The following is a 72,089-nucleotide window of genomic DNA, read 5'->3' on the forward strand; positions in this document are numbered from 1 at the left end:
TATTTTCAATTTTCATTTATATTCATTTTGGAAAAGTAATATCTGTAAATGCTTTTTCTCTCATAGCTTTTAGTCAATTTAAACAAATTAAGACTGTGAAAAGTGTATGATGTCTTGCAAGTGTTCTTTGAGACGACAACCATAAAATCATCAACACTTGTAGTTTTCTTTTAGTTTCAACAGACTCTTGGAAGTCACTATAAATGCATATCGATAAGAATTACAAGTTTTAAAAGGACCTTTGGAAATATTCTTGAGAACCTTCTTTAGTGTGGGCCTCCCCAGATTTATAAGGGTTTTATGGGTGTTTTATCGCAGATTTGTAGAATTGCAAGTTTTATATTCGGTTTTAAGGAGCAAATGCTGGAAACCACTTCAAGTGCATCTTAAAATTGAATTTGTTACTTGGGAAGGAAATGTATTCGGAAGTGAGTAAAGATAAGGTAAAGGTTATTAATAGTGGGCTCGTACGTCAGCGAGTATAGAGGAAAAGGACACAAACGTAAGCAGTATCAAGTTAACCTAAAAATTATGAAACTTATGTACTATACAGGACTATAAGGCCAAATCACCTAACGTCTTCCATAGGTAACATTTGGGTAGTAATGGGAATTGAAAAATCAACATATTCCACTTTTTAACACGTGCTTGGTTACCACCTTGCAACGACCATGACAACGACGCTGTTTGATTTTGAACGTAGTGTCTGTTACTTTCCCTCGATAATAATCGTGCTAGCCGAAGACGTTGCGTATACGATGGATGGGATGAACGGGAAAACAAAATGTCGGTTTTTTAGTATTTTCAGCTTTTCTTTATATATATACTAGCTGACCCGACAAACTTCGTATTGCCACAAATTAACCTGTGTTGTACATAAATCATGAATCTCGGATGATCTTTGTCACAATCTCGAGTTTTGCAAGCCCCCCAGTGGGCGGCGCTTCCGACGGCTGGTCACCGGCAACACTCTCGACCGTCTCGTCCTGAATGATCTAGTGTTACTGTAGATAGTTTTTGTGGTCTTGTATTAACTAATGTTTTATGGAAGAGTCTCGAATGTCTCGGGTTCGATTAGTTTTTGAGTTTCGCAAAAATTTCTGTTTTATTTGTATGAGAGTCCATATCCCCCTACCACAGGGGTGAGAGGTCTCTAACTATCGTAAAATAAATTCAAGACTCCAAAATCTCCCACATGCCAAATTGGGTTCCATTTGCTTGATTAGTTCTCAAATTATAAGGAAATTTGAATTTCATTTGTATGGGAGCTCCCCTCTTAAAAGGGGAAGGGGTCGTAATTCACCATAGAAAAAATTTCTGCCATCTAAAACTCCCACATACCAAATTTGGTTCCATTTGATTGATTAGTTCTCGAGATAAGAGGAAATTTGCATTTCATTTGTATGGAAGCCCACCCTCTTAAAGGGGAGATGGGCCATAACTCGCTTTCTATAGAAGAGAGGGGTCTCAATTCACCATAGAAAAAAATCTTGCGTCCAAAACCACTTACAAGTCAAATTTGGTTCCATTTGCTTGATTAGTTCTCGAGTTATGAGGAATTTTTTTTTCATTTGTATAGGAGCCCCCCCCCCTCTTAAAGTGGGGAAATCCATAGAAAATATACCATAGAAAATATTCTTGCCTACAAAAATACCCACATGATAAATTTGGTTCCATTTGCTTGATTAGTTCTAGAGTTATGAGGAAATTTGTATTTCGTTTGTGTGAGAGCCCCCCCTCTTAAAAAGGTAAGGGGTCCTAATTCATCATAGAAAAAATGGTTGCCTCCAAAAACACCCACATGCCAAATATGGTTCCATTTGCTTGATTAGTTCTCGAATTATGAGGAAATTTGTATTTCATTTGTGTAGAAGCACCCCCTCTTAAAGTTGGGAGGGGTCCTAATTCGCTATAGAAAATATTTTTGCCTCCAGAAACCTCCACATGCCAAATTTGGTTCTATTTGCTTGATTAGTTCTCGAGTTATGAGGAAATTAGTATTTCGTTTGTATAGGAGCCCCCCTCTTAAAGTGAGGAGGGGTTCTAATTCACCATAGAAAATATTCATGCCCTAGAAAACTTTCACATGCCAAATTTGGTTCCATTTGCTTGATTAATTCTCGAGTTATGAGGAAATTTGCATTTCATTTGTATAGGAGCCCCCCTCTTAAAGTGGGGATGGGTCCTTATTTACCATAGAAAATATTCTTGCCCTCGAAAACTTTCACATGCCAAATTTTGTTCCATTTGCTTGATTAGTTTTTCAGTTATGAGGAAATTTGTATTTCATGTGTATAGGATCGCCCCCTCCTAAAACGGGGAGTGGTCCCAATTCATCATAGAAAAAAATTTTGTCTCCAAAAACACCCACATGCCAAATTTGGTTCCATTTGCTTAATTACTTCTCGAGTTATGAGGAATATTGTGTTTCTTTGGTACAGGAGCCCCCCCCCCTCTTAAAGTGGGGAGGGGTCCTAATTTACAATAGAAAATATTCTTGCCCTCGAAAACCTTCACATGCCAAATTTGGTTCCATTTGCTTGATTAGTTCTCGAGTTATGAGGAAATTTGTATTTCGTTTGTATAGGAGCCCCCCCCCGCTTTTAAAGTGAGGAGGGGTTCTAATGCACCATAGAAAATATTCATGCCCTAGAAAACTTTCACATGCCAAATTTGGTTTCATTTGCTTGATTAATTCTCGAGTTATGAGGAAATTTGCATTTCATTTGTATAGGAGCCCCCCTTCCTAAAGTGGGGAGGGATCCTAATTCATCATAGAAAAAAGTTTTGTCTCCAAAAACACCCACGTGCCAAATTTTGTTCCATTTGCTTGATTAGTTCTCGAGTTATGAGGAAATTTGTATTTCATTTGTATAGGAGCCATCCTGTTAAAGTGGGGAGGGGTCCTTATTTACCATAGAAAATATTCTTGTCCTCGAAAACTTTCACATGCCAAATTTTGTTCCATTTGCTTGATTAGTTTTTCAGTTATGAGGAAATTTGTATTTCATGTGTATAGGATCGCCCCCTCCTAAAACGGGGAGGGGTCCCAATTCATCATAGAAAAAATTTTTGTCTCCAAAAACACCCACATGCCACATTTGGTTCCATTTGCTTAATTACTTCTCGAGTTATGAGGAATATTGTGTTTCTTTGGTACAGGAGCCCCCCCTCTTAAAGTGGGGAGGAGTCCTAATTTACTATAGAAAATATTCTTGCTCTCGAAAACCTTCACATGCCAAATTTGGTTCCATTTGCTTGATTAGTTCTCGAGTTATGAGGAAATTTGTATGGAAGCCCCCCCCTTTTAAAGAGGAGAGGAGTTATAATTCCCCTTATAAAGAGGGTCTCAATTTACCATAGAATAAATTCTTGTCACCGAAAACACCCACATGCCAAATTTTGTTCTATTTGCTTGATTAGTTGTCGAGTTATGCAGAAATTTGTGTTTCATTTGTATGGAAGCCCCCCCTCTTAGTGGGGGGAGGGGTTTCTAACCATCACTAAAACCTTTCCTGGCCCCAAAAAACCTCTACATGCATATTTTCATGCCGATTGGTTAAGTAGTTTTCGATTCTATAAGGAACATACGGACAGACAGACAGACAGACAGAAATCCTTCTTTATAGGTATAGATATATATATATATATATATGTATATACATATTTTTTTTGTTTACAGGTTATAAAAATGGAAAAAACTGTCATCCAATCCTTTCCCGGAGAGCTACAACATTGCTTAGATACGTTTACTGAAGCAAAGGATGCCGCTTGTTTTGAATCCCTCCTCAATTCATTGACCGCAATTAGCCCACTCAATAATGATCAAGAAGCATATTTATATGACAAAGTGATATCAATACTTAAAGACACACTAAATCACCATAACATCTATCCCGTATCTAAATCCGACGAAAGTCTTCTTGATACTATCAAGCACCCTTTATTCTGTTTGTTCGAAAAATTGGTTCAAACAGAAAGTAAATGCAAGAGCACTATAGCAAATTTTATATTGTGGGCATACAATCACATTCCAAGCACTGGATATTTGATGCTACATTACCTTAAGGTATTCGCTAAACTACAAGCTCGACGAAAGGAAACTATATCTCCGACATTCAAGACGAGTGTATACAATTTGTTTTGTGCTCTAATTAATTCATCTGTTGAAGTTCAATTAGAAATAGATTTAAATTTGCTTGAAAAAGAAAACACACAAATGTTTTTCTGGATCCTTCCGGACCTATACAAAGAATTCAAAAATGTAATGGTAAATAATTCCAAAATTATTGCGTTGTTTATTGGTTCTATTGATGCAAATGACCTACGTGACACTATATTCAGTGTAACTCAAGGAAAACTAGTAATGTTTAGCAATGACCATATCATTGGTGTAATAAGAGAAAGTTTGGAGTATGAAACATTTGAACAATTTTGTTTTTGGCAGCTTATCCATGCGCACGGTGTGCCACTGGAGTCTTTTCAGGTAAGCGTATATATTAATTCTTTTAATTTTTTAATATATAATCAATTAAATTAATTTAAATTTGTTATAGTATAAGAGCATCCGTAACGGCGCGCTGCTAAACCCAATTTAGCAGCTCTCTGTTATCACTCCGTACCGATTGCATATCATTCCCCCGAAAACCATTCCCCAGAAATCCACTCCCCAGAATTCCAAACCCCAGAATGACCAATTCGCCAGAATATACCATTCCCCAGAAAGTCATTATCCCGAAAATACCGTTCCCCAGAAAGCCAATTTCCAGAACATACCATTCCCTAGAAAATTGTGTCCCAGAATGAGCCTCTTCTTAGAAAGTTATGATAGATCATTCGGGCGAACGTCACTGGGCCAAATATCGGTAGCTCTAATAACACTAGCTCGACTGTAATTCTACTGTTTTACCTGACTCACTGCGAATATGCGTGTTATTGAAATAAAACGTCACCATGCGTTTTATTCGTTTATAACGCATATGCAGCTAATATCGATAACAACCGATTTTTTATAAGTTGTGCTTTTGTTATTGCATTTAACTTGTAAAAAGTTGCATAAATAACAATTCAGTTTCACAATACAATTATTGCGTACTACTAGCACTTGCAATATAACGTTTAAGTACGTTATTTTTAGTGATCAAAATCAACGATATTTTCGATACAAGGGCGATATTTTTCGAAACCTTTCGAACCAACACGATACCGCGAATACAACGCTATGCGCAGTGAGTCAGGTAACACAGTAGCGGTTTGGAGGATCTCACCGTTTCAGTTGTGAATCGTTACGAGGACTAAAGGTTTGTAACTAACGGTCAGTAAACCAGATTTCCAGGACCTGCACTGCCTAAAAGCATTGTATTGTACCTTAGTTCGTCCCCTTTTTGAAAACGCCAACGCGCGCCTGATTTGGACTCCGCATAAGCTTTATTGGAAACTTCAAAATGAACGAGTGCGAAAGAGGTTTAAACCATTGGCCTTACGTAGTTTGCCTTGGTACAACCTAGAAAATTTTCCCCTTTATCCCGATCGTTACTGCTTGCTTGATCTAGATAATTAGAACGTCGAAGCAAAATTCAACGGGCTCTGTTTGCGGTAAACTGTTACATGATTGATTTACCGTAATTACTTTCGTTAGTGAATTTACGTGCAGTACAAGGATCTTTATGACCATCCCCACCAATAATTCTACCAATCCGGCCTATTGTTGGGTATGTGCTGACACAGGGATAGCTCCTAAAGGGAAAAAGATAGATCTCTACTATTTTCGACGAAAATGTGTAATTTGATGCGATTACCAATTTCTTAGAACATCTAAAAGGCGTACGAAGTGTTATTAACACTAGATATACTAGACCAGTCATTTTGACTGGTCGTGCAATTTCAATTTGAAATTTCTACAACATATAACATTTGATTTTAGAAACGATGTTATGACTTTTGTAGCTATAAGTAGAGAATACATTTTATGAACTTAATGCTACTTTATATATATTAGTAACAAATATAATTTTTGTTTTTGGCATTTATACCAGCACCAGTCAAAATGACTGGTGCAAGATTTTATGAAGAAATGTAGCATTACGGGAGAACGGTGAGTCCGAAGCATGAAATTATTCAGTGAAATGCCGTTCCCAATGGTTCTTGGCCATTTTTGTAGAGTTTTGTCGAGAATCGGTCCTTTTCGGCGGTTCTATTATTCAGCTGACCGATTTCTCGCCGGATCTCTTTGAGATCGGAAGTCGAAACGCCCTTAGGCTCTCATACGTTGCTTTTGCTCCATTTCCTTTGGCTATATCAGCAATTGAGATCCCTATCAAAGAACTGCTTCCACTCACCAATTACTATGCGCTCGTTTGTGGCCAGGTTTCCCTGCTCGTTCCTACACATATCAGGTCTCGGTGTGTATCCTTTACGAGATCGGTTCACCTTCTCATAGAACTTGTGCATCTCACTAGCCTGAAATAGTGGTTCTAGCTCTCCTTCTGGCGTTTTGCGGCCTCACTGATAGCCGAACATATCCTGCTACATTTATCTTCGAGGGTCGAAGCACCTGGCCACAGCGGAAGGCGCATAGTATGCTCGTAGTTCTCATTACATTCCGGGTTGTCTAATTATCGATTGTTTAACCGAGGGTGGCTATTTTGAGCGCACGTGTACTGCTACTAGGTAATGATCTGAGTCGATATCCGTACCCCGTAGGGAGAGTACGTTGGTGATGTTCGAGAAACTCCGACCTTCGATGAGAATATAGTCGATTAAGTTCAATGTTAGTTGGTCAGGTGATCTCCTGGTGGTTCTGTAGATCTATGTGGGGAAAGAATGTGTTTCTGATCCCCAGGCCTCGGGAAGCTGCAAAGTTGATGCATCGCTGGCCGTTAACACTATACATTGCTTCCCTGTCGATCTGATCGTTCATGTCCCCAATGACGATGATATCCCGTAGCGAGCACTCGAGCAGCTATCGTATGTTGCCTCCAGCAGGACATAGAACGCTTTTTTCTCGTCGTCGGGTCTACCTTCGTGTGGCCAGTGCACGTTTATGATGGTGTAGTTGAAGAAGCGGCCTGTTATCCTCAACACACATATCCTCTCGCGATCCTGCATTCTGCCCATCACTACGAAGCCCGTTCCCAGTTCGTTGGTTGCTCCACCGTTCTGGCAAGATTGGGCCTTGCCGCCACGGATCCCCCAAACCTTCACGCCTTTGCGACAGATCTCCTGTAGTGCCACAATGTCGAACTTTTGCGGTTCCAACTGAACGAGCAACATTCTGTCGCCATCCACGAAATTTGGTTTTACAGTTCCAGGTAGGAAGCATCCATTCCAAATCCTTGCTTCATCGCCTGTCCATGCTAAATGTTTCCAGTTGAATTTTCTTGATTTTTCGTAATATTTTAGATATAAAAAGCGTGACTTACTAGGGCTATGCTGCCGAGTCTCATGATGGGGCTGCCATCGTATAGTGCCGAGACAAAACAGTGCCTCCTTGCCTGTCGGTATACGACCTTAGTTACCATCAGGGTTGGTTACCACATCTCCGCTAAGATTGCTCGTATTCCGGCTGGTAGGGTAATCAACCTATTTTGCACCCTATCTGCAGCTGTACATAATTTGGACACTTCCAACAAAATTAAATGATAGCGTCCAGATTATGTACAACTGCAGATGAGGTCCAAAACAGGTCGGTTACCCTACCACGAGGAGGTGGAGATAGAAGTTGCTGGATAAGAGACTAAGGACCACTATAGGGTCTGTGTTGCACATTATTCAGTAGTTCACCAACCGTTTCTTATCCACCAGTCATTTTAACTGGTTTTGGTATAAATAGGTATATTTAAAATGCTGGTATATCTAGTGTTAAAGAGATAGATAAAAAAACTATTTTTAAGTGTGTCCCTAAGAGTTTGGCTCTATAACTTTTTTCATGTAAGAAATAGGAACCTTCAGCACTCAACGAAATTTCTTGAAATTAGTTTCTCTACAAGTTTTCTGTAGACAGCAATCATTTCTGACTTGAAATAGAGAAAATAATTTTTGTATCTGCTTAGGGACACCTTAATGTCCAAATGTTTTTTCATCACTAGAAAGTGCTTTTTAAATGAAGAAACTTTTCTGAAGCAACTATTATGCTATATCTTAATGTTTCGATGCTATTACTTATGTCTCACTTGTTTTGAATCCGTCCGGCTGTCCGCCGTGACGTTACAACGCGAGCTTCAATCAGTTGTAATTTAGGTTCTACTTAACTTATCTTCATTCTTTAGGCACCGTTTTAAAGCTAATTATGAGTACAAAGAGAACACGGATTATTAGATTGTTCGAATTTGTACTTTTCTGCGAAAGCGAAAAAGTACGCCTTTTTCGTGACCTTGCAACGCAAAAAAATGGCCCTATTTTATCCACTTGAAATACAAAATAACTGCAAAATTACATCCAAACTTTTTTTGGAATGGATTCAGTATATATTTCTTTGTATGTTGGTCGAAAACGAGTGATATTATTAAATGTTTTAGCGCACTGTAGCAACATTTTTAAAAATATCTCGAAAAATCATTTATTTCTTGTAAATTTCATTTATTTTCGATGCACGTTTTATATAACTTCCGAAAATGCTAGAATACCCATTAAGGCAGTTTTTAAAGGTTCAAACATTGCCCAATCATGGAAAAACATTCAACTATGCTAAAAGCAATTTTTATAAAACGTTTGATTAGTATACCGGCCCGCGGAATGTGTTTTTTGTAAAAGTTTGTATGCTGCTGGTAACAACCGCATTGATTTTTCCACTCTTGGTCTTCTTAAAGTTAAAATCAATTTATTTGTTTATTTATTTACTATTTGATGGGGCTTTCAACCGTAGGTTGATTCGCCTCAATTAAAATCAATGGTTCCGACGTCATTAACAATCTTCTGAAAACATCTTCGTTTGTTGATATTCTGTTCAGAAATCAGATTACTTAAATCTTATATATAAAAATGGATTTCTTTTTGTCTGTCGGGATGTTCCTTATAGAATCGAAAACTATTGAACCAATCGGCGTGAAAATTAGCATATAGGGGTTTTGGGACCAGGGGGGCTCCCATACAAATGGAACAAAAATTTCTGCATAACTCGAGAACTATTCAAGCAAATGTAACAAAATTTGACATGCGGGTATTTTTGGAGACAAGAATTGTTTCTGTGGTGAATTGAGACCCCTCCCCTCTTTAGAACGGCAATTATGACTCCTCTCCCCTTTAAGAGGGGAGCTTCCATCCAAACGAAATACAAATGGAAGCTTCCATACAAATGCAATACAGATTTCCTCATAACTCGAGAACTAATCAAGCAAATGGAACCAAATTTGGTATATGAAGGTTTTCGGAGGTAAGAATTTTTTCAATGGTGAACTAGGACCCCTCCCCACTTTAGGAGGGGGGCTCCTATACAAATGAAATACAAATATTCTCATAACTCGAGAACTAATCAATTAAATGGAACCATATCTGACATGTGGGTGTTTTTGGAGGCAAGAATTTTTTTTATGATGAATTAGAGCAAGAATTTTTTTTAGAGAATTAGATTAATGTGGGGAATTATGACCCCTGCCCACTTCAATAGTGGGAGGGGGGGGGGGGCTCCTATACAAATGAAATACAAATATCCTCATAACTAGAGAACTAATCAAGCAAATGGAATCAAATTTGACATGTGGGGGGTTTTGGAGGCAGGAATTTTTTTATGATAGTTTGCGACCCCTCACCCCTATGGTAGGGGGATAAGGACTCTCATACAAATTAAACATAAATTTTTGCGTAACTCAAAAAACTAATCGAACTCGAGAAATTTTAGACTCTCATAAAACATTAGTCAATAATAAGACCACCAGAAACTATCAATAGTAACATTAGATGATTCAGGGCGAGACGGATACAGGCAAGGTGTTGCCCCTGCGGGGGGCAGCCCCCGTAGAGATCAGCTCTATCTAGGTTTATGTATTTTCCTAGATCTACTGACCTCTATTACTTTCCTTCAGTTGGGTCACCCCTGCGAAATGGTACTTTCTACGAAAAGATTTTCCGTGAAATGGTGCATCCCGCGTAAGGTTTTTCGCGAAATAGTGTTCTGCGAAATTCTATATTCCGCGTTATGGTCAACCGAGAATTGGTGTTCCGCAAAATGGTATTCGGCGAAATGGTTTGTAATGATGACGAATGTTTAAATGCAATCCGGATTGTTTTATCAGGCTAAGCAATGGGGGTAGTTGTTTTCTATTTTACTGTGAGGAAAATTTGTATATAAAAACACCCATGATTTCCTCAGAAACTTGCAAAACTCGAGATTGTGATAAAGGTCATCCGAGATTCAGGATTTATGTACAACACAGTTTAATTTGTGGCAATACAAAGTTTGTCTGGTCAGCTAGTAATTACATACACTCATATACAAGAAATAAGATGGCAAGTTAAAACGCCGGAGCACAAGGAAATGTTTGCAGCAAAGAAAAAGGAATACAGAAGGTTTTTAAGCGCAGACTTGGATTGTTTATAGACGTTGCAAAGCATGGTTCAGGTTCCAGTGACGATGGGAATACTGCACGGCGTTTTTTCAGGACCTGAAAGTAACCGCAGAGATTACCGCTTTGGATGCATTGAGAAATTCGCTGTAATAGTAAGCGTCTTGGCTCGTGGAAATAAAGTCGATGTAGCCAGTTTTAGAATTTATTGCTATGATATAAAAGCAAAGCCATGGGTTTATACAGTCTTTAGACATTGCCCTTCTTTATCGACAGACTTCGCAGCCGGCTGTTAGAGCACAGGAAAATTACGGGGCCAGTGCAGCGATCCTATCGACTAACTAGCAAGCACCGCCTAGCCGAGATTCGAACATATGAGGACTAGCTTGTTAGACCAGCATCGTACCTCGGAGCTAACTTGGCGGTTATTGCTATGATATACGGTTGGTATTATATGCCACAATCGGTTCATAGAATTTTAATTCACGTTGTAGATGCAGCTGTTCTACCAGTCGGTCGTCTTTCGGAAGAACCGCAAGAGTGCCGTAAAAAAGACATAAAACGTTTTAGATAAAAGCGTCCACGTAAAATGTTCAAGGTATGTTAAAAGTAATAAATCATGCCTCCCAGTTGGCTTCGAGGTATGACACTGGTCTAATAAACCAGTCGTATGTTTGAACTCGGCTGGGAGAGGCTGCTAGAGTCAATAGGATCGTAGCAACTGGCCCTGCAATTGTCCTGTACTCTAACAGTTGGCTGCGAAGTCTGTCGTATAAAAAACAGAAGGTCAAGTTTCGATAACGAAATGTAGCACCTAGGCTATGCTTTGCTTTCTGAACAGAATAACGACAAACGAATATGTTTTCAGAAGATTGGTAATGACGTCGGAACCATTGATTTTAATTTTAAGAAGACCAATAGTAAAAAATCAATGGGGTTGTAACCAGCATCATACAAACTTTTACAAAAATCCCAGAACGAAAATAATTCTGCAACAGTTAGCGAAACAGACGTGGACGAGGTCCTGTGAAATTATTATGAACATATAAGAATAATAAAACCCTGATAACTTACTAAAACCAGCATATCTGTATGTAACTCATAAGTGCAATAACCAAAATGCCCGACGAGACCCGGCCGAGATTTTTGGCACACTTATACTATATTCTATGGCGGTTCAAGCGATGCTAACTTTAGGTGCCAGTAGGTGCCTATTTACGGAAAAAATACTTGTAAAAACGGTAAAATTTATGCTTCAAATCCATTTTTAAAGCAAATAAAGCAACATATGATATTGACACCTTCCAGAAAGTTACGTATTTTGATAGTATCCAAAAGTTTGTAGAACATGTCGAACCTGTTAGATGAGGTTTTGTGTACAATAAGTTGAAAAAAGCGGATTTTAAAAGGGGTAACGACAGAAAGTCACTTCAATTACGTAGAGACAGAAAGTCAATTATATCTCGCAAACCATATGATGCAGATACTTAGTTAGACAAAGTTTAATGAAATTCAAAGTTCTACAACTTTGCCGAACACATGACCATGCTATCTAGTTCCTATAAAAATTATTTTTGACGTAGGACTACGTCTTACGGCAAGTTTTGAGATAGGGTGTCATTCCAAAAAAATTAAAAAATGCGAGCGTTACCAAAAATGAAAGGTTTTGAGCGCTAATAGCTCAGCGATTTTCCGATCGATTTTCAATATTCTTACACCAATCGATCGGAAAATCTTCTAAGAATTGACCCAAATGAAGAAAAGTATGGATTCTTGATGCTGAACTATTGAAAAATTGAAAATAATGAACCTATGTTTTATCAGAATTCTCGCTTCGTGATTGGTTGGAAGATTCTTTACGATGATCTAAACCTATACCAATTTGATATCTGTGCTTGGGAAGTAAGCCAAAACAAGTGACAAAGTTTCCTCATTTCAACAAGAATTCTTAACACCTACACCATTTTGATGTACTTGCTTGGGAAGTACGCCAGAAAAAGTGACAAAGCCCCCTCGTACCCACAGATTTCTTACGAAAGCGATTGAACCTAGTCCATTTGGATGTCTGTGTTAGGGAAGTGTGCCAGAAAAAATGACACAAATCTGTTGTCTCAACAAATCGCAAATTCTTTACTATGAGACGATTAAACCTAGGCGAATTTGATATCTGTGTTGGAAAAATGTGCTACAGCTGTAGTGTTCGGTTATAAAAGGACTCTGTACGAATACGTATGCTTGCCGTTTCATTAGAAGTGTAGTGAAAAGATATGCTGTTGATAAAATAGGATTGAATTGGTAAAATCCCTTCAACGTGGGGAACCATAGGTAATAAAACCAATCTTTAATTTCAGTAAGGTAGCAGGAAAGTAATAGTTTGTGTTCTTCAATTTGTTAAATTGTTTTCAAATGCACATAGAAATAACTCTGAAATCTTTTGAGAATTGAACGTATGCAATGTTACTACTTTGATAAATGTTACATACAACGCATGTAGCATGTATATATGTTGCATATAGCATGTATACATGAAGAATCGAATGATTACAAGCATGAATACATGCTACTATCACTACAAAGAGACTTACGTAGTCCTGCGTCACCTATATATGTGGTCGTGTCTTGTACACAACCCCTCTCATTTTTTTCAAATTAGTTATCCCCTTAATATCTACCCGATCAGGAGGACCTAACAAAATTATAAAAGATCTTGTTATTTTGTTATCGAATTTCCTAACAACAGTTGTTATTAATTTGATATATTTGATCATATTGTAAGAACCGTTGGTATAAATTAGCCACCGCAAATGGTTAAAACATCAAAAATTATAACTAAACTGCCTCTAATTAATACCTGATTCATAACAAACCATGTAATGATTTTAACTTAATTGTATCAAATTGTGTTAGAGGTTAATTGTCAACATTTCAAGATATTCCAAAAATAACACATCTAATCTACTATATAAACCTGATTTAATCCACCTATTGGTGAAAGGAACCTTTGTTATACGGTCTTACTTACTATTTGAGATAGAAATCGACACGTCTTCGGAACATAATTCATCTATTAGTTAACGTTGCATTGTGCGTTGGTTTACATAAAAATTTTGGAAATTGAATAAGCTTACAAAATTTGAACAAAATAGTAGCACTTACAAATTTTGATAGTTCTTTTTCTTATGAAATTGCTGAGTAAGTTGTTACTAATGTGCGTAAGTGCAAGTAAAAGTAAGTTGTAAGAAGAAATATTATTCTTTAACATATACATTGCGTAGTAAAGGTCTAGTTTATAGGTTTTTGAACTATGCATAACTATGCATCAATAAGGTTTTCTTGAAAAAATTTCATCAATTTTTATTAACCTTCGGTTACTCACGCTGTTGTATACTGAATAACATGTGTAGGTTTTTGAATGCCATATTTACCAATCGGAGTTCAACTAACGTATATTCTTCAAAAAAATGTTCAGCAAAATGTCTGAATTATTCAATGCAATAATACTTTAAATTGTTAGGAAAATAGATCAGCATAAACCGAGAGCACAGAAACGAAGCAAGCAGCATGTGAGGTGTACCCAAGGTTGCCTGGTTTTCCCAAAAATCTGGCGAACACGAATAAAAGTGTCTGGCAAAAATCTGGTGGTAAATTAGTCCGACGGGGAGGCGTTTTCCTGAAAAAATCTTGCTCGTTTTGCTCCCCGTAGATGCAAAATTTTGTCCAAAATTAGAAGTGATGACCTTTTTGCAAGACGGATAATCGAAAATCTGGCACAGTGCCAAATATCTGGAAGGTTTTAAGCTTTGTCTGTTGGTCTGGCGCGCAATCAAAAATCTGGCAAAATCCAGATTTATCTGGCATACTGGCAACCGTGGGTGTACCGCTATTGGCCCCAAACTGGAATTTTTTCACGTTACTTCATATGGAAAAATGATGTCTGTATGTAGCAAAACTATCAGCAAATGTAAAATGTTTAAAATGTATCCGTCAGTTGGTAGTCGTATAATCAAACTTCTACAGTTCCTAAACAAGCAAACATAGAGGTATACTATTTTCAGCAAAGTTGTGTATTTTTACTATTTGTATAACTTTGTAACACATGAAAAAGTCATACAACAATTACAAAAAGAGCTAAAACAGAAAAACTGATTTTACAAATACAGAAACAATAAATCAATAAATGAATCTTTCTCTGTCTTCGCTTCTATCTCAGGTTACAGTCTTCAGCAAAATTTCTTGTAATAATAGGCTCTAAAACTTTGCAGAACATATCAATGTGTTATATTGAAACTGAAAAAAATTTTTTTTTCACTTTTAGGGGGATTAATCCAAATTTAAATTGCACCAGATGATAGAGCATTCAATTTCAAGAAACTCTTCCAAAGGTTCGATAAACTTAAAAACAAGTTTTCCTAGTCAAAACTCTAGTGCGCACGTTTTCTTTGGTTTTGGGTTATTGTCCGCGCGAGTAACTGTGTTGCAAAAGTTGGCGCGAGCGTTTGAGGATTGATATCTTTTGACCGGTAAAACCAATTCTTCTGAAATTTTGCATATATATTCGTAGTGTCAAAACCTCTCGTTTGATATTAAAATAATTGAAATTAGGTAAATTATCTTGGTTAAAATCATTGTAAATTATTGTTAATTTTGGTGTGGTGTATACGATTGCTCATAACTTTCAAATTAAACGTCCAATCCAAAAACCATTCAATAGTGATCTATCCGGCTATATTACCTGCCAAATAAAACTAATAGCGCATAAATCGGCTTGGCCATCTCTGAGAAACAGGCGATCATTTGAACCTTATCAAAAATGGTTTTTTAAGGCTAACTTTTAAACTGCTTGTCCGTTTTCAATAAAACTTGGTAAAAAGTTTAGTAACACTAAGAGCTTTCGTTTGGTACTAAGATCGTTAAAATTGGTTGCGTAGTTAAGGAGAAACGCGTGTCACGTAGTTTTCACATTTTTGCTTATAACTTTTAAACGAAACGTCGGACCGCAAAGCAATTCAATAGTGATATACTAGACAATAATACCTTTCAAACAAAAGTAAAAGCGATCAAATAGGTTCAGCCACCTTCGACAAACAGGCGATAGAAAATGAGCTGCACATACACACATACACACATACACACATACACACACACACAGACATTGCTCAGTTCGTCGAGCTCTATCGATTGGTATATGTGATTCGGCCCTACGGGCCTCGGATCAATTTCGTGTTTTTCGACCAATTTCTAAACCTTTGTTATATAGTATAACAAAGGTAAAAATGGATTTCTGTCTGTCTGTCGGGATGTTCTTTATAGAATCAAAAACTACTGAACCAATCGGCGTGAAAATTTGCATGTAGAGGTTTTTGGGGCCAGGAAAGGTTTTAGTGATGGTTAGAGACCCCTCCCCCCACTAAGAGGGGGGGGGCTCCCATACAAATGAAACACAAATTTCTGCATAACTCGAGAACAAATCAAGCAAATAGAACAAAATTTGGCATGTGGGTGTGTTTGGTGACAAGAAATGGTAAATTGGGACCCCTCCCCTCTTTAGAAGGGGAATTAGGACTCCTCTCCCCTTTAAGAGGGGGGGCTTCCATACAAATGAAATACAAATTTCCTCATAACTCGAGAACTAATCAAGCAAATGGAACCAAATTTGGCAAGTGGGTGTTTTTGGAGACAAAAATTTTTTCTATGATTAATTGGGACCCCTCCCCACTTTAGGAGGGGGGCCCCTATACAAATGAAATACAAATTTCCTTATAACTCGAGAACTAATCAAGCAAATGGAACCAAATTTGGCATGTGGGTGTTTTTGGAGACAAAATTTTTTTCTATGATGAATTGGGACCCCTCCCCAATTTAGGAGGGGGGGCTCCTATACGAACGAAATACAAATTTTCTTATAACTTGAGATCTAATCAAGCAAATGGAACAAAATTTGGCATGTGGGTGTTTTCGAGGGCAAGAATATTTTTTATGGTGAATTAGGACCGCTCCCCACTTTAAGAGGGGTGGCTCCTGTACCAATAAAATACAAATTTCCTCATAACTCGGGAGCTAATTAAGCAAATGGAACCAAATTTGGCATGTGGGTGTTTTTGGAGACAAAAATTTTTTCTATGATGAATTGGGACCCCTCCCCACTTTAGGAGGGGGGGGAGGGGTCCTATACAAATGAAATACAAATTTCCTTATAACTCGAGAACTAATCAAGCAAATGGAACAAAATTTGGCATGTGGGTGTTTTCGAGGACAAGAATATTTTCTATGGTGAATTAGGACCCCTCTCCACTTTAAGAGGGGGGCTCCTATACAAATGAAATACAACTTTCCTCATAACTCGAGAACTAATCCAGCAAATGGAGCCAAATTTGGCATGTGGGTGTTTTTTGAGGCAAGAATTTTTTCTATGATGAATTAGGACCCCTCCCCACTTTAGGAGGGGGGGCTCCTGTACAAATGAAATACAAATTTCCTCATAACTCGAAAACTAATCCAGCAAATAGAACCAAATTTGGCAAGCGGAGGTTTTTGGAGGCAAAAATATTTTCTATGATGAATTAGGACCCCTCCCCACTTTAGGGAGGGGGGGCTCCTATGCAAATGAAAAACAAATTTCCTCATAACTCAAGAACTAATCAAGCAAATGAAACCAAATTTGACATGTAAGCGGTTTTGGAGGCAAGATTTTTTTCTATGGTGAATTACGACCCCTTCCCCTTTTAAGAGGGGGCTCCTATACAAATGAAATACAAATTTCCTTATAATTTGAGTACTAATCAAGCAAATGGAACCAAATTTGGTATGTGGGGCTTTTAGGGGGCAGAAATTTTTTCTATGATAAATTAAGACCCCTCCCCTGTTTAGGAGGGGGGCGAAGGGGTCCCATACAAATGAAATTCAAATTTCCTTATAACTTGAGAACTAATCAAGCAAATGGAACCAAATTTGGCATGTGGGAGATTTTGGAGTCTTAAATTTATTTCATGATAGTTGAAGACCTCTCACCCCTGTGGTAGGGGGATATGGACTCTCATACAAATAAAACAGATTTTTTTGCGAAACTCAAAAACTAATCGAACTCTAGAAATTCGAGACTCTTCCATAAAACATTAGTCAATAACAAGACCACAAAAGCTATCTATAGTAACACTAGATCATTCAGGACGAGACGGCCGCGAGTGTTGCCGGTGACCCGTCGTCGGACGCGCCGCCCACTGGGGGGAGGCAACTCCCCGCAGAAATCACTACTGTCTAGGTTTGTTTGTTTTCCTAGGTCTACCTGGGTTTCCTGGAACGAGCGACAGCGAGTAAGGAGAGGATCGCGAAATGGGACTTTCCACAAAAAAGTTTTCCGTGAAATGGTACATTCCACTTTACGTTTTTCGCAAAATGATATTCGGCGAAATGTTGTACAATCATGGCGAATATTACTATCCGCTTTCTGGCTATGCAATGAGGGGACAGGGGAGTTGTTTTCTACTTTACTGAATAATTTGTATATTAAACTACCCATTCCTGGTAACTAATAAGCATTAACATAAGCAGCAAATCAGCGGATCTGGCATTTTATACTGCACGTTGTTGTATATTATGTTTTTGACTGCATAGGTGTTGTAAATTGGCATCTAAAATTGTATTCAAATTCTTCGTGTCGGTAATTAGCTGTAAATTAGCATTGTCAGCACTATAAGAAGGTTATCAGTAAAGTAGCTGTATATTTTGCCAAAATAGCATTTAATTAGCATTTAAGGCGACTTTAATGCTTATTAGCCTACATTTAAATAGCATTGGTGATGCTTATTTATTTATTACCTTAAAGATCATCCAAGATTCATGATTTATGTACAACACAGGTTAATTTGTGGCAATACGAAGTTTGTCGGGTCAGCTAGTAAAGATATATTAACAATTATTAGTAACTGTGAAGTGACGTATTTAATATACTTTTAAAATGATGATGGTAATTAAAATAAGTTTTGCAACTAACATATTTTGTTATAAAAGTAATTTGCAAGTAACATATATTGTTATTAAAGCGAAATGTGTCATTCTTAGTGGTGGAATCTATATAGCTCATTCATAATTCAATGTGCTACTTGTATCTGAATCTGTTACAAACTTGAATTTGCTTCCTAATTAGTTTAATTTCGATTTGTAACATAATATGTTAAAAATATCAAAAATGTGTTATAAAACAGATATAATCTTGTTACGGTTTCTGATCGGGTAATTATACGAAAATGTCATTAAGGCTTGTTCGCGACAAAATTTAGACACCTATAAACGCACACATTTTCGGAAATACATTAACAATGAGTGAAATATTTTGCAGAGTGGTAGACGAATGTCTGTTCTTTCTGAAAATATAACACTTGTTTATATTACAAGCGCTCAGCGTAAAATGGCTTTGAAAGAAGAGCAGGTGCGAAAAACAATTGTGTGGGGTCGCAATGAAAATCCGGATCTCTCGTTAAGAAAACTTGCCAAAAAGCTTGGATTTCCATCAATCACTGTTCACTGTGTTCTATAATCGTTCGATACTCGCTTGACAACAGCTAGGAAGAAGGGAAGTGGAACAAAAACGGATCTGAGGAACCACCACAAGGATGCGAAGGTAAAACAAATATTATGGAGGAGACCAGATCTTTCTGTACGTACCATTGCTCGTAAAATAAAAATGTCGTGCACACTTCTAAAGCAACGACAAGGCATGAAGTCTTTCAAGGTGGTGAGGGCTGTGCCAAACCGTAATGATAAGCAAAATACGACTCCAAATAACGCGCTCGTAAGCTTTATCGCGAATATTTAACGAAGTTTCCATGCGTTATAATGGACGGTGAAACGTATGTCCTAGAAGACTTTAAACAGTTTCCTGGTATGTCTTTTTACACTGCCATGAAACGGAATGGCATGCAGAGCATTTTAGGACAAAGAAAAAAGCCAAGTTCCCCAAAAAATATTTAGTATGGCAGGCCATATGCAGTTGTGGTCGAGCAAGCAAAAGTTACATCACTACGGGAACGGTTAACAAGGAAATATACCGTGAAGAATGCCTGCAGAAACGATTGTTACCGTTCCTACACAACCATGATGCACCCTCACTGTTGGCCTGATTTGGCATCCTGTCACTACGCCAAAGATGTTTTGGAATGGTATGATGCTAATGGAGTCCATATTGTATCGAAGGAGGCGAATCCACCTAACTGTCCAGAGTTACGCTCCATCGAGCGGTATTAGGCTTTGGTGAAGAGAGAGCTGTCCCAGCACAAACTACAAGCAACAACTATAGTCCCCCGCAGAAACCACCTCCATTCAAGTGCACGCATTTTCCTAGGCCTACTGACTAGTAGGTGTTATCCCTTAGTTTAGTCCGAACGAGTGACAGCGAGTAAAGACAGCATATACTTATAAATTGACGAGGCCGAAACTTAAACATCTCGTCTAAAATTCGTTTTCCTATGTTTACTGAACTCTAGTTACAATCCTTTAGCTCTACCCCTCGCAATAATTTACAGTTCGAAATTATTAATCGACAAAGCCGCTGTTATAGAAACTTCAATCCGCTGGTGTTACATTCGGGTATGTGGAGTTTACGGTATTGGGGACACGGTGAAACATATTCTTCTTTTTCCAATTTTGCTCCTAGTTGTAAGCCAGCACTTTTTATTTCGAACTTTTTTTCTGAGGAATGGCTTTCTAGGGAATGGTTCGTTCTGGGGAGTGTCTTTCCGGGGAATGGTATATTCCAGAAAATGGTACATTCGGGGAAATGATTTTCTGGGAAATGGTGATTTCTGGAGAAAGGGACTCTGGGAAATAGATTTCTGTGAAATGGTTTTCGGGGGAATGGTATACAATCCTCCGTACCGTACCGGTCGTTGTTAAACGTGCTGCTAAAACAGTAACTGAGCTTTCGGGGAGCACCGCGTGCACAAATTTAGCAACCCGATAACAACGCTGGAGAAGGTTGTTATCTAACCCAAAGAATTATCAAATGCGGATTATTATTGAAAATTGTAGATCAAATGAAAATTATTATTGAAAATTGCGGATCGGGGTATAATGTTGTTGTTGTGAATGCAAGTATTGCTTTCGGATAGTAATCTGTCTGTCTGTCTGTATGAACCTGATAGACTCGGAAATTACTGAACGGATCGGCATGAAAATTTGCATGCAGGGGTATTTAGGGTCCGGAAAGGTGGTTATAATGGTTTTAGAACCTACCCAGGAAGGGGGAGGGCTGACTCAAACAAATGAAACAGAAATTTCTGCATAACTCGAGAACTAATCAAGCAAATGGAACCAGTGACAATGCATCCGATGTTCCCGCAACAGGAATGTTAGAGGAAATACGACATAATCCCGTCACCAGAGCCGTGACGAATACTGTTCGTTGTTGTTGTTTCCCCTCCTAGCTCTGTAAAGCAGGTAAATGCAGACGTTGCCAATAGTAATTAAATCCTCTACAAACTAAGACGACTACGAAAGGCACTGTCAATTATGGTAAAAGCGCCGCCGGTACCGCGATCGAAGTCAGGCGCAATCCAGTTCGCGACGTTCGTAGAAATCGGGATTGCCAATGTCAGTTATGTGAGGAGCGTGATAACGAAGAAATGGTGCAGTGTGATGGTTGCGATCGATGGTATCACTTTGTCTGTGTGCACGTTTCGGAAGACATCGCGAATGTCAGCTGGGTCTGTCCGAACTGTAAGGAGGCAAGCGTCCCTCCCACTGATACTATCAATGCGGCGACCGAGCAGCAGAGACCAACTCCACCCCCAAAGAAGACGTTATCAGTACACTCGAAGAGTAAGGCTAGCTCTAGGAACAGTGACGCTAAAAGGATTAAGGAACACGAACTAAAGAAGCTGGAGAAAGAGTTCGAGTTGGAGAAGCGGTTTCCCCAATGAAATACCAGTTATTGAAGGCTCACGGCAGTGAGACTTCTACGGAAGCTGGCGACGTCGAAGACAACGCAACGGAAGCTGGCGACGTCGAAGACAACGGTCGAGCAGTGGTTAACAGATATCGAACGTCACGGTGAAGATTCCGGATTAGTAGAAGATGAGACAAATGGGCAAATATCAAATACAATGGGAAAACCCGAGGAGCACCACGCTTCGAATGTCATCCATCACCAGCAAAATCCATCGATCCTTCGTAATAACCAACTCACTAAACACCAACGGAGTGGTTTGTTTTCACAGCCTGTACTACAAGTCAGCCAACCAAACGTTCAACCGTCTAATCAAGATAGTACGTACAATCGTACCCTGCACGGTTCTCACTCCCTGAGTGCTGCGCAAACGCGATTCACTGAGGCCGATCCGCAGATACAGCTGTCATCAGAAATTCAACAGTCGGAGAGTAACACTCCACGTGTCAACGATGTGACAACGGTCAGACCAGCGATGATACCGAATGTTCGCAATTAGCAATGTTATCAAGATGTTCGAGAACCAAGATCCGAAGCGAGGGTTTCGTAAGCACGTGTAATTTATTTATTCATTTATTTATTTATTTATTTCATTCGTCAAACTTTGTAGACTACATTCTTACCCTAAAGATTAATTAATATTTTACTTTAATTTAGACCATGGTTGGCAATCTGTTGCTGGCCTTTAAATCATGTTGTTCTAGTGCACGCCTTTTTAAGCATGTTTCGAGACATAGTTACGTCAATGGTTTCATTATATTTATTGTAAATACGCATTATTCTATTGATAGGACCGTTTCTGGCATCTGTTGTATAGTGACGTAACATAAAGACGTTACGTGTTCTTAACGAACGCACGCATAGAAGTTAAGGTTTTGTAGTATATTTTCTGAATTTACACGTTGTGAAACTACCCAGGTAACCGCTAAGCACTGAATAAAGTTTGAAAGCTGCTCTATATTTGCAAGTTACATGCTGCCAGATATAATTCAGCATTGTCAATGCATAGCAGCTTTAAAATGGCATTCTCAATGTTGAATTAAAATTTACTTGAAGCACTATGAAAAGCTGATTAGATGCTCTAAGCAAGCTTTATTGCCGTTACCGGCATCAAAAGAGATTTTGAACACTGCTCACACTTGCAGGAATTCTGCTTGCGAACGTACGTGTGATAAAAGAAAAAATGCTTCCCTCTTTTTTTTTATTTTATTTTAGAGAGGTTTTCAGCCTGCGGCTGGTTCGCCTCTTCTTCCCTCTCTTTTTATCTTACGCACAATCCTGCACCGCCGATAGAATAAACGAATCAATACGAATCTATATGGCATATGCAGACGGATTTTACAAGAAATATTTCTATGCATGTATGCCATCACATAAAATGAAAATAAAAGGTAGGTAATTCTCCCAAAGCGCAACTTATGGAAGAAATGTAAAAAATAAAATCTTTCCCTCCATTCCACCTCGATAAGCAAATCAAACATCCGAGTTAAGATTTTCGGTAATTTAAGTAGAGCTATTGACAGCTGACTCGCAACTACCGTTTACAGATCAACTGGTAAAGGCGTTGCCCTACTCGTCCACTCCAAGCCACGTAATAGACAGATTTGGCTGGCTGGCGGTTCAATTCTAACCGAAAAAGAAAATAACAAAAAAGCAATCTTGAAACGTCAACAAAGTACGCCATATAAGCATAACAGAGAGGGAAGATAAAAAAAGGATGTACAATATATTTTTCGCATTTTTTTATGTTTGACGTTTTACCGTTACGCAACAGGCGTTACGTTTTATGACATTTGTAAGCACTAATGTAGCCGGATATTTCGCCAAAACCGGCTTTATAGCAGCTTTTTATAGGCATATTGAACTATGCTGCACGATATGGTGTGCACCATAGGCTAATAAAAAGCTAGATTTCTGCTTCTTTAAGTGCTCACTGGTTACTTGGGTATGTTATTTATAAACAAAAGCATAGCAATCTCTCTTCTTTTCTTAAGTGTTTCGATGTTGATGAGCATACAACGAGATTCATACGATGGAAGAGGAAATTATTTCCAACCCAGCTTTCTGAGTGCATATAATAAAAATTGTTTTTGTACAAATTCGATACGACAGGAATGCACATCTTGCTAAGGAGACCAAACTACACTACATTCTAAAATGGATCGTATGTAACGTATAAAGTTTTTTAGTATAAGGGTCCTTGAAGTGATAGCTAAATCTTTTAATAAAACTAAGCATGTTATTAGCCTTGTTAACAATCGTTTTAAAATGGCTACGAATGTCAGTTTTGAATCAAGAATCACTCATAAATCTCTTACTTTACTACATCTCACCAAGAGTACAGCTCTCCAAGAGTACAGTTGAAGTCATTTAGTGTATGTTTTCTTGTATATGAAATGATGTTGCATTTTTTAATATTCAAATCAAGAAGACTCTTGATGCACCAGTTGTAAAAAATGTAGATCTCTTGTTGGAATACTTGAAGGTCTAATTGAGTTGCAATTTCCATGTATAATTTCATATCATCGGCATAAATCAATACTTTGAGACGATTCAACACAAGGGTAACATCATTAACAAATGAAATGAAAAGCAAATGACCTAGATGAGAACCCTGTGGATCTCCGGATGTTACCTTAACTGGGTCAGAAAGATGTCTTTTGAATCGAACAATCTCCAGTTTGTTTGTCAAGAAAGATTGGATCCATTCTAGGAGATTTGCTTCAATCCCTAAACGATTAAGCTTAAATAATAACATATGGATATCAACCCTATCAAAAGCTTCACTAAAATCAGTGTAGAGAGTTTCCACGGTATTACATCTGTCCATAGAAGCAAGCGAGAAGTTGACAAATTCCTTTAAATTAGTGGTAGTAGATCTTCCTTTGTAGAACCCATGTTGATTGCAAGTTATACGATTTTTCACCTGATCAAATATTTTCTGATTTTCTGATTTCTGAATTAATACAGTCTTATCGAATAGCCACGACAGGGCGTCTTTCGTCCCTTCGATGAATCTAGGTACGTTATAGGAAGGAAACCATTTCATTCCGGGTCAGCGTTCGACTCCGCTTCGATCGGGACGTCCGGAATCGGATCTTCAAACTACAACCCCTGAGGAAACAGTTTGTATTTTAAGCCGGAGTCAAATTGCAGCTCGCCAGGTGGTGTCCAAGGATCTCCCCGAGTTCAATGGAACATTAGAAGAGTGGCCTTTATTCTATTCCATGTTGAATTCATCTATGCAGATGTGCGGTTTCACGGACGAAGAAAATATGCTAAGGCTGCGCAGATGCCTAAATGGGAAAGTGCTGGAAGCGGTAAGGTGCGAGTTACTCCATCCGTCGAACGTAGCGGACGTATTGTGTTTATTTATTTGCAGTCAATCGTGTGTAGACCGTGATACAAGCTTAACCTAATGTTATCAATCGATTACATATTCTATTTATGTTTGCTCGTTTCTGCTAGTTTTCTGTTGTTATTGACTTGAATTACTTATTGTCCTAAAATATTGCTTCAATTTGGTTTTTTTAATTGTGAAGTCAATAAAATTACAATGTTGGTTGTATAGCACCATCATTTGATTTATGGGCCCGAATTTAGCATAATTAGTTCGATAATGATCCGTGGCAAATAGTGTACGAACACGTAAATTTCTAGTAGGTGCGTAAAAATTTAATTTAGATAAGAGTTCGGCAGAGTCAATACGTTGTGAGACTATGTCATTAACAAATGAGACCATTGCAAATTCACGACGCGCCTTTAATGTTTCGATATTTATAAGCTTGCAGCGGTTGTCATATGACGGAAGAGGAAGGCTCGTCCAATTTAAATTACGGAGTGCGTACAACAAGAATTGTTTTTGTATTGATTCTATTCTATTTATGTGTGCATTGGCAAACGGAGACCATACCACGCTACAGTACTCAAGAATTGAACGAACGTAGTAAATGTAAAGTGTTTTAAATGTGTATGGGTCTCGAAAATTAAAGCTAAAGCGTTTTATGAAAGAGAGCATGTTGCTTGCTTTACAAGTGATTGTATTATAGTGATCTATAAACGTTAATTTTGAGTCTAGAATAACTCCCAAATCTCTAATTCGTTCACAATTTTCTATCATTTGATCTCCAAGGGAGATGTTGGTTATATGTGTATTTCGTTTCCTACTGAATTTAATTAATTTACATTTGTTCACGTTTAGTTGAAGTAAGCTCTTCTTACACCAATTATAAAAAATTTGAATTTCGTTACAAAATGTGTTGACATCTGTCTCATTTTTTATTTCTAAGTATAATTTCATATCGTCGGCGTAAATAAGGATTTTTATATTCTTGAGAACGAATGAGATATCATTAACGAATAAAATAAACAATAGCGGTCCTAAATGAGACCCCTGAGGGACTCCAGAAGTGACTTGAATGGGATTAGATGTTTTTCCTTTAAATTTAACAATTTGCTGGCGGTATGTGAGATATGATTCGATCCATGTTAAAAGTTCTTGATGTATACCTATTTTTTTCAATTTGAAGAGAAGCATTGGTATATCAATGCGATCAAAGGCTTTACTAAAGTCGGTATATAAGGCTTCAACGTAGTTTCCATTATCCATTGCGTTAAGCGAAAAGTTAACAAACTCGAGTAAATTTGTTGTGGTTGAGCGTCCTTTGTAGAAACCATGTTGTGTATGAGTAATTCTATTTTTTATTTGCGAGAATACCTTCTTATTGACAATTGCTTCAAAAAGTTTTGGAATACAAGAGATAATTGCAATACCCCTATAATTACGGATATCAGATTTCTTACCAGCTTTGAACACAGGCACTAAGAAAGATCTTTTCCAGATGCTTGGGAAAATTCCAGATTGAAGGGACAAATTAAAAAGCCAGAATAGTGGAGTAGCTAGCTCTGTTGCTAGTTTCCTTATGAATGCTGGAGGTAAGCCGTCTGGTCCGGGGCCTTTGGAGGAATCTAATGTTTCTAAGGCGTCTAATATTTCTAATACACTAATTTGTTTAACGTTTACGTCATTTGACGAAAATGTGTAAAGTAGCCGTAATCGCGATCCTCTTCTGTGAATGTACCATAGATATCTCGGAAGAAAGTGGCAAATAGGTCGCAAATTTCTTCTATGTTATCTGTGATTTTTTCGTCCAAATGCATTCTAGATGGAAAGTTTTCTGATTTTAATTTTGATTTTACATAGTTGAAAAAGTTTTTTGGTTTTGATTTTATCTCACGCTCGGTTTTTTGTATATACTCTTCAAAGGCAACATTTATTGCTTGGTTTAGCTGATCACAGAGATCAAGATAATTTGCTAAGTTATTGTCATTGTTACGGTTTTTGTATGCTTTATGTGCCTTTTGCTTGCGATTTTTTATATTTTTTATTTGACTGTTGTACCATATAGGATGCTTTGAATGAGCCTGACGTCTTCGTCAGCGGCACCTCGTCTTTTAATATTTCAAATATGAGCTTATAGAAGGCTTCGACAGCCATTTCTACATTGTTTTCATTTCGAAATACATGTTGCCAATTAATATTGTGAAGCCTTTGTTTTATGTTCCTATAATTTGCGGACTGAAAGTCCGATACTTTTTCATATTCGCACTCGTAGGGTCGCAGATTTTCATGTATAAATAACGAATATTCGATGACGGTATGAAATACCTCGTTTTTCCATAATGGAGTTTGCGATTCAGTTACGCAGAAGTCTTCGCCTATGTTAGTAAACAATAAGTCTAAGTAGCAATCTTGCCTATTCTTTACGTGATTAATCTGATAAAGACCCAAGTTGGCAGATTTGTCAATTATTAATTGCAAGGTTTCGTTTTCACCAACGACTGGGAGAAGAATGCTCTCGTTGTCAGTGTCTGTAATGAAGTCAAGATTGCGTTGGTTGAAATCTCCGTATATGTGAAGCTTTATTTCAGGAGAGAGCTCAGATAAGACATTTTCCGCGACTTCAAAAAACTTTTCATAGTTTTCTTTACGTGCATTGTTTGGAGGAAAATAGACGGACGCAAAGATATGTGTCTCACCAGCTATTCGTGCTTTCGCCCATACATGTTCAAATTCGGTAAATGATGGAGTGATTATGATCTCTGAGTCTAGCTCTGATAGAATAGCAATTAATACACCGCCACCTGATTTCATTTCAGACAATTGATAATTACGATCATTTCTATAGACATTATATCTATTACCAAAAACTTCCTCGCTATGTACACTATCATCCCAACTAGTTTCGGTTACAAGAATTATAGAAAAGGAGCAACATAAAATATTCTTTTGAATTTCATTAATTTTGTGAGCACTTCGCATGCGGTTTAGATTTTGGCAGTATACCGAAACTTCAGTTACCGTAGAATAATTAAGCGAAGAAGTTGATGGGGTTTCAATGATAAAATTATTTGGTATATTTTCCAAGCAATGTTTGGAATGAGTATTAATAGTAGCGTGGTTATCAAACATATTTACCGAACTATGACTTATTTCATCAAAAACACGAGTGTTGCTGCAGGCAAGCCATACAATGTGTAGCAGAAGAATTAGATGCCATCGGTCGTTGCGGTTCATCATTTGTTGTGTAAGGGTTGAGCGTTTCTCCCCGCTGAAATTGTATAGCAGGTCTCAAAGGTGGTCCAGAAAAGTGATGTCTAGCAGCCGCAAGTAGTACTCTATCCGGGGGAAGATGATTTCGATGATTGCTGATGTTATTGTGTTGTGGATGATCGAAAGAAATATAGCTGTTATTCCTGTTGTTGTTGTAATTATTCCTGTTGATATTGTTGTTGTTCCTGTAGTTGTTGTTGTAGTTGTTATTCCTATTATTCTCATAAGAAATATAGTTATTGTTCCTGTTGCCGTTGTTATAGTTATTGCTGTTGTTGTAGTTGTTGCTATTGTTGAGATTTCTGTTGTTGTTGTTGTTGTTGTTGTTGTTGTTGTTGTTGTTGGTGTTGTTGTTGTTGTTGTTGTTGTTGTTGTTGTTGTTGTTGTTGTTGTTGTTGTTGTTGTTGTTGTTGTTGTTGTTGTTGTTGTTGTTGTTGTTGTTGTTGTTGTTGTTGTTGTTGTTGTTGTTGTTGTTGTTGTTGTTGTTGTTGTTGTTGTTGTTGTTGTTGTTGTTGTAATTCCTGTTGTTGTTGTTGTTGTTGTTGTTGTTGTAATTCCTGTTGTTGTTGTTATTCCTGTTGTTGTTATTGCTGTTATTGCCACTGTTACCTCTGTTATTATTGATGTTTCTATTATTGTTATTGTATCTGCTGCTGTTGTTACTATTATAAACCCCGTTGCTGTTTCTGTTATTGACACTGGTATTGCCTCTATTATTCGTTCGCATTCTACGTTGCCGGCGGTTTTTTCGATTCCGCCACGCTTTAAATTCTCTTTGCTCTTGAGCCTCACGACGTTTTTTCTTATTGTCGTAATCTCTCCAATCTGCATACCAGCGCCTTGTAGATCCGATAATGCGCCATCCCGAGTGATCAACTGAATCATCGTTACAATTGGCGTTATTCAGTTCCACGGCGATACTAGGAGCGGGTGCACTTTGCGGAGTTTCAAGACGAATGACAGCTTCTGTTAGGTGTTGTAGTTCACCCATAATCTGCGTGGCCGGCCAATTATAAAGCATATCGGCAGCGACGGCGCTATCTTTAAACACAGCGGCATTTGTTGAAATCAATTTGATTTCTTCGTTGATTAGTTTTAAGTCAGTTGATATTGAAGTCGTCATCGTTGCTAACGTTGCTTCTACATTTTCATAGCACGATCGCATCGCTATGTCTAAAGCTGACGTAATATGGTTTTTTACGGAAATAACATTGCCAGTGCAAGCGGCGCTTTTTCCCCCTGTCAGCTCTTTTTTAATTTCAATAAGCAATGACTCAATGCGATCGATGGTCTCGTGCACGGCACCTACATTATTTTGCTGAGTTGTCCGATGTATCACCTCTGTATTATTGTTGATCAGTTCTGTTAACTTAGCCTGTTCTGCTGTTAACGATTTTATATCGAAGTTAATGTTGATTAACGCCTGACAGGGGCTACAGCACGGCAATAGATAAGACTGTGGGTCGATTTTTCTGTCCCTTTTGCGTAATGAACCACGTTGAATCGGCACTCCCACACATGCGGCATGGAACGATCGGTCACAACCGACACAGGTCCACATTATCGAGTCCACTGCAGCGTCAGACAAACAAATTTCGCAATTCATCTTCAATTATACAATTATATGTGTACATTGAAGATGCTCTACGATCGTCCGGAAGCCATCGTATAGTCGATCGTTAAGAAGATCAGAAGTATGGCTCCACCGAACATGGAGAAGCTTGAGACGGTGGTAAGCTTTGCACTAACAGTGAAGAATATGGTTGCTACAATCAAAGCATGTGGAATCGACGACTTTATCTTCATCTCGTCTCTCCGATGCGAGCTAGTGGAGCGGATGCTGTCATCACTGAGATTAGACTGGGCGAGGTATACGCGAAACAAAACGAACCCAAATCTCGCTACTTTTAGCACCTGGTTGTATACAGTAGCTGAAGATGCAAACGCTGTCGTAGGGGATATCGGAAGAGTTTCAAGAAAGGTGGGTTTCTGAACTTCCATTCTGAGTCAGTATCGAAAACATCAAAATCAATCGAAGCACCCGGAAAGCATGGATCGTCGCTTTCAAAGCATTCGGCCAAGGAACAGTGCATAGTGTGCAAGGGAGATTGTCCGATGGTAGCAAAGTGCAGCACTTTCGCAGGATTAAGTTACGACTCAAAATGGGCGACAGTGAAAGAATGCAAGCTTTGTCGAAAGTATCTTCGGAAGCACAACGGTTCCTGCAAGCGACAGAAGAAGTGCGGTACGGACGAATGCACGTTCTTACATCATCCACTACTCCACAACCCGGCGAAGAACCAGCATCCGAGATCATCGACATCGTATCCTTCAACGACATCGCCCTCTCAAATGAGCGCATTAGAGCCGAGCTGCAATGTTCACCAGGGTCAGTTCGCTGTCTTATTCCGCATTATTCCAGTCGTCCATTATGGACCAAAAAATACAGTACAGACTTACGCGTTCATCGATGACGGATCCGAGCTAATGTTAATGGATCAAGACTTAGCAAACGAGCTGGGCGTTGAAGGCCCGAAGAAGTCATGCTTGAAGTGGACCGGTGGAACCTGCAAAGTAGAAGATGGATCTCAGCAAGTAAATCTGCAGATATCTGGTACACAAGTCTCAAAGAAATACGAACTGCGTGGAGTGTACACAATGTCCTACCCTTAAATCCGCCCGCAAACGTTGGTGTTCTCTGAGATGCAGAAGAAGTATCCACATATGGCTGGAATACTAGTTGAAACATACCAAGACATCAGTCCACGGATCCTGATTGGCTTGGACAACGCAAAACTTGGATAGGTAATCAAGAGTCGAGAAGGGAAGCAAAATGAACCGATTGCCGTGAAAACCCGCTTGGGTTGGATGGTGTATGGTAACTGTGCTGGTAAGAAAGAGGCGGCGGGGTACTTGAATCATCATAGTGTACAAACATGTGAATGCAACCATGAGCACGACGAGAGTCTCCATAAGGCGATGAAGTCATACTTCGCGCTAGATATAGCCTCGGAATCGTGAAAGCGAGCAAGCTTCTGCTTTCGCAAGAAGAACACCGAGCCCAAACATTATTGGAGTCACTCACAGTCCTAAGGGAAAACCGCTACATGTGCGGTCTTCTATGGAAGTACGAGAATCTCCGTCTTCCAGACAGTAAGGCAATGGCCCTCCGTCGATGAAAATGCCTTCAAAACAGGATGAACAACGACCCGGGTTTAGCATAGGCACATTCAAAGGTGTGGTACCTTCCGATATTCGCGGTAGTAAATCCGAACAAATCGGCCAAGATTCGGCTAGTGTGGGACACTGCAGCTACAGCCCACAATATTTCCCTCAACTCTGTTCTAAAAGGCCCTGACCAGCTCGTTTCACTCCTGTCCGTACTAAGCGGCTTCCGAGAGTATAAAGTAGAGGTATGCGGAAACATTAGAGAAATGTTTCACCAGACTCTAATGCTGTCCGAGGACCAACATTGTCGACGCTTTTTCTGGCAGGAGGAAACTGGCGTGTACGTCGTTCAGGTAATGACGTTCGGAGCCAGCTGCTCCCCGAGTATTGCGCAACGTGTGAAGAACACCAATGCGAAGCGATTTAAGAGGGATTTCCCGGCTGCTGTCGATGCCATAACCAAACGACACTATGTCGACGACATGCTGATTAGCACGGAGATGAAAGAGGAAGCCTTGAAGCTTGCGGAATATGTGAAGAAAATTCGTGCCAGGGGCGGGTTCGAAATAAGAAATTGGATTTCGAACTCTAAAAAGGTTCAAGCAACTCTCAACGGTGAAGCAACCGAGGCGAAAAACTTGGATATTGGAGAGGAAGCCAAGACGGAGAAAGTGCTGGGGATATGGTGGAACACCGTAACAGATTGTTTCACGTACAAGATGTCATCTCGATATAACGAAGCTCTTCTTTCTGGAACCCGTCGGCCTACAAAAGGAGAGGTCCTCTGAGTACTAATGATGGTGTACGACCCGTTGGGGTTTATATCGCATCTGTTGATGTGCCTGAAGGTGGTTCTACAAGAAATTTGAAGAACATCGACCGATTGGGATGACCGATCCAGAACGCACAATTCGAAAAATGGTTGACATGGCTGGCGGTTTTCCGCAGATAACATCCGTTGAGGTTCCCCGATGCTATCGATTGTTAACTTCTGTTGAAGCAGAAGTAGAGATGCACACGTTTGTCGACGCCAGTGACGACGGTTTCGCAGTCGTCTACCTTAGATTCCAGGAGGGATGTGTGATCAAATGTGCCTAGGCAGGAGCTAAAACTAAAGTAGCACCACTAAAGTTTCTCTCAATCCCATGACCTGAGCATCAAGCAGCTCTGCTCGGTGTACGGCTTTCGGATACCTTACTCAGGTCTTTAACCATCAAGGTGTCGAGGCGCCTCTTTTGAACGGATTCCAAGGAAATGCTCTGCTGGATACAGTCTGACCACTGACGTTATAGGCAATTCGTCGCCTTTCGGGTAAGAGAGATCCTCGAAACCACGGAGATTAGCGAGTGGTGCTGGGTCCCAACAAAGCAAAACGCTGCCAACGATGGAACCAAGTGGGCACGACCGCTGCAAGCTTATAAATATCGAAACATTAAAGGCGCGTCGTGAATTTGCAATGGTCTCATTTGTAAATGACATCAACGTCTCAACGTATTGACTCTGTCGAACTCTTATCTAAATTAAATTTTTACGCACCTACTAGAAATTTACGTGTTCGTACACTATTTGCCACAGATCATTATCGAACTAATTATGCTAAATTCGTGATTTTATTGACTTCACAATTAAAAAAACCAAATTGAAGCAATATTTTAGGACAATAAGTAACTCAAATAAATAACAATAGAAAACTAGCAAAAATCGATTGATAACATTAAGTTAAGCTTGTATCACGGTCTACACACGATTGACTGCAAATAAATAAATAAATAAAAATAGAAACCCAGATCTATCCACTGATAGTCGCTGGCTTAGAGGGCCAGAATTCCTTCGACAAGGAAAACAGGAATGGCCTGTTATGCCAAGCTTTGTAAAACCCACCGACGAGGAACTACGCCCACACCTGCTGAACCTCCATACCCCCGGCTTCACCACACATAGGGGGAGCCTGGGAACGACTAATCCGTATTGTGAAGCAAAGCTTAGCCAAGCTACAATCGTGCAGACTACCAACCGACGAAGTGCTGCTGAACGCGATGGCGGAGATCGAAAATATTGTCAACGACCGTTGACCGAGATTCCCGTAGACGGCAATGAGTCGTCCGTGCTGACACCTAACGACTTCCTGTTGGGGTTAGCAAATAGCGTAAGGTCTTGGGTTCTTTTCGATGACAGTCCGTTAACGCAAAGGAACTGTTGGATACACTCACAAATTACGGCTGACCAATTCTGGAAGCGTTGGGTACGCGAATACATGCCCACGATCACCCGTCAAACCTAGTGGTTCACACCCGCAAAACCTATCACTGTCGGCGATATCGTTGTTATCGTGGACCCGTGAAAATTTCATCGTAATTGTTAGCCGAAGGGAAGAGTAATTGCTACGCATCGAGCTCCAGATGAGCCTGCTGTTCCACGAATCGGTAACAAAGCCAGTAATAGATCCACAGGCCTTTTCTAAGTGGATCCCTCTACTTCGTCGCACAGCCTACATTTTCCGTTACGTTGACAACCTGAAACGTTCCAAGAGAAAGGAAGATCACGTCTGTGGGCCACTGAAGCAGCAAGAACTGTCTAAAGATGAAAATTACTTATTCTGCCTGGTGTAGTAGTTTACTCTGATGAAGTCGCTACGCTAGTGGCGGGCTACGGTGTAAAGAGTCCGAAAGGAAAGAGCATTCGGAACAACCCACTCTTCCGCAGTGCCTTTCTGGATAAAAATGGAATCGTTCGAATCCGAGGTCGCACCAAAGCGTTCGTTTTTGCTGATCGTGATGCTACTGAACCCAACATTCTTCCTCGTCACCATCAAGTCACACGATTGATTATCACTGACGCGCATGATCGATGCAACGCTACCGTATTCGTCGCTTGAAAGCGACCTACCACACTCTTCGGAAGAGCTGTCAACACTGCAAGGACTACGCGGCGAAACCACAACCACAGGCGATGGGCGACCTTCCACAGGCACGCCTGGCTGCATTTAACCATCCCTTTACGTACATGGGGGTGGAATATTTCGGTCCGATACTAGTCTCGGTAGTCAGACACTCTGAAATACGGTGGGGAGTTCTTGCTTGCCACTTGCTCGATCCCACGCGCCATCTATCTGCAAATTGCTCACATACTGTCCACCAACTCCTGCATAATGGCAATCCGGAACGTTATGGTTAGGAGGGGAGTTCCCACTGTTATATCTAGTGACAATGGAACTAACTTCCAAGGTACCAGCAAGGAACTAAAGGCAGCCATTGAATTGCTCGACCAAGACAAATTAGCGAGAGAGTTCGTCACAACTCGTACCCAATGGACCTTCATACCCCCGGCTTCATCACACATGGAAACTGTTGGATACAATCACAAATTACGGCTGACCAATTCTGGAAGCGTTGGGTACGCGAATACATGTCCACGATCACCCGTCAAACCCTGAGAGAGATTCGCGGATAGAAAAAAATCGTACGTCAAATGCAGCCAGTTCGAACTGTCAAATGCAGCCAGTTGTTATTATTGGTCAGAAATGGAAAAGTATTGGTGACTCATACAAGTTTTCGCCTTGTAGTTCTTTAGGAAAACACAAATAAGAAATTAAATTTGTCTTATTTTTTCGTTGTAAATAAGCTAAAAAAACGTCTGATAATATTTTACGCTGAGCATACTTTCGAATTTCTCACAAAAGTACTCATAACGTGTCATTTTACATGCAATTAACTATGCGCTTCCGATTTATCGTATGTTGCATACAGTATTTTTGCAAAAGCTGATGTCCCATAGACCAACTAGCACCAAAAAATGTCACTGCAAGACACGCACTTTTCACGTCCAATGTAGAGTTCACGCACGCGCTTGAACAGTCAGCCCGAAAATGAACACAAAAATAATAAGAAGAATAAGAACTGTCAAAGAATAAGAAAAAGAAAACCGTCTTCGCGACTCTCTCTCAGGTCAAACCTAGTGGTTCACACCCGCAGAACCTATCACTGTCGGTGATATCGTTGTTATCGTGGACCCGAAGTTTCATCGAAATTGTTAGCCGAAGGAAAGAGTAATTGCTACACATCGAGCTCCAGATGGGCAGGTAGGGTGGGCCCCGGTGGAATATACGAGCGTCCAGCGGTTTCATTGGCGGTGCTCGACGTAGGCGTTGGAACGAATACGCTTTCGGAGCATTCGCGCTTTCCGAAAGGGGACTGTTAATTGCGCCCCGTCGAAATGATAAGCGACTGCACCCATCTCCATCGTCCCGCGATCGAAGGGCAATGCGGACTCGTCTGTCCAATCTCGACGTACAATAGAGGAGAATAAAAAACAAACTTGTGCTAGATCAGTGTGTTGTTAGCGGCGATTTCTTAAATCTACTTAAAGTTAATTTAAATCTACTTATTTTATCTAAAAGTTAGAGTGAAAGTAAAAAGTAATCGTTAACCTATTTGCTTATACTAGTTTACTTAAAAGTAGCCTTAATTGCTATTCTTAAACGCTAAACGGTGAGAAAATCCAATGAAGGATTATAACTATCATTTCTAACTTATTGTACTTAAACATTAACGTATAGATTGTAGTGGTTCAACCTTCAACCTTATATTTGATTAGTGAACTATACATCTACAAATTAGAAGCAGGTGAGCGAAGCAGGTGTGACTAGTGCCAACTAATATTCAGCATTGGCTAAGATTCCGCGCTGTGCTAACACCGTCGATAGGTGAGAAGTTGTACCCAAAATAAACCATTCTTTAATAAATCTCCAGCTTCAATCCCCCCTGGCATCACCTTATCGGTATTACTTCAGGGAGGGGCTATTGTGCTTAACGCACACTCTTGGATAACTACTGGACTATGGTAGTTAGGCTGTTCATTCCACGTTGATCGGCTTTCCAGCGGTTTTGTAGCTCAAGTACGATCTGGGTAGCAGCCGCATTGACCGCTCCCCAGACGTCCGAGCTAGAACACATCCTTTGGACTAAGTTATCCGGAGTAGTGTCCTGTCCGCTCACTGCCATCATGTTGCTTCTCACGCCCGCGAAATGAGGGCATATGATGAAAGCATGTTCTGCAGTTTCATCAACTTCCACGCATTCGGGACACGCGGGGGACTCCGCATGCCCAAACTTGTGCAGATACTGTCTAAAACAACTGAAGCGACCCTCATTTCCTGCTGTGACATTACATGCACGCATTTTCATCTGGCTGAACCCGGGTGAATCAACCCCGGTCGGCTCAGAACATAATTCCCACATTTTATTCGATTACCCGCGCCGGTCGGTGACTCGATCGAGCGACGACGCCGGTAGGGCAAAATACTTAAATGAAAACAATCGTTGCGTTTGCACCACCATATTCTAGGTAAACGACCGCGCAAGTTTCTTAACCTGCGGTAACGAACAATTCCCAAAACAAATGCGCTGTTGCGCGAAGTATTGCAGTTTTGCCGACTAAGGTAAACAACGAAGCGCGGAACTGTTCGAGTTGACAAAAACAAAGTTCCCGCGCGAGGGGCTAAAATGTATGCGCGAGAGGGAAGCTCAACGGACAGCGTGAGGTCTGCCGCTAGGCAGAATAGGACGGAACTACCTCGAGAAGGAGGAGTTTCCTTAGGACAAAGAGTTTTAGTAAGTAAGGAAATAACTTTGTGAAAATAATTTAGGAAAATAAAGGGGAGTCCAATTTGGCACGCCGACTCGTGCGGTCGGTAGTGCGATTAAAAAAAACGGTGTTTATCTAAACGCGAAAGAAAAGTAGTCCGGGCAAATCCGGCTATACATTATGGTGACAGCGAAAACAAAAGGGATAAATACTTCCCTCGGTACGTCATTTCCGACTGGCTAAGTCACAGTGCACCGGAAGCATTGTCAAGTGAAACTTGTAACGATTCGGGTTTTTACTAATCAGCATCGTAGATTGTAAATGTTTGTTAGTGAAATTGAGCAAAGTAGAAGACAAAATCAGAAACTAGTGTTGATTACTAATTGACTGTTATACTACCGGGTGTATTGAGGCAGCAAACGAAGCCACAATTGTTGGCCCTCTGCAAACGGCAAAAGCAAAAGGGACAGTATTTAAGCATAAATGCACACACGAGATGCAATCAGCGTTGAGCTGTATATTTAAAATTGTTACACGACAAAGTGGAGCGAATCGAGTGACCGTATTGAATAAAATAGTGACCAAGAGACAGTGTTTTATATGAGAGCAACTGTACTGGGCCGTGTGTGAACAATAAACCAATTAGACCAGCCATCTCGAAAATTGGAAAAAGGTAAAAAAGTTTTTCGTTCAGAAAATTTCCCGTATTCCGTACCAATGCTGAGAATCAGTATCTCTGAAAAGGAAAATCTGTGTGATTTCGAAACAAATTAAGCTGAAATCTGTGCCGTAGTTTGTGTTTCGTTCCGTGCATTTACGTCACTGTTCGTAATAAGAAGAAAAGTAATTAAGAGTCGAAGAAAGTGTAACTCGTCAAGTAAGGTGCAATTTGCTGCAAAATTGGACCATCAGGTACGGTTGAAAAGCTGTGAAAATTTTTAGTTTTGAGAAATTCGAATAGTAAAAGAGTTTGCAGTAAGCGCGAAAAAGTGCACGGGGGGCTAAAAGTATTACGTGTGCAAAACGTATAACGAGTGTGATAATCGCTGCTGAAGTGAAACTAAATATTTCGCATACGAACAGAATTTAATGATATTTGAAATCTGGGATTCATGGAGTGCGTTTACCTCAGTACCGTTTTAGCAGGAAGTGCCTTCTCACAGGGAAACTATAGCAGAATAGCAGCGCCGGTTCGCTTTTTCGGTAGAAAAGCTACTATTGACTGAACGAGCGACAGGATGGTCGCGATAGGATTGGGGAAATTTATGTGGTAAGTGATTTTTTTGTCCTTTTTTTTAATCTCGCTTTTGGCCGTCGTGGCGCAGTGCTGGAGAAAATCACTTTATCGAAACTCAAAATGATTGATTTTGAGTCAATACAATATCAAAACTCCTATACTACGGTACCAGCACTTAATCACGGAAGAGAATCTTAACCAGGAACAATTTAATGAAGCGAAAGACGAGGCGAGGAAGACACCAGAAGCCACCCAATATGGTTTCGAATGCAATACTACACAATTATAACAAAACACACATAAACACTACATTGTCCAAAACACACATAAACACTACATTTGAATTCCATTATAACACTCACCAACACTCGTATACTTAGAAATTACAAATGAGGCCAAATATTATAGTACGCAAACGTTAAACGAGAGTTGATCTCCGATATTCAGTTTTTCTATAACATTATTACATCCTATTCTTTTCTCTATAACATTATAACATTATGAAGTAGGAATCCGGTACTATTATTAGATTAAATTGAGGAATGGTGTTAAATTGGCCATAAGAGCCTTTAGCACTTATCAAAGAGAAAACAATCAAGGACAAGTCAAATATAGACACCAAGGTGAGTTAAAATAGGTGATCTAGTTTTCACAGTTTGTAGAACAGAAGTGCGCGGGACGATTGGTTAGCAACCATCGACGTTGTTTATACATTCAACGGTTTCCGCTTTAAAAATTTCGGTGATCGTCAAGGGTAACCCAGCGGGGGTGAAAAACAAATTTGAACATCAGAAAACCTCTCTTGACTAACCTTGATATACACATAATTGAAAACCATAGCATACTGTTTCCACCTGACGCACAGTGGGACCATTCTGGAAAAAGGCGGTCAAAAGTCTTTTCTCGCTGTTCCAGACGTTTTCGAGCTTTGTTGTCTTAGGAGAAGTTTCATAAAAAAGTATTCTGCATCTAATGACATTTTCATATAATTATATATTAAGGGGATAACAAATTTGGAAAAATTATTTTTTTATAGAAACTAGATAGCATGGTCATGTGTTCGGCAAAGTTATAGAACTTTGAATTTCATTAAACTTTGTCGAAGATATTAGGTATCTGCATCATATGGTTTGCGAGATATAATTAACTTTCTATCGTGACCCCCTTAAAATCAGTTTTTTAAACTTCTTGTACACAAAACCTCATCTAACAGGTTCGACATGTTATACAAGCTTTTGGATACTATCAAAATATGTAACTTTCTAGAAGGTGTATATATCATATGTTGCTTTATTTGCTTTAAAAATGGATTTGGAGCATAAATTTTACCGTTTTTGCAAGTAATTTTTTCCGTAAATAGGCAGCTACTGGCAGCTAAAGTTAGCATCGTTTGAACCACCATAGAATGCAGTATAAGTGTGCCAAAAAATTCTGGCCGGGTCTGCCCGGGCATTTTGGTTATTTCAATTATGAATTACATACATATATGCTGGATTTAGTAAGTTATCATGGTTTTATTATTCGTACATGTTCATAATAATTTCACAGGACCTCGTCCACGTCTGTTTCGCTATCTGTTGCAGAATTATTTTCGTTCTGGGATTTTTGTAAAAGTTTGTATGCTGCTGGTAACAACCGCATTGATTTTTTTACTGCTGGTCTTATTAAAGTTGAAATTAATGCTAACCCTTCGTCATCAAAACAAGTGTTACCTGCCATATCGATGAGATCGGAAACTGCAAGCTGCAACGTACATGAAGGGCAATCCGCAGTACTGTTCCGTATTATCCCAGTCATGCTTTACGGGCCAGAGAAAGCAGTGAGAACATATGCCTTCATTGACGATGGTTCCGAGTTGACGTTGATGGAGCAAAGCCTTGCAGATGAACTCGGAATCAAAGGACCTAAAAAGCAACTATGCTTGAAGTGGACTGGCGAAACCTGCAAAATGGAAAACGAGTCTCAACAGGCGAACCTGAAGATCTCAGGAATACGAAGCTCAACGAAATTTAACCTTTCGGGAGTCTACACCATATCCTCTGAAAACTCGACCACAGACATTGAAGCTTACCGAACTACAGGAAAGGTTTCCATATCTATCTGTTCTGCCGCTCGAGGAATACAACGAAGTCAGTCCACGGCTTCTAATCGGTCTTAACTATGCTAATCTCGGCCATGGAAGTAAGAGCAATTACGATGAAAACTCGTCTGGGATGGACCGTTTACGGTAACTGCACCAAAATGGAAATACTGGTAGAGAACTGCACCATCATAGTGTTCAGCATTGCGAGTGCAACTCACAAAATGACAATGACTTACATAGAGCGATGAAACCGTATTTTGCCCTGTGTAGTATGGGCGTCATTGAATCAAACATACTTATGTCAACAGAAGGTCAGCGAGCTCAATCGTTGTTAGAATCTCGAACTCGGCAGATAAATAACTGCTACAAATTCTTTGGAAATTTGATCATGTTCGTCTCCCAGATAACAAAACTGTGGCTTTGAGACGATAGAGATGCCTTGAAAACCGGATGCATAAAGATCCCCGTTTGGCTGAAGCACTACAGATGAAAATCCAAGAGCATGTAAGCAAGGGGTATGTGAGAAAGCTTACTTCTGAAGAGTTAGCCGTGCCGCGCGAGCGAGTCTGGTACCTACCGATATTTGCAGTAGTTAATCCTAATAAACCAGGCAAGACCCGTCTAGTATGGGATGCCGCAGCGATCGCTCATGGAATCTCCCTAAATTCAATGCTGAGGAAAGGTCCCGATCAATTGACTTCTCTTCTCTCCGTGCTAATCCGCTTCCGTGAGTTCAAGGTGGCAGTATGCGGTGACATCAGGGAGATGTTTCACCAGGTGCACATGCGAACCGATGATCAACACTGCCAGCGAAAAATGCCGAGGATTCAGAGCCAAGCGTCTACATCGTTCAAGTTATGACGTTCGGAGCCTGCTGTTTACCAAGTATTGCGCAATACGTTAAAAATCGTAATGCAAAGCTTTTCGAACGAGATCATCCTGAAGCATTTGACGCTATAACTAAGCAACACTACGTCGATGATATGCTCGTGAGCTTGGAAACGGTTGATGAAGCAGTGGCGCTGGCGAAGGACATTCATATCGAAGCTGGTTTCGAAATGCGAAATTGGATCTCCAACTCTAGTAGTGTCCTGATTTGGTTGAAAGAGGGAACGGCGTAAGAGAAAGACATGAACATCGGCAGGGAAGCAACCACCGAAAAAATACTTGGCATGTGGTGGAACACATCGACTGATTGCTTCACGTACAAGTTGTCCTCTCGATACGACGAAGCTCTCCTAACTGGCAGCCGACGACCATCGAAGCGTGAAGTTCTCCGAATACTGATGATGGTATATGACCCCATCGGGTTCATTGCGCATTTGTTGATGTTCCTGAAGACGCCTTTACAGGAAATATGGCGGACATCTGTCGGTTGGGATGACCCTATAGAGGACGCGCAGTTCGAAAAGTGGATGTTTTGGCTAGCAGTGTTTCCGGAGATGACGAAGATTAAAATTCCGCGATGTTTCCGGTCAGTGTTGTCTAAGAAAGCCGAGGTCGAGATGCATACATTCATTGATGCAAGTGAGAACGGATTGGCGGCGGTTGTCTACTTCAGGTTCCGTGAGGGGGAGGTGATCGAATGCTCCTTTGTGGCAGCGAAAACCAGAGTAGCTCCCTTGAAGTTCCTGTCTATTCCACGTTCGGAACTACAAGCAGCTGTACTGGGTGTGCGTCTAGCAGACACCATAGTGACATCTCTCTCAATCAATGTTCGTAAGCGCTATTTCTGGTCCGATTCCAAGGACGTACTGTGCTGGCTAAAGTCCGATCACAGACGATACAGTCCATTTGTAGCCTTCAGGGTTAGCGAAATCTTGGAATCGACTGATATCGATGAATGGCGATGGATTCCCACTAAAATGAACGTAGCCGATGAAGGAACAAAGTGGGCGCGGGTCCCCACCTTTCTGAGAATTGCCGTTGGTTCTGCGGCCCACTGTTTCTAAGACAAGACGAGGAAACGTGGCCTGGAAAGCCTTCCCTGGAAAGAACGACAGATGAAGAGCTTCGTCCACATCTACTTGTCCATACAGCCACGGTGGAATCACCAATCTCCCCACAAAATTTCTCTAAATAGAGTTCCCTTCTGCGTGGCACAGCACTCGTCTTTCGTTTTGTCAATAATCTCAAACGAGTTCGCAAAGAACGTATATCTGGACCTTTGACTCAACGGGAGCTAGCCGAAGCAGAAACTTATCTCTTTCGTTTAGCACAGTCTGAAGTATATGCTGACGAGATTGCTGCATTAGCCGTGAACAACGCTCAGACAAGAGCAGGAAAAAACATTATCCGTCATAATCCGCTTTTCCGAGATGCTTTCCTGGACGAAAGTGGAATTGTTCGTGTCCGAGGGCGAACGAGTGCCTGTGAATTCATCGATCGTGACGCAGCTGAACCTGTTATTCTTCCTCGGAATCATCACGTTACACGTTTGAGCATCAACAACGTGCATCAACGGTTCAACCACCAAAACCACTTAACAGTCGTAAACCGAATACTGCAGCGCTTTCACATCCCTCGTCTAAAAGCAACTTACTAAGCCGTGTGTTGTAAGATCTCTCAAGCACAATAGCAACCACCTATGATGGCTGAGCTCCCTTAGGCACGACTAACAGCGTTCAGCCTTCCGTTCACCCATATGGGGGTGGACGACTTTGGACCGATTCAGGTTTCAGTGGGCCGCCGTTCGGAAAACGCTGGGGAGTTCTCGCTACCTGTATGACTACTAGCGCCATCTATTTGCAAGTCGCTCACACACTGACCACCGACTCTTGTGTTATGGCGATCAGAAACATTATGGCTAGAAGAGGCGTTCCGGCTGTCATCTACAGCGATCGGGGTACCAACTTCCAAGCGACCGGTAAGGAGCTGCGGACAGCAATTCAACAGCTGGATCACGATAAGTTCGCGAAAGAGTTCAACTCACATTACACTCAACGGGTTTTCAACCCGCCTCTATCCCCACATATGGGAGGAGCGTGTGAGCGGTTGATCCGTACAGTCAAGAAAAATCTGACTATATTACAATCGAGCAGATTGCCAACAGACGAGGTACTGCAGAATGCACTGGCGGACGTGAAAAATATAGTCAATCCTCGACCCCTAACCGAAATTCCGCTCGAAGATGACTCCTCTCCCGTGTTGACTCCTAATGATTTTCTGCTCGGGTCTTCGAACGGCTTAAGATCTTGGGCACCGCTCGACGATAGCCCGGTGCTGTTGAAGAATTCCTACACACAATCACAAGTCATGGCGGACAGATTCTGGCGGCAGTGGGTGCGAGATTATCTTCACAGTATCCCTCGTCGTACAAAGTGGTTTATCCCAGCTAAACCGATAACCGTTAATGATATCATACTGATCGTCGACCCGAAGCTGCCAAGAAACTGCTGGCCCAAGGGTAGGGTTATCGCAGCGCATCAAGAAAACGATGGACAGGTACGTCGCGTGACCGTACAGACTGCTTCCGGGGGTATATACGAGAGACCTGCGGTATCCATAGCTGTGCTCGACATAGGCGTTGTTTAGGATCCGAAAATAATTTTTCTAAAGTCTAAATTACAAACTATTTCATAAAGCTAAATTAAAAGCTATCTAAAATTATCTAAGGCAGTGTTCTTATACCTAATCTACGTTTGCTTAGAGTTAGAAGGTTAAAAGGTGACCATGATTGAATTTAAGATAGCTTACAATACCTAGTGTAATTTTAGGCAGGCTAACAAGAGCAGCAACGGAAAGAAATCACTAAAAGTAGGTCCAACGATAATTGTTTAAAAGTGCTATTACAATAACAAAATTTACTCCTGCCACAGGAATTTTATAATTTATCTACCAACCACTGAAGGAATAAATTCATAAAATTGACGACACTCTTTGCTTACGGAACAATTATATTTTAACAAAATCGGCTGACAATTTTGTTTTATCTTCTTCTTCACCGATGTGCTGTAGAGCGCTCTTATATAATAATCACTTATAGTCTAATATTTCTATCGTATTATTATCTTCCAGGATATTTTGCCAGAGTTGGACGCATCACGCCATGCAGAAGCCTTAACATATATATTGCTGATTTTAAAAAAAGAAATGCCATCAACGGATTTGGTAAAATGTTTGCTCAGTAGGGAGTGCAAGAATAAGGCAGACGCTTTTGTCATATCTGTTTTAAGGTAATCTATCTACGACCTATCAAACTATATATGTATGTACGTTTTACCTTTGTTATACTATATACCGCCATCCAGGGTGAGATTGTGCCAAAAACCAAAAATGTTTATTTGTGAAAATTTATTATATCTATAGAAACTGGTGACCTAAATTCAAAATGATGATGAACATAACATATTTATTCATAACTTAGAATGGAACTCAGATAATATTAGCAAACTATATAGCCTAAACGGGGTTTCAAAGTTCGCGATCAAAAATACTCGGAAATAACGCTTGTAAAAAATGTCCCGCATAAACCAACCCAAACAAGAAATCGCATCAACTTGCTATTTTGAAGGTATATAAACTAATCATTAACAATGTATTGAAAGGTTGTTATGTGTTGGATAAGTTTTGATTACAAAAATAATATTTTTCGAAACTTTGTACTTTTCGAGCTTCACGGGGGTGAGATTGTGCCAAGCCATAATGATTGATCCAATTTGTGGATTTCACATACACAACAAAAATACGTCAGTATACATCAGCATACTCACATTCTTTACTATTGAGCACAATATTTTGACAGATTAGATTGAATCATCCATGTTGGAGCACACAGCATTATAGGTCTGCTAAATAATTTAAACTAATTTTGGCTTTTTCTCTGAAAGTTTCAGATACTTTGAATAAACACTCTAATATAATAGACTAATCTCAAGATTTTAGTCTTGACCTTGGAATGAGGTCATACATATATTAATATTTTTTTGAAACGATGGTTCTACAATTGATGAAGGGACGGTAGGGGAAAGAAATGAAAATTTTTTTTTGTCACCCCCTAGAAGGGGTGAGATTGTGCCAAAGTTCATGCACTTCCAGTAAAATTAGGTTTCATTGTAACTAAACCAGTGAAGGCCAAACCGCGGGCCGCATGCGGCCCTTCGTAATGACTCGTGCGGCCCGCGAACTGATTTGAGGGATGGCATAAATCATTTTTTTGATGACACAGGGGTCACTCAGTTCAGTCGTAGTACCTAGTACAAATTGTAGATCTGATTGCTTTCCGGTTTAAATCTTGTGGTTATTCCTAAAAATCGACTTTTGGTGCCGCCTATTTTACATTTTGGTATGCGCAAGAATGGCCAGAGTTCATTGCGGCCCGCGGACTCATGGAACGATCTGATTTGGCCCGCACCACGCCTATGCCTGGGCACCACTGAATTAAACCATCTCTACAGCAGTTGTTAATTGAACACTTTAGTATATATTGACAGGTTTGAAATCAACTTAGTTCGTAGCTAAAGAACAAAAATATATGCTGGAGATGGCTGGACCGATTTTGATGATCTTGGTGTCAAATGAAAGGTCTAATTGTCCCATTGTTCGCCATTAAATTTCATTTTGATCGGACTTTTAGCTCAAAAGTTATGTATAAAAATACGAAAAATATGGGACTTCATTATCGCATAGGTCCTTTAACCGATTTGAACATAATTGGTTACAATGGAAGGGGAGCCTTTTAAAACCTTAACTTCTAAATTTCATGATGAATGGACTTGTGGTTTGAAAGTTACATAAAGATATGTAAAAAAAAGTATTTAAAACGTAGTTTTGTTACATATAAGCATTAATAAAACCAAAATATATCAATCATGGGTCGACTGTAATCGATGCATGTGTGTATGTATGTATGTGTGATGTATGTATGTATGTATGTATGTATGTATATATGTATGTATGTATGTATGATGTATGTATATATGTATGTATGTATGATGTATGTATGTATGTAAATATGCGTGTATGTGTCTATGTAATTGCAATTCTGGAACTTGCTTGAAATTTTAAGAAATGTGAGAATCATTTCATTTGTCATTTTATTCACTTGGTGTTACTCGCAATCGGACTAGACAAGCAGAAAAGTTGTTTAAGTTGATTTAAGTATATAGGTTCCTGAGCCCTCTAACGGACAACATCGAAAAAACGATGTGATCAAGTTAATAGCTATTTTTTTTATGAAAATGCATACAAAAGAAAGTCAAGTTTTGTGCAAAAATAATTATCTGAAGAAGTGCCAGGTAAGGAAAAGCCCAATTTCTCTGTTTCGTTTTTTATATCTAATGCTCTACCCAGTTATGTTTTCACTAAAATATAATACATAATTGAAGTCAAGCATTTAAATCACTCATAGACAAATTTTGAGGTTAATCTTTTTGTTCTAGATATCCTTTTTTGAAACATGAAAAAGCAAATAATCGCGCTATAGTATATTGTGTGTTTGTTTGTGCTGATAAATAACTTCGTTTTTTTTAATGTATTGTCTATCAATAATTCCCGTGACTGCATCGAATATATAGTTTTAAACCGTGTTGTGAAGTGGAAATAAATAATAACCCGCCTGTGCTCTGTAAACCGCAAGACTTGTGCAATTACATTTGGCTGCTGTGTTGAGTGAGAATTGTACCAACCAACAACAATGATATTGTGTCTAACGCACCATCCGCTGCATACCAACCGCGCGTATTTCTATCGAAAGCATCATATTACTGCTACTGCTACTACTGTTTGGGATGGAACGCATCTGTGGTAAATGCGAAAAGGATATTCGAGATATTGAACCAGCTCAATGCGGCTTCTGTGATACATTTTTCCACGCAAGACCAGAGTGCTCTGATGTAACTCGCAGTAATTTGCAACAATGGTTCAGCTGCGGCAAAGCATTGTGGATATGTCCTGAATGCCGAGTGTTATTCGATAACCGAACAATGCGTGGCGTTTTGAAAAATCTTTTCTCCGACCGTTCAACTGCGATTGACGATCTACGCAATCAAGTCCTAGAACTGACTGACTTGGTTAAAAGCCTGCAAGCTGAAATAACAAAAAATTACTCGGTGTGCATGATGAAATTTGATAATATTTCGGTCCCAGCGGATACGCCACGGTGTGTCCCCAATGTGAATACCGATTTTATAAGGGCGTCATCAGCTATTTGGCCATCATTGTCGGAAAAGCAGCATGAAGACGACCAAAACCTATTCGCTAAGCCTCCTAGATCCTCAGTCAGCTATGGCACGAAGGATTTCGATTTCAGCGACCTTTCAGTAACCTGTTTTGCGGCTAAACCCCCGGCTGAAAAATTTTGGCTCTATCTTACTGGCTTTCATCCAAGCATAACCAATGAGGACGTAACCAAAATCACATGCCGCTGTCTAGACCTCAACGAACCGATTGATGTTATCCGTCTCATACCGCGTGGCAAGGATGCTACGAAGTATTCTTTCGTGTCATTTAAGATAGGACTTAAACCGGGCATCAAAGAAAAATCGCTACAAGCCTCAACTTGGCCCAAAAACATTAAATTTCGGGAGTTCATTCAACTCGGCTCAAAAAACCGTCCACCAGTCAACCTGCGGAACAACCGTTCACCAGAGAAAGTGTCACCGATAATTCCAGCTACGGAACCAGCGGAACGTGGTATAGATTTATTACTGCAAGAGTAACTTCAGACCATCTGCCGCTGCCGGGACGCATACTCCAAAGCATAATAGTAGCCCCTTGCCCCGCCGAGACAGTAGCGCCGTTTTCTGTTACCAATTTAAGCTCCTTCAGCCGTCCCGGAACTGTACTCGGGTCTGGGGAAGGGGTCTTCCAACCCACATTCTCAGGCAAGTATGTGTGCAGTACTGAACACTCAAGTTTGTTTAAATAGTTTCCGGATTCCAGATGCAACCTCGATTATTCCATTTCGACTTCGGATCTTAAATTGCGATGCGACCGTTCAGTCGTAACACCCGGGTTTTCTACTACAAGGATCTTCCGCGACGGAGTAGAGAGCACAGTTGACAAACCGTGTTCACCATCGGTAAACCGCCAACTTTTTTCGATATATTACCAGAATACCAGAGGTCTACGTACAAAAACGAGCGAATTGTATGGGTCACTTGCTGCTAGTGACTATGACATCATCGTCTTTACTGAAACGTGGCTTAATGAGAGCTTCTCCAACGCCGAACTCACCCACATATACACATTGTATCGCTGTGACCGTAACCCACAATCAAGTCGGCTACTCAGAGGCGGAGGCGTTTTGGTCGGAGTAAGAATGACTCTAAACAGCTCTTCCGTGCATCTGGCTGATGCAGACAGTTTGGAGCAAACCACGGTTAAGATTAAGTTTCGTGACTCATCGCTTTTCATCTGCGTTGTGTATATTCCCCCGAACTCCGAAGCTGATCGTTACGTAAAACACTCTGAGTGTATCCAAGAATTATGTGATTTGAAAAATGCGCGGAACGCTCTTCTTATCATAGGGGACTACAACCTGCCGCACCTTCAGTGGTGCTATGATACCGAATTGGGTCAACTGCTTCCCACAAATGCTACTACTAACCAAGAACTTGTTTTGGTGGAACATGTTGTTGATGCTGGGCTTCAGCAACTGAACACACTTACTAATGCCAACAACAGAATTCTAGACCTGGCTTTCACGAACGATGCTGGTTGCTTTGAACTATTGTAGCCTCCTACAGGGCTACTCACAATAGATGCTCACCATAAGCCATTTGTTCTGACGTACCACTCAGTCATCAATATGGTCCCGGAGTGCTGGAGTCAAGATTATGATTTCAATCGCTGTAATTTTGCCGACTTGAATACCTTATTCGACGAAATCAACTGGAGACAACTGCTAACCAGTTTATCATGCGACGATGCGATTCAGCAGCTTTATTCTATTGTGAAGACAACGCTACGTGATAAAGTGCCGACAAAAAACCTCACAACACGCTACAAGAAGCTTCCTTGGTGGAATGCGGAGCTTCAAAACTTGCGCAACCGATTGCGTAAAGCGAGAAAACAGTACTTTCGATCCAAAACGACAACTGCTAAACTTAAAGTGCGCGAAATGGAAGAGCAGTACCACTCCCTTCGAATAATAAGTTTTAACGCATATATCAGCCGCACTCAAAACGACCTGCAACAAAACCCACAATCTTTTTGGTCCTATGTGAAACGCCTTAAACAAACGGACGGTTTGCTACAATCTGTACACCACGTCCACGGCGATCAGCCTGCTGAAAATCAAACTGATATTGCTTATCTATTCTCCATGTTTTTTCGCGGGGTACTGAACAACGATGAACCGCCCTTTGTAGAATCTTATTTAAACAGTCTACCTCAGCTTGGTGCATCGATTCCGCTCCTGTCATTCTCGCCAAACGATGTCCTTGTTAAACTTCGGTCACTCGATATTTCAAAAGGCTCTGGACCCGATTGTCTCCCGCCCGTCCTCTTTAAAAACTGCGCAGAGTTCCTTGCAGCTCCTTTGAGCATCATCTTTAACAAATCTCTTAGCGAAGGTGTCTTCCCTACTTGCTGGAAAACCGCTACGATAATACCCATTCATAAGGCCGGAAGCATTCATGACGTGAAGAACTACAGAGCAATATCTATCCTCAGTAGTCTTCCAAAAATCCTAGAGTGTTTAATCCTGGATGCAGTATACCCTCACGTTCATCATTTTATCAGCGAAGATCAACATGGGTTTATGAAAAAGCGTTCTACAACTACCAATATGATGTCATATGTCTCCTCTCTAGTACGTAGCGTCGAAAAAAGAGTGCACGTCGACGCTGTATATGTAGACTTCTCAAAGGCCTTCGATCGTGTACCGCATAGACTCGTCGTAGAAAAACTGAAACGGAGCGGTTTTCCCGATTGGTTGACAACGTGGATTTCTTCATACCTGAGTAACCGAAGCGCGTCTGTACGAATTGGAGGCATCTTGTCGCAACCGTTTAATATCTGCTCTGGTGTCCCACAAGGTAGCCACCTGGGTCCGCTGCTCTTTGTTTTGTTCGTCAATGACTTATGCAACTTACTCAAGGCACCGAAATTTATGTTTGCCGATGATCTCAAGTTCTTCCGTGCGATTACTTCAGTTGATGATTGTATCGTACTCCAGGAAGACATTGATCTGCTTGTGGAATGGTGTGCAACAAATGGAATGGAAGCTAACGTTAAAAAGTGTCACATTATAACGTTCACTCGCCAGCGCACAGTGGGACCATTCTGGAAAAAGGCGGTCAAAAGTCTTTTCTCGCTTTTCCTGACGTTTTCGAGCTTAGGTATCTTAGGAGAAGTTTCATAAAAAAGTATTCTGCATCTAATGACATTTTTATATAATTATATATTAAGGGGATAACAAATTTGAAAAAATTAATTTTTTATAGAAACTAGATAGCATGGTCATGTGTTCGGCAAAGTTGTAGAACTTTGAATTTCATTGAACTTTGCCGAAGATACTATGTATCTGCATCATATGGTTTGCGAGATATAATTGACTTTCTTTCGTGACCCCCTTAAAATCAGTTTTTTAAACTTCTTGTACACAAAACCTCATCTAACAGGTTCGACATGTTCTACAAACTTTTGGATAATATCAAAATACGTAGCTTTCTAGAAGGTGTATATATCATATGTTGCTTTATTTGCTTTGAAAATGGATTTGAAGCATAAATTTTACCGTTTTTACAACTAATTTTTTCCGTAAATAGGCAGTTACTGGCAGCTAAAGTTAGCATCGCTTGAACCTCCATAGAATGTAGTATAAGTGTGCCAAAAAATTTTGGCCGGGTCTGGCCGGGCATTTTGGTTATTTCAATTACATACATATATGCTGGTTTTAATAAGTTATCAGGGTTTTTTTCATTCGTACATGTTCATAATAATTTCACAGGACCTCGTCCACGTCTGCTTCGCTATCTGTTGCAGAATTATCTTCGTTCTGGGATTTTTGTAAAAGTTTGTATGCTGCTGGTAACAACCGCATTGATTTTTTTACTGTTGGTTTTCTTAAAGTTGAAATCAATGGATCCGACGTCATTAACAATTTTTTGAAAACATTTTCGTTTGACGATATTCTGTTCAGAAATCAGATTATTTCAATAATTACATAAAATCATGATTAATTACTGTTAACATACCTTGAACATTTACGTGCACGCTTTATGTCTTTGATACGGCACTCTTGCGGTTCTTCCGAAAGACGACTGACTGGTAGAACAGCTGCATCTATTATTTTTTCTATTACCGTGAATTAACCACAATATCGACAAACGAAGATGTTTTCAGAATATTTTTAATGACGTCGGATCCATTAATTTCAACTTTAAGAAGACCAATAGTAAAAAAAAAATCAATGCGGTTGTTACCAGCAGCATACAAACTTTTACAAAAATCCTAGAACGAAAATAATTCTGCAACAGATAGCGAAACAGACGTGGACGAGGTCCTGTGAAATTATTATGAACATGTACGAATAATAAAACCATGATAACTTACTAAAACCAGCATATATGTATGTAATTCGTAATTGAAATAACCAAAATGCCCGGCCAGACCCGGCCAAAATTTTTTGGCACACTTATACTACATTCTATGGCGGTTCAAGCGATGCTAACTTTAGCTGCCAGTAGCTGCCTATTTACGGAAAAAATTACTTGTAAAAACGGTAAAATTTATGCCTCAAATCCATTTTTAAAGCAAATAAAGCAACATATGATATATACACCTTCTAGAAAGTTGCGTATTTTGATAGTATCCAAAAGTTTGTAGAACATGTCGAACCTGTTAGATGAGGTTTTGTGTACAGGAAGTTTAAAAAACTGATTTTAAGAGGGTCCCGACAGAAAGTCAATTATATCTCGCAAACCATATGATGCAGATACTTAGTATCTACGGCAAAGTTTAATGAAATTCAAAGTTCTACAACTTTGCCGAACACATGACCATGCTATCTAGTTTCTATAAAAAATTAATTTTTTCAAATTTGTTATCCCTTTAACATCCAATTATATGAAAATGTCATTAGATGCAGAATACTTTTTTATGAAACTTCTCCTAAGACACCTAAGCTCGAAAACGTCAGGAAAAGCGAGAAAAGACTTTTGACCGCCTTTTTTCAGAATGGTCCCACTGTGCAGCGCAATCCAATCTATTTTAACTACACTATGTCATCAACCGACCTGGACAGAGTGCAGACCGTCAAAGATTTGGGAATCACATTGGACAGTAAGTTAACCTTCTCGGAGCATATTTCATCATGTGTGGCAAAAGCATTCTCCGTGTTAGGTTTCATCAAGCGAAACACTCATGCGAAGGCTGAGTGTAAACTCTCCGCTTGCAAATGACGGATCTCGGTAGAAGCATGTTCGATGAACCTGAAAATACCGAGAACCTGAGCAGAGGGTCCAAAGCCCCCAAAGGAGGATGGTTTTAATAGCTATTATCCATGGCTAAAAGTAAAAACATGAATGGATAAACCCTAATCCAAGGTGTCATGCGACCCGTGCCGAGGGATGAATGGTGGGGGGGGGGGGGTTCTATAAATACTCAGCCTCAAACGGAGCCTGTGGAATACCAGAGCGCCCTCCACAGTAATCAGCCCTTACCGCATCATGAGGGGCTCTGATGTGGCGGACTTTTCTTTCCCCTCAACTCGTGGGATTCTTATGGAAGACAAAATCAAAAATACAACAAGTGTGGATACGGTGGAAAACCCGTTCGCTAGAGGGGGCATCCAGCGTTCTCCACCAAGGGTGGAGAAGGATGCAACTAGGAGCGCTAGTGTGGGTGGCAAAGGCAGCGGTATGCCTACCACGCCGGACACAGCGATGAACGGCCCAGCGCTTATCAGGGCGATGGAGAAAAATAGAGACGCTGTACCTAAAGTGGTAGCAGCGTCACAGCAGCTCGAGGTAATAATCGAGTTTACGTCAGGTCGCGGCAATTTCTCCAAGGACCTGAAGCAGAGCTTGCTCATGCTTCGGAGAACCTTGAATGCAGCGACCAAAACGCACAACGACCTCGTGGCGCGTGCAGGAGAGGCTAAGAAGGTGACCGTGAAGGCGTCGAAGGCAGTACAAACGGACGCTTGCCCGTTGACGGAGTGTCGTAACGCGGCCCAGGAGGCTACGGAAAGCGCTACCAGCAGCGGTAAGGCATCCGCCAAGCGCCCGAGACAGTCCCCGGGGGATAGCACCCCTGGCGGACCGAAAAAACGCCTGATCGGTAAAAGCCCTCAGGCTAGCGGGTTGGCAGAGCTAACCGATGAACCAGCGGGAAGCTCCAAGACAGGTGGCCCGTGGACCGAGGTTAGGGCCAAGAGAAAAGGCGGAGGAGGCTCCAGTAAAAAAACTGCTCCACCTAAACCGGCAAGAAAGCGAGCGAAGAAGGGCGACGCTCTTATCCTGAAAACCGACGGGTCGAAATACTCGGAGGTTCTGAAGGCCATGAGAGGAGACGCCCTACTCAAGGATCTGGGCGCGGACGTACGGAGCATCCGCCGCTCACGCACGGGCGATATGATCCTCGAGTTAAAGAAGGACGCCACAAAGAAGAGTTCCGCATACAAGCCCATAGCGGAAGGAGTGCTCGGGGACGGAGTGAAGGTACGTGCTCTCACACCAGAAGTGACTCTCCAGCTTAAGAACCTGGACGAGATCACCGAAGTGCGTGAGGTCGTACAAGCTCTCAAAGAGCAAAGTGGAGTGGTGGTGGCAACCGAGGCGGTTCGCCTACGCAAGGGTCCGGCCGGGACCCAGGTAGCCACCATACGACTTCCGCTGATTGACGGAAACAAAGCCCTGAAAGCTGCTAGGCTAAAAGTGGGGTGGTCGGTATGCCCACTGAGCGTGTCCAAGCAGTCGGAAGCTTGCTTCCGGTGTTTCGAGCACGGACATAAAGCCTGGAACTGCAAGGGGCCAGATAGGAGCCAGTTGTGCAGGAGATGTGGCAGTGCTGGCCATAAAGCAAAGGACTGCGCGGAGCCTCCCCAGTGCCTGATCTGTACCGGTAAACGGGACGCAAAGCACGTAACGGGAGGTCCAAGGTGCCCGGCCGGTGTGCCGGCGACTAAGCCACGTTCATAGTGCAAGTGACACAACTCAACCTGAACCACTGCAGCACAGCTCAGCAGCTGTTACACCAAGCAGTTTCAGAGTCAGCAATGGACATTGCCATAGTCTCGGATCCATATCGCGTCCCTGCCGGAAACGGCAACTGGGTCTCGGATAGGTCTGCGACGGCGGCTATATGGACAACAAGCAGGTTCCCGGTTCAGGAGGTTGGGTCAACTGCAGACGAGGGATTTGCGGTTGCCAAAGTGGGTGGAGTGTTCTACTGCAGTTGTTATGCTCCGCCGAGTTGGTCTATCGAGCAGTTTACGCGGATGGTAGACCGAGTATCAGTTGTGCTGACTGGTTTAAGGCCGGTGGTTGTGGCAGGCGACTTTAACGCTTGGGCGGTAGAGTGGGGAAGTCGTCGCACGAACCATAGGGGTCGGATTCTGCTTGAAGCTCTGGCAAAGCTCAACGTAGATCTGGCCAACGTCGGCAACACAAGTACCTTCAGTAGGAACGGTGCGGAGTCTATCATCGACGTGACTTTCGGCAGTCCTGGTCTGATAGGAGACTGGCGGGTAGATAATGGCTACACTCACAGTGACCACCAGGCGGTCCGCTATGGTGTCGGTCAGATAACGAGGCGGCAGGCGGCGAGTAGGGCCAACACTCCAACCACCCGTGGATGGAAGACATCATACTTCGATCCCGAAGTATTTGTGGAAGCGATCCGGAGAGAGTGCGGTGATCGCGGTATGTCCGATCCGAACGCTGATCATTTGGTTGAGGTACTGTCGCGAGCATGTGACGCTACCATGCCTAGGAAAGGTCGTCCTAGGTATGGCAGGTCACCGGCTTACTGGTGGACAGATGAAATTGCGGAACTCCGCGGAGCGTGCTTTCGTGCGAGGAGAATTATGCAAAGAGCTCGTTCGGATGAAAGCAGGGCTGAATGTCGAGTAGCACTTGTTGCTGCACGCGCAGCGCTTAAGAGCGGGATAAAAGCTAGTAAACGAGCCTGCTTTGAAAGGTTATGTGCTAGTGCCAATGCGAACCCGTGGGGTGATGCCTACAGAGTCGTAATGGCAAAGACCAAGGGTGTGATGGCGCCCGCTGAGCAATCGCCAGAGATGCTGGAGCGGATCGTCGAGGGCCTCTTTCCGCGCCACGAGCCAAGGCCCTGGCCCCAGGCCGCTGAGTCGTCCCACGGCCGACGTTCCAGTATCTCAGACCATAGCGTAGGATGGTCGGCCTCCCAGCCGAACATCCAAAGTAACGTGGGTGACGGCGGTTTGGAGGTCGGGGAGGAAGTGACGGTTACGAACGAGGAACTCATTGATATCGCTAAATCCCTAAAGGTGAGCAAGGCACCGGGGCCAGACGGTATCCCGAATATGGCCATTAAAGCGGCTATTTTAGAGGCTCCCGAATTATTCGGGGCAGTAATGAATAGATGCCTGGAAGCTGGCCACTTCCCGGACAGATGGAAGCGACAGAACCTGGTCCTATTGCCGAAGCCGGGAAAACCTCCGGGTGTCCCCTCGTCATATAGGCCGATCTGTCTACTCGATACTGCCGGCAAGGTGCTGGAGAGGGTTATCCTTAACAGACTCGTACAGTACACGGAGGGTACAAACGGTCGGTCAAGGAACCAATTCGGCTTCCGAAAAGGCAAATCTACGGTGGATGCCATCTTGTCTGTCACTAAGACAGCCGAGGTGGCAATCCAGCCCAAGAGGACAGGTATTCGTTATTGCGCAGTTGTCACGCTCGACGTGAGAAATGCGTTTAATAGCGCTAGCTGGGACTCCATAGCCAGCTCGCTTCGGAACGTCCAAGTGCCGGTGTCGCTGTACAGAATTCTGGAAAATTATTTCCAGAATCGTGTGCTATGCTACAACACGGAGGAGGGTCAGAAATGCGTTCCAATCACCTCAGGGGTTCCGCAAGGTTCCATACTGGGCCCGGTGTTGTGGAACGTCATGTATGACGAGGTGTTGAAGCTAAAGTTTCCGGTAGGGGTGGCGATTGTCGGCTTTGCGGACGATATCACCTTGGAAGTCTACGGTGAATCTATCAGAGAGGTTGAGTTGACGGCTGCCCACTCTATAAGCATTGTTGAAGATTGGATGCGATCCAGGAAACTGGACCTAGCGCATCATAAAACGGAGGTTATCGTGGTTAACAACCGCAAGTCGGTGCAGCAAGCAAATATAAGTGTCGGGGACTGCACTATTTCGTCAATGCGGTTCTTAAAACTCCTTGGAGTCATGGTCGATGACAAGCTCAAGTTCGGGAGCCACGTCGACTATGCCTGCAAGAAGGCTTCCACAGCTATTTCGGCATTGTCTCGTATGATGTCTAATAGCTCTGCGGTATATGGCAGCAAGCGAAGGCTATTAGCCAACGTGGTCCAGTCTATACTTAGGTATGGCGGACCGGTGTGGTCATCGGCGTTAGGTACCAAAAGCTATCTAGCCAAGCTGGAAAGCACCTATCGTCTCATGTGCTTAAGAGTGGCGAGTGCGTATCGCACAGTTTCACATGACGCAATCTGCGTCTTAGCGGGTATGATGCCTATTGGTATCATCATCAGCGAGGACGTAGAGTGCTTCAACCAACGTGGAACTAGAGGCATACGGAGTACCACAAGATCGGCCTCGATGATCACATGGCAGCGGGCATGGTCTGATTCCACAAAAGGCCGGTGGACACATAGACTTATCCCGGAACTATCCGGATGGGTCAACAGGCGTCATGGCGAAGTCAGCTTCCACCTGACACAGATTCTGTCAGGGCATGGTTGTTTTAGACAGTATCTGCACAAATTTGAGCATGCGGAGTCCCCCGAGTGTCCCGAATGCGCGGACGTTGAGGAAACTGCAGAACATGCTTTCTTCATATGCCCTCGTTTCGAGGGCGTGAGAAGCAACATGATGGCAGTTAGCGGACAGGACACTACTCCGGATAACTTAGTCCAAAGGGTGTGTTCTAGCTCGGACGTCTGGGGTGCGGTCAATGCGGCTGCTACCCAGATCGTACTTGAGCTACAAAACCGCTGGAAAGCCGATCAACGGCGAATAAACAGCCTAACTACCATAGTCCAGTAGTTATCTAAGAGCGTGCGGTAAGCACAATAGCCCCTCCCTGAAGTAATACCGATAAGGTGGTTCCAGGGGGGATTGAGGCTGGAGACTCGAGTAGGGTTTTAGTGGGTCTGGATCTTCACGATCTTCACGGGATACCAAACCCCACTCCCTGAACTGTCTTCTCAGGTGTCTGATAGCAGATTTCCCTATTCGTTAAAAAAAAAAAAAAAGCGCAACACTCAGCAATTTAGCAACATATACTGCTTAAAGTCGCTATATTGCTGCCTGGTACGAAGCATCCTAGAGTACGGAGTTCAAGTTTTTCAGGTTCAAGTAATTATTCAGAATTCTTGTTTTTGCTGTGGTAAAAATATTAAGATATTTGTACACACATTTTTCAAATGAACATTTCACATTTTATATGAATACTTTTTTCATATTGCCAACTCAAAACAAACTTCGTATGTGGCTTTGAAGCTCCAAAAGCTAAGGCCTTCTACAGATCTTTTGTGTTTACATACATGTTTAAATCATTTAAATATAAATAAGAAAGTGTTCATAAAGTAATTTAAATAACGCTTTACAAATATTTCACACCCTAGGAAAGAAAATATAATTATTGCACGCAGTACGTTCTTGCGAATTTGACTGTAAAATAAAGATTTCGAGGACTGATATTTAAAAATATGGTCAACTTAATTAATATAGATGTTCCTGAGAAAATAAAAAATAATTAGGCCATTGCAAATTATTTTTAAAGTTTTTGTCACCCCCCTCCCTTGGAAACTGGCATCAAAAATCGGGAGGCAAAAAAATGATATCCTACAAATCATGAGTTCAATTTTTTTATAAAATACCGTCATCCGGGGCAAGATTGTTCCAAAAAACATATGTTTTTGTTCTTTAGCTCAGTATACACACAATTCAGGAACCAAGTTGATTTCAAACCTGTCAATATATACTAAATTGTTCAATTAACAACTACCGTAGAGATGGTTTAGTTACAATGAAACCAAATTTTACTGGGAGTGCTTGAACTTTGGCACAATCTCACCCCTTCTAGGGGGTGACATTGTGCCAAAAACATAAAGTTAAGCTAGAAACCTAAACAGTGAACATTAGCATGTTCTTAAACAATACACATAAATATCAATATAAAGTAGTTCATATGGGGCCGTCCATGAACTAAGTGGACTATTAGGGGCAGGGGGTCGGCCAAAAACAACGCATCATACAAAAAGTATGAACGAAAATAACCCGGGTAGGTTTGAAATAACTAAAATGAGTTCGTAGTCAATGGACAACCTTTATATAGCCAGTAGCGTTTCTAGGGTTAACAAGGGGGAGATATATGAATGGGTGTGTTATAAGGGGGCATACCTATTCGATCATTTAACAAAAGTTGTCATTACTTCGTTCGAGAACCCTCGGCTGCAGAACATGTGGCCCATAAAACCCCCCCTCCCCCTCCGGCAAACCGGCAGTTTATACACGGTATAACATGTTCGTCTTATATTAGAGTGTTTATTCAAAGCATCTGAAATTTCCAGAGAAAAAGTAAAAATTAGTTTAAATTATTTAGGAGACCTATGATGCTGTTTGCTCCAAAATGGATGATGCAATCTAATCTGTCAAAATATTGTGCTCAATAGTAAAGAATGTGAGTGTACTGGTGTATACTGACGTATTTTTGTTGTGAATGTGAAATCCACAAAATGAATCGATCATTACGGCTTGGCACAATCTCACCCCAGTGAAGCTCAAAAAGTACAAAGTTTCGAAAAATATTATTTTCGTAATCAAAACTTATCCAAAGCCTAATAACTTTTCAATACATTGTAAATGATTAGTTTATATACCTTCCAAATAGCAACTTGATGCGATTTCTTGTTTGGGTTGGTTTATGCGAGACATTTTTTACAAGCGTTATTTCCGAGTATTTTTGATCGCGAACTTTGAAACACTGTTTAGGCTAAATAGTTTACTAATATTATCTGTGTTCCATTCTAAGTTATGAATAAATAAATATGGAATTGTGTTGGATTCACATTATGGTCTCGCTCCTACATTAACAGTTTGATATTTGTGATACCCATTGCCGCCCAAACGGTTACTTGATGAGCAAATATTTTGTTAGTGAATGCGCGGTTTAGTCTGGTAGGCTGGAAAGCAAACTTCAACGTTCGGCTTATAAGTAGCTGTTGAGTTTGGAATTTGTAGTATTATTTTGAAAGTTTTTCAGTAATACAGTTCATACATATACAGCCTCAACAAGACTGTTTTTGGATACGTCTCGATTTGCGTCTACGTAGAGTTGTATTATTCTAGTACTGCATTTCTTTCGACACACTTAGTAGGTTTCATTTTCATTCTTAAGTGGCATTCATAGACTTGTGTTAGTGTGTTGCATTGCTATCCAACTGTTTGTTTACTTTCCATATCTAGTTTACAAGTATCAACATCAGCTTGCTTTTCGTTACTGTTTAGAATGAATGAAGAAATTATCTGCACTGCTTTTTTTTTTTTTTTATTGGGGCAAATATTCGATTACATAAAATACTTAAGAGTAACTATCCTATATGATATTGTGTGTTCAATCACAAGTGGTGACTTTTCAACACTATTAGAATTGCAATATATACTATTATTCTGATTTCTTATGATTTGTTACGACAATTAAGATTATTTAGCAGTAGGGATTACAACCTAAATGTAAGGGAAAAAAATATAAATCTTAACCTAATATCTAACCTAGCTAACTTATGATCTATAAAGAGACCTAATCATAGCAATAGAGGATTGCAACGATTTTTGTCGGAAATTTGAAATAATTTTGTTTGACATAGTTTCTAGGGTTTCAACACCAGTAAGTCTATGTAATTCTAATGTACTAAACCAAGGAGGACGTTTCAAAATCATTTTCAAAATTTTATTTTGAATCCTCTGAAGACTCTTCTTCCTTGTAATACAACAACTTGACCAAATCGGAACGGCATATAACATCGCCGGTCTAAAAATTTGTTTGTAAATCAATAGTTTATTTTTCAGACAAAGTCTAGAATTTCTGTTAATGAGAGGATATAAACATTTCATATATTTATTACATTTTGCTTGAATACTTTCGATGTGGTCTTTAAAAGTAAGTTTTTTATCATAAATTAATCCCAAATATTTAACTTGGTCAGACCAACTCAAAGCAACTCCATTCATCTTGATAATGTGATTGCTATTTGGCTTAAGGGAAGAAGCTCTAGGCTTATGAGGAAAAATAATTAATTGAGTTTTACAAGCATTGGGAGAAATTTTCCACTTTTGCAAGTATTTGGAGAAAATATCCAAGCTTTTCTGCAGTCGACTACATATGACACGAAGACTTTTTCCTTTTACGGAAATGCTTGTATCGTCGCAGAATAACGACTTTGTGCAGCCAGCCGGTAATTCAGGAAGATCAGATGTGTATATGTTATACAGGATTGGGCCCAAGATCGAGCCTTGAGGCACACCTGCTTTAACAGGAAATTTATCAGATTTAGAATTCTGATAGACAACCTGTAAAAATCGATCAGTTAAATAATTTTGTAAAATTTTTACAATGTAAATTGGAAAGTTAAAATTTAGCAATTTCGTGATTAAACCTTTATGCCACACACTGTCGAATGCTTTTTCTATGTCTAGAAGAGCAACTCCAGTAGAATAGCCGTCGGCTTTATTAGCTCGTATCATATTAGTAACTCTGAGCAATTGATGAGTAGTGGAATGCCCATGTCGAAAACCAAATTGTTCATCTGCAAAAATGGAATGTTCAGTAATATGTGACATCATTCTGTTAAGAATTATTCTCTCAAATAATTTACTTATGGATGGAAGTAAACTAATTGGCCTATAGCTTGAAGCCTCCGCTGGATTTTTATCTGGTTTCAAAATAGGTGTAATCTTAGCAGTTTTCCATAAGTTAGGAAAATATGCTAATTTAAAACAGTTATTAAATATTTTAACCAAAAGTTGATAAGCGATTTCAGGGAGTTTTTTAATTAAAATGTAAAATATCCCATCGTCACCAGGATCTTTCATATTCTTGAATTTTTTGATAATTGAACGAACCTCATCCAAGTCAGTTTCAAATACTTCATTAGGTGAGACGTTATAAGTAGAAATTTGATCATATTTTTGAGAGACATCGTTTTCAACTGAGCTCACCACGTTCAAATTTAAATTATGAACATTTTCAAACTGCTGAGCAAGTCTTTGAGCCTTTTGTTCATTTGTTAATAGAATATGATCGCCATCTTTAATTGCTGGAATAGGTTTTGATGGTTTCTTCAGAATTTTTGACAATTTCCAGAAAGGTTTTGAATAAGGCTTCAACTGCTCAATCTTATTCGCAAACTTTTCATTCCTCAAAGCAGTAAATTTTTGTTTTATCTCTTTTTGTAATTCTTTATAAATAATTTTCATAGCAGGGTCTCGAGTTCGTTGATATTGACGCCTACGTACATTTTTCAGCCTAATAAGCAATTGAAGATTGTCATCAACAATTGGAGTGTCTAATTTCATTTGGACCTTCGGAACAGAATTGTCCCTGGCTTCAATAATAGCACTTCTCAAAGCTTCCAAAGCTGAATCAATATTGGTTTTACTTTGCAAACTTACTTCATGATTCAAATGATTCTCAATATGAGACCTGTATCTTTCCCAATTGGCCTTGTGATAATTAAACACAGATTTAATAGGGTTTAAAATTGTCTCATGTGATAAACAAAAAGTGATTGGGAGATGATCCGAATCAAAATCAGCATGAGTAATTAACTCGCTGCACGCATGACTTTGGTCGGTTAGAACCAAATCAATTGTAGAAGGATTTCTTGTAGAAGAAAAACACGTAGGCCCATTTGGACATAAAATGGAATAGTATCCAGATGAGCAATCATTAAAAATAATTTTTCCGTTAGAATTACATTGAGCATTATTCCATGATCGGTGTTTAGCATTAAAGTCACCGATAATTAGAAATTTTGAGCGATTCCTTGTAAGTTTTTGCAAGTCGCCTTTCAGAAAATTTATTTGTTCGTTTGTACACTGGTAAGGGAGATACGCAGCCGCAACGAATAACATTCCAAGTTCCGTTTGAACTTCAATCCCCAAAGCTTCAATAACTTTTGTTTCAAGATGAGGAAGAGTGCGATGTTTAATTTGACGGTGGATAACAATAGCAACTCCACCGCCAGAACTTTGAATTCTATCGAACCTATGTACCACGTAGTTGGGGTTATATTTTAGTTTGATATTTGGCTTTAAAAAAGTTTCGGTAATAACTGCAATGTGCACTCTATTGACAGTTAAAAAATTGTAAAACTCATCTTCGTTCGCTTTTAATGAACGAGCGTTCCAATTTAGAAATTTTATAGAATTATTTAAAGTCATTGCTGAACTTCAACTTCATTACAATTTCATATGTATAATTTGTTCCAATTCGAATAGCTTCGGTCATGGAACTTGCTTGCAACAAAGAAGTCATTAGAGTAGACATTGCTTGTTGCAAAAATAAAAGTTTATCCTGGGTAATCATACCTAGGTCGTCATTAATGGCATCGTCCCTAGGTGGCCCAGGATTAATGGTTTTTTTGGAACTGCCTGGAAAAACAGGTATGTCCAAGTTTCCGGCTAAGACCGAAGCATATGATTTACCTGACCTAGCTTGAACGGGTAGGTAATTCACAGGATCTGCACTAACTACCGGCGGAATTTGCTCACGCTTAGGATTTTGTTTACCCTGATTTCTTCGCTGTAAAATAGCGATTCTAACAGGGCAATCAAAAGAATTACTTTTATGATTATTACCACAATTTGCGCATTTAAATTGGTTTTGTTCCTTCACTGGACAATCGTCCTTTTTGTGTGAAGGACTGCTGCAAATCATGCACTTGGAGTCCAAGTGACAATTTTTTGTGCCGTGACCATATTTTTGACATGAGCGACACTGAGTTAAATGAGGAATATTTCCTCCAAACTTTTTGTATAGTTCCCACTTTACACGCACGTGAAATAAAACACGTGCCTTTTCTAAAATATTTAGACTATTTACCTGATTTCGGTTAAAATGAACCAGGTAAAATTGCTGTGAAATGCCTCCGGTTTCCCGAATTTGACGTTTTTTCTTCATTTGAATTACTTGGATAGGGGAAACGCCAAGTAATTCCGTTAATTCAAATTTGACCTCATCAACGGATTGATCGGTTGAGAGACCTTTTAAAACAGCCTTGAATGGTCTTTCATTCCGGCTGTCGAATGTATAAAACTTATACAACTTTTCAGTTAAATACTGAATAAGCAAATTAAACGAGTCTTCCGTTTCGGCCAGCACGCGACACTCGCCTCTACGGCCGATTTGATAATTGACCTTAGCGGTAGGAACTCGCAAAGAAAGCTCCTTCCGAAAATTTTGAAATTCGGTAACATATACCACAATAGGTGGAATTTTACCCCTTTTGTTAACGATATTTTTTTCATTAATAATATTAGTATCTCCGGCTTCTTGCTCGGAGAGAATGGAAAATTGATTTTCACTAGCAACGCTAGAATTTAGAGAGGGTATATCCCTCTTTCTCTTCCCGAGGCGAGCTTTCTTACTTCGACCTGACATTTAGAAGAAATAAAATAGTTTTTCAAAAAATAGGTAGACAAAAATGGATACACTAAAAATCTTTAGCCTTTCGGTAGCCTTTAGAAAGACTGATTACACACGTGGTGAATTTATAGGTAACCTAACCAACAGGCACCGCAAAAGAAATAATTTTAAACCCTGGGTAAAAACCAGGAGCTAGTAAAATATGCGACCGATCTGAACGACAGCTCGAATCCACCTTGATCTGCACTGCTTGTAAGAGTAAAGAGACCGATAGCTCAAAAGTTCCAACGTGTATGTACTGCTTCTCAAGCATCCACTTCAAGTGTAAAATTACTTCAAGTGTAGATTACTTTTGCACACCCGATTGTTCTGCGATCTTTCAACGAATTGTTGTGATGCAGAACAGCAATAAAGGCCTGTTGTCTTCGCTTGCTGATGAGATGAAAGCAACCATTTCAGTCTCTGTTGCTAGAGAGCTACAATCAGTATCCATCGAGGTCAAGCAGATTATCGCCACAATTGAAAAATCGCAGGAGTTTTTATCCGCCAAATTTGATGAAATTGTTTCTGACTTTAAGGACCTTAAAATCGAAAATGAAAATTTGAAAGCTAAGATAGAGCGATTAAAAACTCACAAACTCAACTACGGGGCACATTTTATAAGTTGGAAGCAAATGTCGATAGGTCTGACAAAGCTGCCTTGGAAAATAATATAGTGGTAAGGGGTATTCCTATAGTTCCCGATGAAAATATGCCGCAAATCATTAGACAATTATTTCTGTATCTGGGATTGAGTGAAAGCTTCCAAGCTGTGGTATCTAGTGATGTCCGATTACTTCTCGATTAATCGAACTAATCGATTATCCGCTAAAATAATCGATTAATTTTTAATCGATTGCTTTATGTTCCGATTATTAGATAATCGATTAAGTGGCCGATCGATTATGCCGGATTATTTAAAATTTAATTGTTTGACAATTTCTAACAAACTTAATTATTACAGTGGCAGGCGCTTACCTTCTAAATTAACCACACGCAATCAGCCAGTTCGTTGGTTTCGAGGTACGATGCTGATCTAAGAAACCAGTAGTCGTATGTTCAAACCTCAGCTAGCCGGTGCTCCTAAATAGAGTCAGTAGGATTGTTGCAATAGCCCCGATAAGACAGTTACCTTGTCTGTCGTTAAAGATGGGTCAAATCTTAGAGAGGATGTTTAACCCCAAGGCTTTATTTTTATTCATCCACTTTGCACGCAGTAGGCCGGTTTAAATACCACGCTGAAGCCTAAAAACCAACTTACTCTAGATATTAACCGTGCCACCGTCAAAAGATAATTCGAAATTTGTCAGTCTGTCAGACACGGAATTTTGTAAGGAATTTTTAGAAAACTAGGTAATACCCTTCGTCTTTTTCTATACAAAAACCAAAAAATGCGGTATCCTCAATTTCTATGTAACTAGCCTAAGTCTGACTGCACATTCCAAAACACTAGTGGACAGTACTACGGGACGCAAAGTTATTTTTTGGTGTCGGGGACTGTAACGAGGTTACAAAATAAACCCTATTGTCCAATCCCACACACAACCTTCACTAAAAGCCTGTTCGCGTATCGCGTTACCTGCCGTTATCCCCGAAAAAAGGTTAGGGTACCGCGACAGTAAACAAACCCTGCTAATGCTCACCGGATGGAACCTGGCGAAATTAGCCGAAGCTGAATCGTCAGTCCCGTCGTAAAGTCATGTGCTTGACAGGCAAATCAGTCTGGGGAATGAGCGATTTTAAAGACAACCACCTAAGAGACGACACGCAAGATGGGAAAGAGCTAGAAGTTAGAAGACGCAAAGTGATACATGAGAAGACGAAAAGTGAAGTAAACTAGTATTCGGAAAAGATACAATAAGGAGAAGTAAAGTGGAAAACTAAACTAAAGCACTAAAGCGCCTAGTGGAACGAAGCAAAAGACCACCAGCGACCTCCTTCAAACGGAGGTCTTCCCTTAGGGCTTGAGAGCGCGACCATCGTCAGTCGGCCTCAACACGTGTCGACGATGAGTGCGTGATCCGATTCTCCGAGCAACACACCGAGCGAGCAAGCAGTTGCTACCATCCGTACACCATCGATCGCCGAAGAGCCAACCGTATGCTATACCCGCCACATAAGCAATCGTTACTGTCCGTGGATTCACCACCGTTCGTACCGGCTACCGGATGTCGGACCCGGTCGAACTAAAACATTCGATTCACCATTTGCTACCCACCCCGTATCTGGTACGACCTATCTGTAAGCGGTCTACGAAACCGCTAGTCTAGCACAGTCACCTGTTCATCGGAACATCAGAGACCCTTCGTCGACAAGAAGCAGCAGGCCGTAAGAAAAACTAAAGAAAACTAACCACTAGATTAAGCCAAACGTGTAAATGAAGATCTGTTAACCCTCGAAATGGTGTTTGCTACGATATGTGTCCTCGGAAAGTGTGAGTCCCCGTATGTGCTCCTCCCCAGATCGGTTCGCGAGTTAGCCCCCGGTAGGTTAGTGTAGGACGCCTAGGGGACACTGCAGTAGCCGATGGTTGCTCTTGTTCCCCTGTTGAGTCGGCCGAACGGATTCAACCGATGTTAGGTTCGTCGGCATTTCGTTCGTAAGTTTATAGTTGAGCGTTCGATGGACCTGCTCTGAGGTATTCTAGCCGGACCGGGATTGTATCGCTAAACACGCTCCTTCACGGCAAGTTAATCCTTGCTTGGCGCTTAAGTGAAGGTTGTCACTGCTCCCTGCCCCAAAGCCCATCCCGCCCCGTTGCAGGACGTAAAGGTTATAACCAATCGATTATTTCGATTAATCGATTATGCAGCGCCGATTAATCGATGTCGATTATTGGTCGCCTAAAAAGTAATCGATTAACTGAAAAAATCGGACATCACTAGTGGTATCTGCAGAGCGGATTTTTGACAACAGTAAAAATGGTAATGCTATTGTTCCCATCAGAATCGTATTTCGTGATAGGAAATCAAAAGAGCTAGTTCTAAATAAGAAAAAACAAATTTAAAAATTACTATCGACCTCAATTGATACGAAATTCATGACAGAAAAGCAATGAATGTTACGATAAGCGATGAATTAACTCCGCTGTCACTTGAACTGCTTAAGGAACTTCGCGAGTCTCAAGAACTGTTAAATGTTAAGTTTATCTTGGTAGGGAGGGGTGGCGTCGTTCTAGTCAAAAAAGATGAAAATAGTAAGCCTGAAATGGTCAAAAATAGAGAAGAGCTAAATCGTGTTATGAGTCACTATATGAAATCTGCCCATGTGACAGAATCACTAATTGCTTCTGGTCATTCTACTGTGCCCAAACGTAATAAAAATACATAATAATACATTCTACTATTGAGTGTGCTTCCTCGGTATGCTAAAACAAATACCTACCAATTATGATTTTAAATAATTATCATGATAATTTACATGAATTTAATAAAAAATGCAGTATGATTGACAAGAATGCTTTGAATGTGATTCAGTGGAATGTGAGAGGGATGAATGACTTTGAAAAATTTGATGAGATTATTTATTTTGTGAATGAATGTAGAGTGGTTGTTGATGTTATTGTTGTAGGCGAAACATGGATAAATAGGGAGAATAGTAACATTTATAACATTCCAGGTTATCGAGCATATTTCTCATGTCGTGAAAACTCTTCACGACATGAGCTCTCTTTGGCTGTATATGTTCGAAATTCATTAGAAAATAAACTGCTAGATAGCCAAACAACCAATGGCCTGCATTATGTCCAGTTAGAAATCAAGCACCTGGGCCATTCATATAACATTATAGGTTTTTATCGTCCGCCTTCGTTCGACTACAGCGAGTTTCAGAAAATATTGGAAGGTTGGCTAACAGCTGCTACTACTTCCTAACCATTTTTCGTTATTGGTGATATGAATGTCCCAATTAATCTACAGAATAACAACGTAGTAGTCAGATACAAAACTTTGTCAGAGTCATATAATTATGTGTGCACAAATACGTTCACAACGCGTCCAAGAAGTAATAACATTCTGGATCATTTCATTTGTCCAATCGATCTTGCTGCTAAATTACAGAATTATACGATTTTCAGTGAAATTAGTGACCATCTACCAATCATTTCGTCTCTTCCTTTAAATAACGAGAAAAAACAACAAGAACTGTTGCGGCTGGAAACCCTGCCTCACAGCAACGATGTTGGCTGATGAGGTCGACGCGTCGCTTCGCTTGAGGCAAAGCGTCAGTGGACAGTTGTCATTATGATAGAGCGGAAATCTATCAGAATTGAGCAGTTACGTTAATGGTTTCATCGGACGCACACTTCATTATTCTACTTAATATTATCCTAAAAACTAGTTAGACATGCATTAAAATTACAATTTATGAATCCTATTTACAGCTAAAGTAGTGAGTATTAATTAAATTAGAAATTCGCTAAAACTAACATGCAAACAACAGTTACAGTTACAAATTAAATCCTAAACCTAAAACATGCGGTTACAATTGTGTCACTGAAAATTGTAAGTTAACCTAAATGTTAAAATAACCTAAAAGTAATTTCTAAACTTAAACTATGTTTTACAGCTTAAAGCTGCTTCCTTAGGAAATAAAGGAAAGTTGCTAAAAAGAGTCAGTGGTCATTTTATTTGTTCCGTAACCGCCGGAACAAGAACTAAAAATCAACATAGTCGATCGAGACAAGCTACAGCATAAATTTTCAATGTTTCTAGGTGATTTTGCGATTAATGATGATATTGACGTTACTATGAACACCCTAATTACAGCCTATAACAATCTTTTAATTGAATGCACCAATTCCTTAATAAAAACCGTTAGAATAAAAGGTGAGCATTGACCTTGGATGACCTATTGCCTCTGGAGATTGATTCAATTGAAAAATAATTACCTTGATAAAGTCAAAAGAAATCCAAATAACACACATCTTTGCGAAATGCTGTCTCATGTTTCGAAGAAGCTTAAAGTTTCCAAGAGACGGTGCAAAAAGGAATATTACGAAAATATACTTAATAGCTCGAGTCACTCTAATGTCTGGAAAAAGTTGAACGAAGTGTTTGGCCGAACGAAAATTAGTGAACAGATAAAACTGCGAATTGATGAAAAAGTACTAGATTCTGATCGCGAAGTTGCCGAAGTGTTCAACAGATATTTTGCATCTATTGGAAACAACCTAGCAGTTACACTTCCAAAGTCGAACTTTGATTTTTTGAAGCCTGTGAAATGTGTTAATAACTCGATTTTTCTCAGACCCGCCAGTGTCAATGAAGTCACAATCTTGATTAGTCAACTTGATGTCAGGAAAAGTAGAGGGCATGATAATATACCAGCAGTCTTAGTGAAAGCCAACTCAGCTCGGTTTTCTGAGATTATTGCGAATATTTTCAATAAAATAATAGAATCCGGGACTTATCCAAATATCTTTAAAATCGCCAAAGTTGTTCCAGTCTTTAAATCCGGTGATACTTGTGACCCCTCTAACTATCGTCCAATTTCAACGCTATCAGTTCTGAACAAAATAATCGAAAAACTGTTAACAAACCGGTATGCTATACGCATTAAGCGATGTTTTAGAATTTACAATGACACATGACAAAGACCAGACTTTTTCCAAAAACATGACCGACCAACATTCCACAGATGTTACGATCCACAATTCCCACGAACATAACTCATACCAAACCCACTCTAAATCCTTACAACGAAACCAGAACCAAAACACCGTTAAAACAAGATTCCTTAGAAAACATCAAGTACAAATCTCATAAACAACCTACAAGACAAAGCTCAGCCTCAAACCCATGTACAATCACACCTCATCAAAATACACGAAACAGACACGATATTTTTCCTCTATACAAACAACAAGCTCAAGTGCATCTTGAACTACTTTACACACGTCATTCACCCAAGAGAACTCACGCTATATTCACCACCGACGCGCTATCACAAATTCTCTCTCTTTACACTCACTCAAACTCGCTCATTCTAACTTACGTTCTATCTCACATACCCGACTTAACACGACATTCTCGACCAATCATATTGACGCAACTTAGACTTTGCATCATGGTTGAATAAATTAAGCCACACCTCCAACAATACTATGTAAACTTACTAACACTAGGAAATAAGTTCATTAGAATAAAACTAACCTGTGGAAGCAGAAATAAAGAAGTTCTATACAGTTCGTAGACAGTAACTAGTCTTTTATTCAATAAAATTGAAATATCCTCGAGACTAGGAAACCGGCTTGTAAACTTTGTCTGTGCTAACAATATTTTGTACAAATTTCAGTATGGCTTCCGGGAAGGCTGCGGAACATCAGCTGCTATTATAGAGCTAATTGATAAGTTAATCTCCGAAGTTAATGATCCGAAATACCTTTTTCCCGCGCAAGGATATCCACAAAGCCACCTGGAGATCACCTGACCAACGTACAATGAACCAAATTGACCACGTTCTCATAGAGGGCCGGTTCTTCTCTAACATCACGAACGTACGCTCCCGTCGGGGTGCGGATATTGATTCTGACCATTACCTAGTAGCAGTACATGTGCGCTCAAAGCTGTCCACCGTATACCGGACACGTCAAAGCCGCCCTCCTCGGCTGAACATCAGGCAGCTAGATAACCCACAAGCTGCCGAGAACTACGCGCGAGTACTGAATGAGGCACTGCCTTCTTCCGAGGAGTTAGGTGCTTCAAACCTCGAAGACGGTTGGGGCAGAATACGCTCGGCCATCGGAGAGGCCGCTACCGCGGCACTAGGTATTGAGCCTCGGAGTACACAAAATGATTGGTTTGATGGGGAATGCCAACAAGCGGTGGAGGAGAAAAAAAACGCTTGGAAAAATTATCTAAGTATTGCCACTAGAGAGAACCTGGCCAAGTACCGACGAGCTAGGAACCAGTTGACCACGATCCTGAGGAGAAAAAAGCGCCAAAAGGAGGACAGAGATCGTGAAGAATTAGAGCAACTATTCCGAGCTAATGACACGCGCAAGTTTTATGAGAAGGTGAACCAAACTCGGAAGGTGAACCAAACTCGGAACTCGGAACACCTCAATGGCGAAGTCGCAGAAGGAGGCGGAACGGAAATTAACCTAGGAGCGCCCATGGAAGATAGGGATGTGAAGCACCTGATCTCCAAGAAGTCAAACGAGAAATCAGGCTGCTGAAGACCAATAAAGCCGCTGGGAAGGACCGCCTACCGGCAGAGCTTTATAAACATGGCGGGGAAACGCTAGCAAAGGCTCTACACTGGGTTATTTCGAGGATTTGGGAGGAGGAAAAGCTACCGGAGGAATGGATGGAAGGAGTGGTTTGTCCCATCTACAAAAAGGGTGATCGGCTAGACTGCTGCAACTATCGTGGTATTACGCTGGTAAACGCCGCCTACAAGGTACTCTCCCAGATCCTGTTACGCCGGCTGTCACTGATAGCACAAGGTTTCGTAGGGAATTATCAGGCGGGTTTCATGGGGGCTCGCGCAACTACGGACCAAATGTTTACTATCCGACAGATCTTGCAGAAATGTCGGGAGTACAACGTGCCCACGCATCACATCTTTATCGATTTCAAAGCAGCATACGATACAGTCGATCGAGACAAGCTATGGCAGATAATGCACGAATACGGTTTTCCGGACAAACCGACGCGACTGATCAGAGCTACATTGGATCGAGTGATGTGTTTCGTACGCATCTCTGGGACACTCTCGAGTCCCTTCGAGACGCGACGAGGGTTGAGACAAGGTGACGGTCTATCCTGCATGCTGTTCAACATCGCTCTTGAGGGGGTGATCCGACGAGCGGGCATTGAAACGAGAGGCACGATTTTTACCGAGGGTAGCCAACTTCTAGGCTTTGCAGATGACTTCGATATCATTGCCAGGAGCTTTGCGACGGCGGAGGCAATCTACGCCAGACTGAAAGCGGAGTCTAGGAAAATTGGGCTAAAAATAAATGCGTCGAAGACCAAATACATGAAAGGAAGAGGCTCAAAGGAAACAAATGCGCGCCTCCCACGGACGGTAACCGTTGACGGCGACGAACTAGAAGTGGTAGAAGAGTTCGTGTATTTGGGATCGCTGGTGACCGCGGACAACAACACTAGTAAGGAGATCCAGCGGCGCATCCAAGCGGGAAATCGGGCCTAC

General features: G+C 40.6%; 1 protein-coding gene across 1 annotated transcript; it reads right to left on the minus strand.

Moving 5' to 3' along the window:
• Nucleotides 1-28,069: 28,069 nt before the first annotated feature.
• LOC128740130 (uncharacterized) lies at nt 28,070-29,612 on the minus strand. The gene is made up of 2 exons (XM_053835642.1): nt 28,661-29,612; nt 28,070-28,194 (listed from the first exon to the last, which is right to left on the minus strand). Exons 1-2 carry the CDS (start codon nt 29,610-29,612, stop codon nt 28,070-28,072), a joined length of 1,077 nt encoding a protein of 358 aa, XP_053691617.1.
• Nucleotides 29,613-72,089: the final 42,477 nt, after the last annotated feature.

This window comes from Sabethes cyaneus, chromosome 3, assembly GCF_943734655.1.
Source record: "Sabethes cyaneus chromosome 3, idSabCyanKW18_F2, whole genome shotgun sequence".
NCBI classification, from domain to species: domain Eukaryota; kingdom Metazoa; phylum Arthropoda; class Insecta; order Diptera; family Culicidae; genus Sabethes; species Sabethes cyaneus.

What these genes read in the sequence shown, in the direction of transcription:
- LOC128740130 (XM_053835642.1), bottom strand. Translation starts at nt 29,612, where the DNA reads ATGTGGACCTGTGTCGGTTGTGACCGATCGTTCCATGCCGCATGTGTG. An exon ending in AAACATCAATAATAACAGAG is followed by an intron (nt 28,195 to 28,660) that starts GTAACAGTGGCA and finishes CAACAACAACAG; the next exon opens with GAATAACAGCTATATTTCTT.